The following is a 72,089-nucleotide window of genomic DNA, read 5'->3' on the forward strand; positions in this document are numbered from 1 at the left end:
AAGCAGGCTCATGTTGAAATCCCTTTTGAACCGGTTGGCCAATCTGACAACATGAACCCGAAAAGTGATGAAGATGAGGTGTTGAAGATCATCAGGAAAAGTGAATACAATGTGGTGGAACAATTACTACATACACCTTCCAAGATATTTGTGTTATCTTTAATGATGAACTTTGAGGCTCACTGTGAAGCTTTGCAGAAAGTATTAAAACAAGCCTATGTAGACCATGATGTGACGATCAGACAGTTTGATGGTATCGTCGCTAACATCACGGCCTGCAACAACTTGAGTTTCTGTAATGAAGAGTTCCCCTAAGAAGGAAGAAATCATAACACGACACTAAATATTTCAATCAACTGTATGAATGAATCTTTGTTAAGTGTGTTAGTCGATAGAAGCTCATCTCTCAATGTCGTGCTGAAGTCGACACTTTCTAGACTTTCTTTTCAAGGTGCTCCTATGAAGAGTAGCGGGATTATTGTCAAAGTTTTTTATGGTTCCAGAAAAATAGTCATTGGAGAAGTCGACCTTCCTATGACCATCGGACCTCATACTTTCCAGATAAAATTTCAGGTGATGGACATAGAAGATGCGTATAGTTGTTTATTGGGTCGTCCTTGGATCCATGAAGCTGGGGAAGTCACTTCCACTCTTCATCATAAGCTTAAATTTGTGAAGAACGGGAAGCTAGTGACAGTATGTGGGGAGTAAACACTGGTTGTGAGTGACTTGTCATCTTTATCTTATCTTAAACTTGAAGAAGTTGTTGGAACTCAATTCCAAGCCCTTTCTTTGATTGACAAAGATGTCAAGAGAAGGGTATTCATCTCTTCATTCAAGTTTGCACAACGGCTAGTAAATGATGGTATAACCGATGGTTGGGGAACAATTTTGGATCTCCCAGAAAACAAACACCGAGAGGGTTTAGGCTTTTCTCCTCCTTCCAAGAAGATTGCAGAAGGAAGTAGATCTGTTTGTTCAATCAAAGAAACTTTCCATAGTGGAGGGTTCATCAATCCCACTTTGCCAGAAGTTAGTGCCATCACTGAGGATGATGATTCAGCATGGGAACACTACTACAACGATCCTGAATACGACCTTGAGGCAGAAGATGCATATGTGCCTTTCTACTTTCCTCATCATAGAGAACTTGAGTATATCTCGGGGTCAGAAGACGAAGCAACTGAAGCCAATGCCATTGTGGAAGAAAATCCTAAATATGTTTTGGCAAACTTCTTAGTGTCGCTCCCCGGATTTCCCAAATCCAAGTACAAACGCGAAAAAGAGTGGCGAGGAAAAAAGAGTAGAGTCGCCAGCTATGTACTTTTATCCCAAAAGGATGGAAAGGTAGTACTGCATAACCAAGAGGGAACGGATAAAACAAAGTCTCGAACCAAAGAAAACTGAGTAAGGGGGCCGGTTACGTGAAGGGAAGGTTATCGCACCCCTTCACGTCTGTGGTACTCCACAGGATCCACGCTTGCTATTTGTGTCTAAAGTGTGTGTATAAAAAGTCCTATATGCGATGCGAAAGAGAGAAAATCAAAGTAGGGAAAAGAAAGAGTTATTGCTCGCACAGGCCCTACCCTGCTGCATACGTATCTCAAGAAGGATTGAGAATCAGAGCATCGTAGCTCGGCTAACCTATTTTTGTTTGTTTTGTGTTTTTTAGACGAACGACGTTACTACGCAATCTACCGGATGCTCGACCTTTGGAGACTTACTCGCCTGTAGTAGAAGGAGTTAACGTGTTCTTAGGAGAAGAAAAATCAATGAGTTTGTTTGTGTTTTAGGAATGCTCATGCAAAAAGGAAGTCCTAGACGAAGGAACCGTGCTACCTTAATTGACATGCAAATGAGAGACTGTACGAAGCCTAGCAATCCTATGGGGAGACGATCACACCACACAAAAAACATATAGCATAAGGTAAACACACCAACAAGGGGGTTCAAACATACATGGGTAGGGCTTTAGTCAAGAGGGGTCATATCAACCTCGACAAACAAGCCATGGAAAGGTGATCAAATGGGCTCTTAACCACTGACATTGAACGTCGGGATGAGCAGATCAAAAGGGTAATGAGGATAAGACCTCATAGCTCTTAACCCTGGACAGGATGAGCTCATGACAAAGCGTGGGGATTCTGAAAGGTGGAACCCTCTCCACTGACTGACCGGACAAAAGATCTTGGGCTTTTGTTCTGAAGCATCAACACATAGTGCGAGCATAAAGAACGACACACTTAATAACGAGGGATTGACTACTAATCCCTTGTATCCGTCAATTGCCTCTTCATGGAGGTCTTTAGCACTGGTGCCTCCTCTTGGAGGTCTTTGGGCACAAAAGTAAACACACAAAAACATTGCCTCCTATCGAGGTCTTCCAGCTAAGAAAGAGGTAAAATGTTGGAAAGATGTAAAAGGGATCAAGAGATCTACCACGCGGATAAAGATCCGAAGTAACAACAACTAAAGAAGCAAGAAACCCAGAGATCTCTCAAGCTAGCACCATCAAAGGAAGCAAGTCAGCAAAGCAATCAGAATAAATCTCCAAATGGTATCCCACAAATAAAGTGGAATACCAAGCAAGCTATCTCTTCAAGAGTCATGTGAGCCCTCACAAAAACTCAACAAACAAGTTAGAATAACAAGATGAGGTGCAATCAAGAGTTGCACCAAACAGAAGAATCATAGCAACAACATCGTCAAGTAAGCAATGCACGAATGCAATAGAAAACATGTCACAACAAACACAAAACAGATTAGAGAGCAAACTGAAAAACCAACAACTGTCACGATCGCTACTGCTTCGCTTAGCGAAGACTTAGCGAAGCTTCGCTACAGGTTCGCCTGGCGAGGTGCTAGCGAATGCCTATGGGTTCTGTGTTCTTCCTTGATAACAGTCCGATTTCAGAAAACCCTAAATCATATGGTACCTATTTCGGAAACTAAGTGATTAAACATTCAAGGCATTGTTCTACACATTCATGCACATCTAAACCCACATGCAAAACCTAATGATACCCACTCTCCCAAATTCACCCATAATGTCTCATACTTCAGAAATTTCAAATTGAAAGCATAAAGTAATGGAAATAGGGCAAACCTGATTGGAGAGATTGATTGAAATTGAATTGCACGGTTGGGTTTGCAAAGCAATGTTAGGGTTTGTGTGAGATGGAAGTGAAAAGTGTGTGAGTCAGAGTGAAAAGTGTGAGAGTCAGAGTGAAAGTGAGTTTTTCAGTGTGTATGGAGGTTGCACCGAATTCGCTAGGGTTTTTTTTCCAATGACTTTTAGAATTTATACTCTGATATTTGTGGCTTGGTGGGCTCAGAATGAAGGCAATTCAAGCCCAAGATTTTTTGGTATATCAGCAAGCTCGCTAGGTGAGTGAGGTAGCGAAAGGTTCGCTAGGCGAGCATTCAGCGAGGTTTCAGCGAACACTCCCAGACTTGGATAAAAACACAGCTAGCACTTACTCGCTAGGCGAGTGTCCAACGAGCAGGTAGCGAGCAATTCCAGTAGCAACATCATCAAGGTTCGCTGGAGCGAAGGAGGAAGCGTGGGCTTCTCCTAGCGAAGGATTACTCGCCTAGCGAGCATGACAGCTCAGGAAGTTCTTCTGGGCGCAGGTGACTCTGGTGGCTTATCTTAGGATTCACTAGGCGAACCATTCTGCTCGCCTGGCGAGCATGACAGCTCAGGAACATCTTTTGTCCCTTCAAGATGAAGGTTTTGAATGATGAATAGACCCCATTTGAACATGTTGGAAGTATCTCAAGTAATTCCCTAGCCATTTGACCCTCATTGGACCAACAGTTGACTTTTGACTTCACAGTTGAATTTAAACTTCCTTGAGTGTTGAGAAGACCCTAGTTGATGCACAATCTCCCTTGTGTTGACTAATCATTCAGATAGAACCCACAAAGTGACTTGGATGATATCCAAGCTTCTTGGGAGACAAACTCTTGGAGCTAATTTTGATTGGCATGATGAAATGCAATATGAAATGTTAAATGACCTAAAATGAATGCATGAATGAGGAGGGCAAATTTGAGGTGCTACAGTTGTCCCTATTCAATCAACTATGAACCTGAATGGATGAAAGCAGCGGCTATCAGACTTCCAAGGTAAATAGGGATTGAATACCAAAAGAACCGGAGAATTTGCACTCTGTAGGTGCCGAATCAATGAAAGAGGGGCCATTTACCGATGGCGGCTTCAAAACAGATTTGATATTTACCGATATCAAGGAGAGTGAGGCCATTTACCGATGGCGGCTTCAAAACAGATTTGATATTTACCGATATCAAGGAAAGCGAGGTCATTTACCGATGGCGGCTTCAAAACAGATTTGATATTTACCGATATCAAGGAAAGCGATGCCATTTACCGATGGCGGCTTCAAAGTAGATTTGATATTTACCGATATCAAGGAACGCGAGGCCATTTACCAATGGCGGCTTCAAAACAAACTGATATTTACCGATATAAAGGAAAGCGCTACACGACCAGGCATTTACCGATGACTGGGAAGGAACTCGATGTTTACCGACATCGAACAACGACGTTTATAAGTGAAACAAGACCAGACATTTACCGATGACTGGGAGGGAACTCGACGTTTACCGACATCGAACAAAGATGTTTACAAGTGAAACAAGACCAGACATTTACCGATGACTGGGAGGGAACTCGATGTTTATCGACATCGAACAAAGATGTTTACAGACACCAAGGAAAGAATTCATTTATGAAACGAAACCATTTACCGATGGCGAAAATGAAATACTCGATATTTACGGATAGTGAATCTGCTGGGGAATCTTAAATGACAAAACCATTTACCGATGGTTAACAAGCGGCTGATGTTTACCGACATCGAACAATGATGTTTACCGACACTAAAAAAGGAAAGGACACACACGGGTGTTGACAGAATGATTTTTTTGTAGACACCATGAGAGACATGCCATTTACTGATGGCCAACGATTGGAATTCGACGTTTACCGACATCGAAAGATGATGTTCGCCGACATCAAAGAAAAGCACAGACATTTACAGGGATCAACACGACACTTACCGGTATCGCAAGGATGATATTTACATATGTCAAAATAAGGCAGACACTTACTGGTGACTAAGTCGGAAGAGAATCAAGCTTTCCTTTCACGGACTGGTGAGAAAATAAATCTCACTGGGATTATCGATTCTGAATGTTGCCAAGAGCAACTGCTGCAAATGTGTTACACTGATGTTGAAAAATGATCCGTCTCTTCCAGAGATGTGATCCAATCTGGTTTAATAAATGTATGCATATGTTTGGGTTTTCCAAGGCGTAATGCTCCATACTGAATGGAAATGCTACGCGATTTGAGAATGCGAATGCAAATGATGATTACTACATGCAAGATGCAACGGGATGAAAACTCCTGTTGGGAAAGCAAATGATCACTTCACTGAGCACACAAATTCTGATTCGATCTTCCAACTCTGTGGGGACATACAACAATTCTGCTGAGGATACTTACTGATCTGACATTCTCGGAACTGTAGAGAAAACAACTCAACTGGGGAGTCACTTGTTGGGAAAACACCAACCTCTCGACCATGCTGGGGAAACAAATTCTGAACTTGACTTAGACGACCCAACTTCTTACGCGACTGGACAGTGTTGAAACAAAAGGGTCTTCCTTCGAACAAACTTTGGCTCATCTGCTTTAGCCATCAATCAAAGATAGTAACCTGCAAAACGGCAAGACATACATGCCCCAGGGGATCGTATGGACAAAATATACTCAAGTGTACTCAACATTCAAAATGATTTTCAGATGTTTTATCTTTCCGCGCGTCATTGCCTAGCCTTCATGTTTTTAGATGCAATGTTTATCAAAAATTCGGACGTTTTTTGCAAACAAAACAGTAGAAAAAAAAAACAAGAGAGCAAGTTGACTGAATAACGACTTTTATTGATTGAAAATGGCCTATAAAGGCAAATACATCAGGAAGCAATTCCTAGGAAGAGGTAATTGCGCCAAAAGAGGAAATAAACTATCCTATTGGCAATGTGAACACGGCATTCCACTATTTTCCAATTCTGTTATGACTCATAGATCTTCAATTTCCCCAAATTCTTTGCTTTCTGAGAAGAGTGATTGGACCGATCATATCCGTCAAGATGGTAGACACTGAAACACGATGAAGTACAGATAACTCAGACTGTAGTCTTCGCTTTAATCCCTCTTTTGCCTGGACCGCCTTTTCAGGTTTTCAATCCACCGGGATACCCATTTTTGCCTAAGCCGCCTTTGCAGGTTTTCGACTTACCGGGTGTACATATTATTTTTTATTCTTTATCCCTAACTTTTGCCCGAACCTTTTTCTTTTCTTTTTCTCTTGGTTCGCCGGGATGCCCTTTTTTGCCTGGACTTTCTTTTTTTGTCCAGCAGGTCAGTTTATGCAAAGTATTTTTTGACTACATCTGAATTCACAAGAGACGGAAAATCTTCACCATCCATAGTTGTAAGCATCAAGGCTCCACCAGAAAATACCTTTTTAACAACATATGGACCTTCATAATTCGGAGTCCACTTGCCCCTGTTATCTGTACCGGGAGGAAGGATCCTCTTCAAAACTAAGTCACCTATCTGATAGCTTCGAGGACGCACTTTCTGATCAAAGGCCTTCTTCATCCTTCTCTGATATAGTTGTCCATGGCACACAGCTGCTAATCGCTTTTCCTCAATTAAATTTAACTCATCAAACCTGGCTTGAACCCACTCAGCCTCGTCAAGTTTTACATTCATCATCACCCTCAAAGAAGGGATTTCAACTTCCACTGGTAAGACTGCCTCCATGCCATACACAAGTGAAAACGGAGTTGCCCCGGTTGACGTACGCACTGAGGTACGATATCCATGCAAAGCGAAAGGCAACATCTCATGCCAATCCTTGTACGTCACAACCATCTTTTGCACAATCTTCTTAATGTTCTTGTTTGCCGCCTCTACAGCACCATTCATCTTTGGTCTGTAAGGAGAAGAATTGTGGTGTTCGATCTTAAAGTCTTTGCAAAGCTCTTTCATCATCTTGTTATTGAGATTCGAACCATTATCAGTGATGATTCTCTCAGGATCCCCATAACGACAGATAATTTCTTTCTTAATGAACCGAGCAACCACTTGTCTGGTAACATTGGCATAGGAAGATGCTTCCACCCACTTGGTAAAGTAATCAATCGCGACTAGGATGAAGCGATGTCCATTAGAAGCAGTAGGTTCAATCTTTCCAATCATATCGATGCCCCACATCGCGAATGTCCAAGGAGAATTCATAATATTCAGAGGGTTTGGTGGTACATGCACTTTATCTGCATAGATCTGACATTTGTGGCACTTCCGAGCGTATTTGAAACAATCAGATTCCATGGTTATCCAGTAATAATCGGCTCTTAACAACTTCTTGGCCATGGCATGACCACCAGCATGGGTACCGAAAGATCCCTCGTGTACTTCCTGCATTAACATGTCTGCTTCGTGTCTAACCACGCATCTGAGCAGAACCATGTCAAAGTTCCTCTTGTACAACACATCATCCTTGTTCAAGTAAAAGCTTCCAGCTAGCCTTCTCAGTGTCTTCTTGTCATTCTTTGACGCTCCTTCAGGATACTCTTGGCTTTTGAGGAAATTCTTAATATCATAAAACCACGGCTTCTCATCAATAACAGACTCGGCTGCAAACACATACGCAGGCCTCTCGAGTCGATTCACAGCAACGTGTGGCACATGATTCTGCCAATGAACTTTGATCATGGAAGACAATGTGGCTAAGGCATCAGCCATTTGATTTTCATCTCGGGGTACATGACACAACTTTACTGTCTTGAAGAAAGTCAGGATCCTTCTAGTGTAATCTCTATAAGGAATAAAATGCGGCTGATGAGTATTCCAGTCTCCATTGACCTGGTTAATCACTAGAGTAGAATCTCCATAAATGTCCATAGTTTTGATTCTTAGATCGATGGCTTCCTCAATCCCCATGATACAGGCCTCGTACCCAGCTTCGTTGTTGGTTACTTCAAAAGTCAATCTGGCAAAAAAAGGTATGTGTGCACCTTTAGGATTAATGAGTACTGCCCCAACACCATTTCCATTCACATTTACCGCCCCATCAAACATCAGTGTCCACTTGTCATCGGGATCCGGTCCTTCCTCGACAAGAGGCTCTTCACAATCTTTCATCTTTAAGTACATGATATCTTCATCGGGGAATTCAAACATCATCGGCTGATAGTCATCAATTGGTTGCTCGGCAAGGTAATCAGACAGAATACTACCCTTGATGGCCTTTTGCGACGTGTATTGGATATCATACTCTATCAAAATCATCTGCCAATGAGCCACTCGTCTGGTAAGAGCCGGCTTTTCAAAGATATACTTTACTGGGTCCATCTTAGAAATCAACAAGGTAGTATGGTTCAACATATACTGTCTTAGTCGGCGAGCAGCCCATGCCAAAGCGCAGCAAGTTTTCTCGAGCAGCGAATATATTGTTTCACAGTCGGTAAACTTTTTGCTAAGGTAGTATATTGCATGCTCTTTTCGACCAGACTCGTCATGCTGTCCCAATACACACCCCATCGAATTCTCTGTTACTGAAAGGTACATTATCAGAGGCCTCCCAGGAACTGGAGGTATCAGAATTGGAGGTTTCTGCAAATATTCTTTTATCTTATCAAAATCTTTTTGACAATCATCGTTCCACCTGATTGCTTGATCTTTTCTTAGCAATTTAAATATCGGTTCGCACGTAGCTGTTAGGTAAGATATGAACCGCGCAGTATAGTTCAGCCTCCCTAAAAACCCACGAACCTGCTTTTCCGTTCTTGGTTCAGGAATTTCTTGAATAGCTTTTACTTTCACCGGATCAACCTCAATCCCTTTCTCACTGACAATGAAACCTAACAGCTTTCCAGATCTCACTCCAAATGTGCACTTGTTTGGATTCAGCCTCAGTCTGAACTTTCTCAATCTTTCAAACAACTTTTGCAAGTTTACCAAGTGCTCCTCTTCTGTTTGAGACTTCGCAATCATATCATCCACGTACACTTCAATTTCTTTATGTATCATGTCATGAAAGAGAGTCGTCATAGCTCTTTGGTAGGTAGCACCGGCGTTCTTCAACCCAAATGGCATTACTCTATAATAGAACGTGCCCCAAGGCGTAATGAATGTCGTCTTTTCCATGTCTTCTGGCGCCATCTTGATCTGATTATAGCCAGAAAATCCATCCATGAAAGAGAAAACCGAGGACTGAGCAGTGTTATCGACCAATAAATCAATGTGAGGTAATGGGAAGTCATCTTTCGGACTGGCTCTGTTTAAATCTCGGTAATCAACACACATCCTGACTTTACCATCCTTCTTCGGCACGGGTACGATGTTGGCCACCCAAGGGGGATAATTGGTAACCGCTAGAAAACCTGCATCCAACTGTTTCTGAACCTCCTCTTTGATCTTGACAGCCATATCAGGACTAGTTCTGCGAAGCTTCTGCTTTACCGAAGGACAATCTTCTCTGAGAGGTAGCCTGTGCACCACAATATTTGTATCTAAACCAGGCATATCTTGATACGACCATGCGAATACATCCACATATTCTTGCAGCATTTCAACCAACCCTCTCTTGACCTTTTCCTCTAAAGCAGCCCCTATCTTGATCTCTTTCTTTGCATCCTCAGTACCAAGGTTAATGACTTCCAACTCTTCCTGATTAGGTTGAATGACCCTTTCCTCCTGTTTCAATAGTCTGGCCAATTCTTTGGGGAGTTCACAATCTTTTTCACTCTCCTCTTCGGCTTGGTAAATGGGATTATCGAAGTCATACTGAGCCATAACAGAATTGTTTTTAATGGAATCCGCAAGATCAATTCTGCACGAACGGTGTTTCATGCTTTATTTTAGAAAAGAGTTCAAGGAAGTCACAGAAAAACAAAAAACATTGCCATTTTTATTGTTTTGAAAATGAAAGTAATGAAAACAGAAAGACAGTGAACACAAATTTGATTGCAAAACGTCCTTTATTGATGATAATCATTGAAAATTCAAAACATGATGTGGCCCTACAATGAACCAATACGCCTTGGGCAGAGCGTAGGGCTTTCATGCAAAATGAAAAACAAAAGAAAATTACTCTGTCTGAAGAGTAACTTGGACTATTTCTTCAGCAGTCTAGTTGTTGATCTTCTCCCCTGGAGCACACGGGCGCACCCAATTATCCATATCACAATCACTGTCACCATCTCCATTGTCTGTTGCAAAGACAACCCCGTGATTCATCAATCCAGCACTAGTGAAAGTACACGGCCCTTTCTGATTCTGGACACCCTGCTCTGATGATTGAAAAGGCTGATAACCGATGCCAAGAACACTTGTGATGATGCAAGAATGATATGTGTATGATGCGTATGCTATGTTTTATCATGGATGAACCTGAAAAATGATATGCATATGCGGGTTAACTTTTTTCTTTTTTTTTATTATGCATTATTTTTTTTTTTGAAAATGAACATGCTATGATGCAAAATGATGAAACAATGGCTGGTTGGCTGTGTATCACGAGGCACAGGATCAGAACTTCGGCATGAATTCAGAACCGGGAACCATAGAACACAGTCATCAACTTAGAACCCATACTTCAAAACCAACGGTCACCAACAAGAACCAAACAAAAGTCACCAACAGAACAAGTCACCATCAGTACCTGTAAATGATTCATTCCCGCCCCACTCACGGGTGTAATCTAGGCCAGGGTAAGGTCAAGAGAAACGCAGGATAAACAATCCTTTCAAGAATATCATCATATGCACACCAGGTGTATGAAACGATAATACCCCATCAGAATCTGAACTGCTCATGATACCATGTTCGCTAAGTGGCGCCATACCACCCGCTTCCCATTAATCACTCTATTCCTAGGTGTCCTAAAGTTCACTCATAGCCTGTGTATTGGGCCTTTTACCTCTTGTGAATCCCACCCAACAACGAAACAGATACACAGCCAGCACATTATGCATGAAACAGTAAAGCGCACATAGGATGCAATGCAAGTAGATAAGTATGCAAAGCAATAAATGAATAACACACAACAGACAAAAAACAAACAAATGCTAGGAAAGGACCACTAGGGAAAATAAGTCCCCAGCAGAGTCGCCAGCTGTCGCTCCCCAGATTTCCCGAATCCAAGTACAAACCCGAAAAAGAGTGGCGGGGAAAAAAGAGTAGAGTCGTCAGCTATGTACTTTTATCCCAAAAGGAGGGAAAGGTAGTATTGCATAACCAAGAGGGAACGGATAAAACAAAGTCTCGAACCAAAGAAAACTGAGTAAGGGGGCCGGTTACGTGAAGGGAAGGTTATCGCACCCCTTCACGTCTCTGGTACTCCACAGGATCCACGCTTGCTATTTGTGTCTAAAGTGTGTGTATAAAAAGTCCTATATGCGATGCGAAAGAGAGAAAATCAAAGTAGGGAAAAGAAAGAGTTATTGCTCGCACAGACCCTACCCTACTGCATACGTATCTCAAGAAGGATTGAGAATCAGAGCACCGTAGCTCGGCTAACCTATTTTTGTTTGTTTTGTGTTTTTTAGACGAACGACGTTACTATGCAATCTACCGCATGCTCGACCTTTGGAGACTTACTCGCCTGTAGTAGAAGGAGTTAACGTGTTCTTAGGAGAAGAAAAATCAATGAGTTTGTTTGTGTTTTAGGAATGCTCATGCAAAAAGGAAGTCCTAGACGAAGGAACCGTGCTACCTTAATTGACATGCAAACGAGAGACTGTACGAAGCCTAGCAATCCTATGGGGAGACGATCACACCACACAAAAAACATATAGCATAAGGTAAACACACCAACAAGGGGGTTCAAACATACATGGGTAGGGCTTTAGTCAAGAGGGGTCATATCAACCTCGACAAACAAGCCATGGAAAGGTGATCAAATGGGCTCTTAACCACTGACATTGAACGTCAGGATGAGCAGATCAAAAGGGTAATGAGGATAAGACCTCATAGCTCTTAACCCTGGACAGGATGAGCTCATGACAAAGCGTGGGGATTCTGAAAGGTGGAACCCTCTCCACTGACTGACCGGACAAAAGATCTTGGGCTTTTGTTCTGAAGCATCGACACGTAGTGCGAGCATAAAGAACGACACACTGAATAACGGGGGATTGACTACTAATCCCTTTTATCCGTCAATTGCCTCTTCATGGAGGTCTTTAGCACTGGTGCCTCCTCTTGGAGGTCTTTGGGCACAAAAGTAAACACACAAAAACATTGCCTCCTATCGAGGTCTTCCAGCTAAGAAAGAGGTAAAATGTTGGAAAGATGTAATAGGGATCAAGAGATCTACCACACGGATAAAGATCCGAAGTAACAACAACTAAAGAAGAAAGAAACCCAGAGATCTCTCAAGCTAGCACCATCAAAGGAAGCAAGTCAGCAAAGCAATCAGAATAAATCTCCAAATGGTATCCCACAAATAAAGTGGAATACCAAGCAAGCTATCTCTTCAAGAGTCATGTGAGCCCTCACAAAAACTCAACAAACAAGTTAGAATAACAAGATGAGGTGCAATCAAGAGTTGCACCAAACAGAAGAATCATAGCAACAACATCGTCAAGTAAGCAATGCACGAATGCAATAGAAAACATGTCACAACAAACACAAAACAGATTAGAGAGCAAACAGAAAAACCAACAACTGTCACGATCGCTACTGCTTCGCTTAGCAAAGACTTAGCGAAGCTTCGCTACAGGTTCGCCTGGCGAAGTGCTAGCGAATGCCTACGGGTTCTATGTTCTTCCTTGATAATAGTCCGATTTCAGAAAACCCTAAATCATATGGTACCTATTTCAGAAACTAAGTGATTAAACATTCAAGGCATTGTTCTAAACATTCATGCACATCTAAACCCACATGCAAAACCTAATGATACCCACTCTCCCAAATTCACCCATAATGTCTCATACTTCAGAAATTTCAAATTGAAAGCATAAAGTAATGGAAATAGGGCAAACCTGATTGGAGAGATTGATTGAAATTAAATTGCACGGTTGGGTTTGCAAAGCAATGTTAGGGTTTGTGTGAGATGGAAGTGAAAAGTGTGTGAGTCAGAGTGAAAAGTGTGAGAGTCAGAGTGAAAGTGAGTTTTTCAGTGTGTATGGAGGTTGCACCGAATTCGCTAGGGTTTTTTTTTCCAATGACTTTTTAGAATTTATACTCTGATATTCGTGGCTTGGTGGGCTCAGAATGAAGGCAATTCAAGCCCAAGATTTTTTGGTATATCAGCAAGCTCGCTAGGCGAGTGAGGTAGCAAAGGGTTCGCTAGGCGAGCATTCAGCGAGGTTTCAGCGAACACTCCCAGACTTGGATAAAAACACAACTGGCACTTACTCGCTAGGCGAGTGTCCAGTGAGCAGGTAGCGAGCAATTCCAGTAGCAACATCATCAAGGTTCGCTGGAGCGAAGGAGGAAGCGTGGGCTTCGCCTAGCGAAGGATTGCTCGCCTAGCGAGCATGACAACTCAGGAAGTTCTTCTGGGCGCAGGTGACTCTGGTGGCTTATCTTAGGATTCGCTAGGCGAACCATTCTGCTCGCCTGGCGAGCATGACAGCTCAGGAACATCTTTTGTCCCTTCAAGATGAAGGTTTTGAATGATGAATAGACCCCATTTGAACATGTTGGAAGTATCTCAAGTCATTCCCTAGCCATTTGACCCTCAGTGGACCAACAGTTGACTTTTGACTTCACGGTTGAATTTAAACTTCCTTGAGTGTTGAGAAGACCCTAGTTGATGCACAATCTCCCTTGTGTTGACTGATCATTCAGATAGAACCCACAAAGTGACTTGGATGATATCCAAGCTTCTTGGAAGACAAACTCTTGGAGCTAATTCTGATTGGCATGATGAAATGCAATATGAAATGTTAAATGACCTAAAATGAATGCATGAATGAGGAGGGCAAATTTGAGGTGCTACACTTAGCTCGTGGAGTGACTTGCCAAAATTGGATCTCTGTTGATGTTCTTGTTGTTGTTCACATCTCAAAGTAATATTTTGTTGTTTGTTTTCTTTTCAAAAAAATCATTTTGTTATGCCTAAGGAGAAAGTGAAAATGTTTGGGCTTGTGTTTCAAGAATTAAATCAATGAAAATGTTATTTTGTTTCCATATTGTTGTTTTTATTCTTTTGTTGTTTTTTCTGGAAAATGGTAATCTAAAATAAACAAATAAACACTTCCAGATAGTTGCACATAACTTCACACTTTTATCTGTTTCTAAAACAAGCATAAAATCGCATGTGAAGATTAATTCATGACCCTATGCCCTCTTGCAACTTTGAATTCCATATGTACGAAGCAGAAGAAGAAGAAGAGGAAGACATTCCAGATGAAATCTCTAGAGTGCTCGAAAATGAAGAAAAGACCATTCAGCCATTCAAAGAGCCTATGGAAGTAATCAACTTGGGGTTTAAAGAGGATAGAAAAGAAGTCAAAGTTAGAGCACTGCTCGCGCCAGAGGTCAAAGAGAGGATGATAGAGCTTCTCCGAGAATATATCGATGTATTTCCTTTGTCATACCAAGACATGCCAGGGTTGAACACCGATATTGTGGAGCATCATTTACCGTTGAGGCCAGAGTGCCCACCGGTCAAGCAAAAGTTAAGAAGAACTCGTCCGGACATGGCGATCAAAATCAAAGAGGAAGTACAAAAGCAGATTGATGCAGGTTTCCTTGTCACATCAGAGTATCCAAAGTGGTTGGCCAACATTGTTCCAGTTCCCAAGAAGGACGGGAAGGTTCGCATGTGCGTTGACTACAAAGATCTAAACAAAGCCAGTCCTAAGGATGACTTTCCTCTGCCACACATTGACATGTTGGTAGATATCACGGTCAAGTTCAAGGTCTTCCCTTTCATGGATGGATTTTCCGGTTACAATCAAATCAAAATGGCGCTCAAAGATATGGAGAAAACAACTTTTATTAACCTTGAGGCACATTTTGCTACAAAGTACTGCCTTTCGGCATGAAGAATGCTGGTGCCACCTATCAACGAGCTATGACTACTCTTTTTCATGACATGATGCATAAAGAGATTGAAGTCTAGGTAGATAATATGATAGCAAAATCAAAGACTGAGGAAGATCATATTGAGTATCATTCGAAAGTATTTCAGCATTTGAGAAAATACAAACTCCGCTTGAACCCAAAAAAATGCACCTTTGGGATTTGACCAGGAAAGCTCTTAGGCTTCATCGTCAGTCAAAAGGGTATTGAAGTTGATCCCGACAAGGTTAAAGCCATTCAGGAAATTCCAGCACCTCAAGCAGAAAAGTAGGTGAGGGGATTCCTTGGACGTTTGAACTACATTTCAAGGTTCATATCTCATATGACTGCTACTCGTGCTCCCATTGTTAAGCTCCTCCAAAAGGATCAAGGTTGTGTTTGGACGGATGATTGTCAAAAAGCCTTCGACAGTATCAAAGAGTATTTTCTAGAACCTCCTATCTTGTCCCCGCCAGTTGAGGGAAGACCATTTATTATGTATTTGACTATGCTAGAAGAATCTATGGGTTGTATCTTGGGTCAGTAGGATGAAACAGGAAGAAAAGAGTATGCCATCTATTATTTGAGAAAGAAATTCACTGGCTGCGAGTCTAGATATTCCATGCTAGAGAAAACTTGTTGTGTTCTGACTTGGGCTGCCAAGCGTCTCCGTCAATATATGATGAATCACACAACTTGGTTGATATCCAAGATGGATCCGATTAAGTATATCTTTGAAAAGCCTTCATTGACCAGAAGTATTGCTCGTTGGCAGATGCTCTTGTCCGAATATGACATTGAGTATCACACCCTGAAAGCTATCAAAGGAAGTGTCTTGGTCGGTCATTTAGCTCATCAGCCAATTAACGATTATGAGTCTATAAATTTTGAATTCCCAGATGAATATGTGATGTACTTAAAAGCCAAAGGTTACAATGAACCACTGCCAAATGAAGGGCCAAAGCCAGGTTCTCATTGGGGTTTAATATTTGATGGAGCAGTTAATGCTTATGGTAATGGTACTGGGGCAGTAATCATCACTCCTCATGGCTCACATATCCCTTTTACTGCAAAATTAACATTCAAGTGCACAAACAACACGGCGAAATACGAAGCCTGCATCATGGGTCTAGAAGAAGCCATTGATCTTAGAATAAAAAATCTCGATGTTTATGGATACTCAGCTCTAGTTGTCAATCAAATTAAAGGAGAATGGAAAACTCGTCAACCCGGCCTAATCCCATACAAATACTATGCAAGGAGGTTATCTACTTTCTTCAACAAGATTGAATTTCATCACATCCCTCGTGAGGAGAATCAAATGGCAGATGCCTTGGCAACTTTGGCTTCCATGATCATTGCGAATCGTTGGAATGATATGCCTAAGATCGATGTTATGTGTCTTGATAGACCCGCTCATGTATTTGCAATGGAAGAAGTCTCTGATGACAAGCCATGGTACCACGACATCAAGTGTTATCTCTAGAGTCAAGAATACCCACCTGGGGCATCAAACAAAGATAAGAAGACTTTGAGAAGACTGGCTAGTAACTTCTTTCTGAATGAAGACGTGCTACACAAGAGAAACTTTGACATGGTTCTGCTCAGATTCGTGGATAGACACAAAGCAGACCTGTTGGTGCAAGAAGTTTACGAAGGTTCTTTTGATACTCATTTCAATGGACATGCAACGGCTAAAAAATGTTAAGAGCGAGTTACTATTGGCTGACAATGGAAGGTGACTATTGCAAGTATGTGAAGAAGTGTCACAAATGCCAGATTTATGCTGACAAGATACATTTACCTCCAACTCTTCTCAATGTTCTCTTCTCTCCATGGCCTTTCTCTATGTGGGGCATCAACATGATTGGTATGATTAAGCCCAAATCTTCCAACGGACATCGTTTCATTCTGGTGGCTATTGATTATTTCACAAAGTGGGTTGAAGCGGCCTCATACGCCAATGTGACCAAGCAGGTGGTAGCCAAATTTATCAAGAATCAACTTATTTTCCGTTATGGTGTGCCAAGAAGAATCATCATTGATAATGGTTCAAACCTGAACAATAAAATGATGAAGGAAATGTATGAAGAGTTCAAGATTGAACATCATAATTCCTCTCCCTGCAGACCTAAGATGGACGGTGTTGTTGAAGTTGCCAACAAGAACATCAAGAAGATCATTCAGAAGATGGTAGTGACTTATAAGGACTGGCATGAAATGCTCCCTTTTTCTCTACATGGATATCGTACGTACGTCCGTACTTCAACAGGGGCAACCCCCTTTTCTCTTGTTTATGGAACGGAAGCAGTAATCCCAATAGAAGTAAAGATCCTGTCAATGCGTGTCTTGATGGAAGCTAAGTTATCCGAAGCTGAATGGTGTTAAAGCAGGTATGACCAACTAGATTTGATTGAAGAAAAGAGGATGACAGATTTATGCCATGGTCGGTTATATAAGCAGAGAATGAAGAAAGCATTCGACAAGAAGGTTCTACCTCGCATATTCAGAGAAGGTGACCTTGTGCTTAAAAAGATTCAATCTTTTATATATGATTCTAGGGGCAAGTGGACTCCTAATTATGATGGCCCATATGTTATCAAGAAAACCTTCTCCGGTGGGGCCTTGATTATTACAAATATGGATGGTGAGGAGCTCCCACGTCATGTGAATACTAACGCAGTCAAGAAATACTTATCCTAGAAAAATAAAAGAACAACTCGCTAAGTCGAAAACCCGAAAAGGTGGTTTAGGCAAAAATGAGCGTCTCGGGGGACTGAAAACCCGAAAGGGCGGTCCAGGCAAAAATTAGAGACATAAACATAAAATGATTATCCTGGTAGATTGAAAACCTGAAAAGGCAATTTAGGCAAAAATAAAGGATTGATGCAAGTAACTGCATCGGATTAGATTGGATCACTTGAAGAAACGCTTGCCTGTCAAAGCTCTCAACTGGCTCTTATCGAAAGCCCAAATACATCTGAAATTCAAATTTGTTAGGGAGAATAGTTTCATTGTATTTTATTGTATCATTTTCCCATATTACCATTTTTCTAACTTTGTAAATATCCATGGGATCATGCCATTTACGGATCTCCATTCTATCAATAAAATTCGAGACTTATCCATTTATTGGCAATCCTTATTTTACTTATGCTCTGTAAAAATATCATTTTTACTTTGATAACGATTCTTGAAACGAATATTTGAAAAAAAAATCAAAAAAAAATTTTGTTTTCTTTTGATTTGTGAATGCAAAAAAGAACTTTCACAGTTAAATCCCCAAACGGCGAGTAAGTTATGAAGTGTTGGATGTTGGAACTCAATGTTCCCCAGCAAAGTGCTAAGCCTGGATTTTTTATCAAGTTTTAAAATAAACAGTCAAGCTTTTTCAGGGATCTTCATTATCCCCGATGGAAGCTTCAAATTTTGATGATGTCCCCGGAACAATCATTTTGAAGGTTTTCCTGACCAATTTACACCCGTCCTTGGTAGAGTCTACATGTTTTTTTTATTTCCTAAGTGAAGTCTTCTTCTCCAGAGAAATTCGAACCCTGCATCAAGATCTTTGCTCCATCAAAGGTTCATATTTCATCCCCATACGAAGCATCTTCCTCTCCCTAAAGAGAATTGGACCTCGTGACGTGACTTTTCTCCTTTGATGACCTTTAACTCATCTCCAGTGATGTTTTCCACCTTAACGAGACTATCCAAGCTCATGTTGAGCTATGAAACATATTATGTCCCTAACGTGTCTGTTTTGTCAGCATAAACATAACGTGCATACATGCATATACACATACACGCATATATATCATGAATAACCAAATTCATATCCATTTTTCATTCCTTGATGACATTTACCTCAATTTATTTGACTATGTTCATCTTTGGGTGCTAAGTTTCCTTCCCCATAGGAGTCATCAACCTTAAGTAGAGAGTTTATATCCTTTCTAATTCCCCACTGAGTTCATTCCTCGTGGAAGATGGTTGCTTTAGTTGTCCTTTTCCATCTCTGGATAGGATAAAATCCCAATTGAGTTTCATTCCTCATTGGTAGAGTCTTGCTTGATTGTTTTATCTCCAGTTGTTCCTAGAGTGAGCCAAATATTTAGAAATTAATGGTGAATCTCTCTAGGTTGTTAAACCTAGATCGAGAGTGCATTTATTTTGCATTGTCTCCCTAGGAGAAGCATCTTCATTATCGCTAGTGAAGACGTATCCTTTTCCCCAGTATGGACATAAGTGGTTATCTCTTTTGAGAAGCTTGTCTATCTCGAGGAGTTATCAACATAGAAGTTTTCTTTCATCAGATGGTTTTCTCTTCAGAGAAGTTTGATGAAGACTTCCAACAGGTAGTTGTCTCTTTATTTGGGAAGCATGTTTCATGATTTCTAATCCCTAGTAAGTAGTTGTCTTTTCCCGATAAGCTTGTTCTATTTATGGATTCCCATTTTGGATAATAGATGGAAGTCTCTTTTTGAGAAGTTTGTTTATCCCCAATGAAGTTATCAACATATCAAACGTTATTTCCAACAAATGGCCATCTCCCAAGAAAATTTCGTCAGAGAAGTTTGTTGAAGACCACTTCAAGCACCTTTCTTTTATCACAGGACTTTATATCCCCGATGAGGTGTTCCGTTACAAGAACATATATCACCAGTGATGTGTTAATTATAACCAATGGTACTTTCCCCAGTAAATCACAGTGGAAGTCTGTTGAAGATCCTTACTGTGATTTTCTCTTTATTTGAGAATTTTAGTTTTTTTATAAGATTAACTGACCCACATACTTCGAAGGTCCCCGATGAAGTTACTTCTCTTTCCCCAATAAGTGGTCACCTTTTTAGAAGTTTGTTCAGTGATCCTTTCCGAGAGAAAGACTTGGTTAAAGAAGAAACCAAGGCCCGTTCCCTGGCTTATGACCCGAATCATGGATAGGTTTATTTTTCCTTTTCTAAGTGGAATACTTAAGTAAAGAAGAAGTTGGATCATGTAAGCTTATTTGGACTCGTTATTTGAACAGGAGGTCATATCTACCTTTGAGAAACCTGTTGCAAAAGTCATAACTCGTTATTTGAACAGGCGGTCATCTCTACCTTTGAGAAACCTGTTGCGAAGCCGATCTCGTTATTTGAACAGGAGATCATCTCTACCTTTGATAAACTTGTTGCGAAGATATTTCCTCATTGAAGCGTACTTTTATTTGGACCCGTTATTTGAACAGGCGGTCGTCTCTACCTTTGAGAAACCTGTTATAGAACCATTTCCCCATTGAAGTTTATTATGGATTCGTTATTTGAACAGGAGGTCATCTCTACCTTTGAGAAACCTATTGCGATCCAATATATTTCTAACAGGATGATTACCTTTACTTATGCTACCACATGTTTGGTAGTAGGTAATATACCTCCCTCATTGAGCTACAATATTGTTTAAGCTGCCCCTTGATTGGTAGTCGGTAGTCTCATTCCCCAGTAGGGTTGACAATCTCATCCCCTTGGAGCCATCACCCCTTTCTCAGTTGAAGTCACGATCCTTTGGAATGATTTATTCCCCAGGAAGCCATAATCCATTGGAATTTGCAAATCTTCTTCCTCAGCTAAAGTTGTAATCTTTTCCTCGGTGGAATTTCCTTTTGTCTGTCTCCATAGTGGTGTTCCTTTATCCCTGTGTGTTTTCTCAACTAATATTACTCCGCCGTGACATTGTTCCTCACAAAATTCCTGAGTTCTGCATGCATATCATATCATAAGCATTTGGTGGTCTCTTAGGGCCAAAAATTGTGCATTTTTGTATTTAAGTCTCTCCAATCACACCGAGATGAAAATTCCAATATTCATATCTCTGGATTGAAGAAATTAAATAGGGGCATCTGTCATACCCTAATTTTCAACCCTAACATGCCACCATCATTTGTATCATTTTCATGACATCTAGCATCTTTGCATTACTAACCTATTGAAAATACAAAAAGATTTTCTACTTTGTTTGTCTTAAGCTACGGGTTTGCACCAAGAGCTTTCAAAGATTGATCATTCAAGACTTGGCATGAGTTTCAACATTTCAAACTCCTCATCCCAAGTGATCAATTGACTTCAATCAATAAGAATCAAGTTCAATATCATTCCATCTCAAATTCATCAAGGCCAGAGTTCATCTGATACCCTTAACCAGGGCTTTGACCCAAAGTCAACTGATTGACTTTTTAGCCAAGACATGATCCCAAAGCATGAAGTATGGTTCAAAGACTTCACATACATCATAAGTGATCCATTCACATCATCCAATGTTCCCAAGAGATCCCATTCATTAAAGATTGCAAGAATTGGATTCATCTTATACAAAGTCAATTGAGGCAAAGTCAAAGTTTGTCTTTTCACATTTTTGGTCAACCATGGACTTCTCAACTTAAGGATCATGAAAATATGGTTGATGGATGCATTTTATCAAGATAAAACAAAAAGTTGGAGGTTACTTGCAAAAAGGGCAAGATTTGGTTTTGTCAATTTTTCGAAGTTATTTTTCGAAGTTATGGAAAAAATACATGTTCAAGTACCCAACTTTCCAAGGCCATAACTTGTGATCCAAGCCACCATTTTCTCTGCTCCAATGATCAAATTAAAGGTCTTACTTCATACTTTAAATTTTTACTTGATGATTGATTCCCAAAAATGCAAGGATTTCAAGTTATGAAGCCATGAATTTGGTACCATAAAATTGAAACACAAAAAAAAATTCAACTAAGTTTGCCTTCAAAAAATGACATACTTAATCATCATTTCAACATGATCCACATTGATTCAAGGAAAACTCCCAACTTGAAATTTGTAGAGGATGATCTTATCTTTCCAAAATGTCCAAGATCATAGAATTATCATATTTGAGCTAGGAGTTTCGAAGAGATGAAGTGGACTCTCCAAATATGAATTTTGGGTCATTTTCATGGCAAGTTCATCATGCAACCTTGAGTCAAAGCTACATAATCTTATTTTGCAGGCTATCTTGCTTCTAAATCTCACTCTAATAAGAAGAATATACACACTTTTGAGCCATTATCCAAGCAACCAAGCCATTACACAATAAATCATTCCATTTTTGGCATAAAGGTTACACTTCCATTTGTGTAAAGTGACTTTAACCCAACATTAAGTATCATTGAGCTCCCAAATGGATTTGGTTATGAGATATACCAAATATAAACCTTAAGTCAACTCATACACTTTAGACAAATCTCAACAAAACACTTCATGCACCCCATATTTTTGCCATGCTTCCCACTTGGTGTTTTGTGCAAGAACCAACCAAGCAAGCAAACCAGTACAAGCCACAATTATTTTATGATATCTGAAGCTTCTTGAACCCTCAAGGATCACTATAAATAGAGGACAAAGCCTCATATATCCATATACCAAGCTCACCAAACAAAACTTCATTCTTGCAAGCTTTTGACCTTAACCTCCATTTCTCTCATCTTGCTCGTGCATTCTGCCAACCAAGGGTTCCAATCACCTTCTGGGAGTTCATAAGCATTAGGAGAAACATCAAATAGTAGCTGGAAATGGTATTGAAGAGGCATTGGACCTTTCTCCAATAGGTATATTCTTTTACTTCGAAACTCACTATACATACATCATTTCCATGTGATTTCTGAAGTAAATATGTAGCATTTATTGTGTTAAGATTAATCATTAACTCACATGCCATTTATCTTATTGTTTATGTGAATTTAAGTTGCATGAAACCTAAACTTTCAGTTCTGGTTTTGGCCTTCGTGCATCTTCATCTTTGAGTATTAGCTAAAACCTATCATACCATTGTGTTCCTTACAATTTTCTAAGCAATTTTGATCTTTATTTCATGAAAAATGGTTGAGAAATGAGAGAGATATGAATGATGGAAGATTTGAAAAATAATGGAAGAAAAAAAATGTAAATGAGCGAGAGAGGTTGAAGAAGATGCTGACATGGCATGGAAAGTCAAATCAAACGCATTTTTATAATATATACAATTCCTTGTGTTATAATGAAAGAATGTAATGCCACCCCAGTGGTAGAAGCGTGCGCCTTAAGTCACTTGTAACCAAAAGGTCTGGGGTTTGAATCCCCCTCACCCCAAACTTTGGTTTTTATTTTTCAAACAGTGCATGGAACCCCAAGGACGTGGATTCGAACCTGGCCAGTGTAATGTTTATTTTTTCTCACTTGTTAAATGTTCATTTTTCTTCATAACTTCATGATCCCTTAACATTTTTGACCCGATCTTTTTGACATGTGTTCATGAGAATGTCTGTTTTATGATGACACCACAAAATCCTAAAAATATTATTTATTTCACCACTTTTGATTGGATGGAAAACATATGCTTTTTAAGTGTTCTTTTAAGGCTCCTAATTAATTCTCTTGGCTTATGTCTTGTTTGTTCTTGATGTTGAAGGCTTGTATGATTAAAGCACACTCTTTTAAATTTTGATTATTATCCTTAACATGTTTCAACTGGATTATCTTCATACAATGTATTAATTGGTTCACCTTGAAAACATGTTTGAATGAATGGTTAGGAGGTGATTAAGTTTTCCACTTAAGCTTGGTCTTATCATGAAATTTGATTCAAGTTTAATGTTTATTTTGTGAAGACTTCTAATGTGATGCATGTTTGACCTAAATTGATTCATGTTGTGTTTACCATGTACCAATGAATGCCTTTACCATGTCAGATATGATTTTGTCTTCACCATCAATATGTTATGTCATGTGATGTTATGTGAAACTTCGTCATGTCTTGTTTATGTTTATCTCAATGCCTAAAAACCATGATTAATATTGTGATACATACCTCACTCACCTTGTGATTTCCATTGTATTTAGCCATATTTTGTGCCTTATTGTTAATTCATGTTCAACCTTGTTATTGTTTATATCAAAGGGAAAGGAATCATGACATTCTTGTCATTTTGCATGTGTGTGTTCTTCTGCATTCTATATAACTTTGTTTCCCCTTAATCTAAAAAAACTTCTAGATACAATCTTAGGTTACCCTCAATGTAAACCTTATGATTCTCTCTCTCTCTCTCTCTCTCTCTCTCTCTCTCTCTCTCTCTCTCTCTCTCTCTCTCTCTCTCCTTATTATAACCGCCTTCATAATAAACTTTGACTTAGATCATTGTTTTCCTTTTTATTTCTTAATCAAATGATTCAAAACACTTAAGCATGTTCAAAGATCTTTTCATAAGACCTAAAAAACATAAACTTAATTCAAACCCTTTTGCCATTTTGACTTTTCCATGTTTAAAACCATTTCATAAAAGGATTATACATGAGTGATCCCTAGTTGAGATTTAAATCTCCTACCCCATAACATTGTTGAGATTGATATTGATTCTTTTCCATTTGGAAGAGGTATGTGGAATACTTGTTGATTCTATATCCAAGTGAGAGCCCTTCTTTAAATTTGATGCAAAGATATATCTTCCACATGTTTGTGGTGGTTTAAAAGTGAGTTTTCTCCTTAAGATGACAATTTGTCTCTTTCTCATAAAATCAACCCCAACAAATCCCTTCTTACTTTTGAATCCGAACTACGAGGTTTTTATCCTTCAAGGGTACGTAGACATAAGACTCAATGTCTTTCCAAATCATCAAACAATAAAAAGATATTATTTTTCTCATCTACCCAATCAAATAGAAAGCAATTTTAAACCAAACACATATATATTTAAAAGGTTCCTGTAGAGTACTACAGATGATTAGGGTGCAAATACCTTCCCTTTTCATAAAACACCCCCGTGCCATAGAATCTCCCCCCTTTTTTGCTTAGCTTAAGTTTAATATTCTAGCTTTGCATATACATATTGGGTGATTTTTGAATCTTTTCCCCTTCCCTTGGATAAATTAAATTCCGGTGGTGATATTTAGATTCATGAGTCAAGTTTAATCAATAGCTTGGTCTCTGATTCTTCACCGCGACAGAAATGGCGACTTCACTGGGGAAAGAATATTAAGTGGGTGATACCTAACTTGTTTATATATGTTTATTATTATTTGTTGCTATGTTTTCTTAGGTTTCATTATGGAGATCTATAAGTGGTGAGGAAATCCTAACCCGGACTAGAGAAACAAATAAGATAGGGTGGTGGTATAATCAAAGTTACATGTTTGGAGTAATCCTAAGCATGATTAACATATGATATAACCCCGCTCAGTGGAGACCCCTTTGATGGTAGTATTTGTTGTTACGAGTAAATCGTAGTGGCATTATTATCTTTGACCTGGGAGTCTAAGAAACTGAGGACCTTTAGAACCCTTTCAACCCCTCTAAGCCTTTTTAGGATGTAGTGCGAAGATTATCCAGGTGTAAGATTTGAGGTAATTGAGCTCCCAAATGGATTTGGTTCTGAGATATACCAACTCTAAACCTCAATTCAACTCCTACACTTTAGACAAAGCTCAACAAAACACTCCATGCAGAGTTTCGACCACCAGAGGAATGGGAGGATTCGCGGCATTAGCCCGCTGGTTCATGTCTTCCTGCATCTTTTCCTTAATCTCTTGGCCCCTTGTGACTTCCTGTATAGTCTCCATCAATTGTCTCATCTGGGACCGTACCTGGGATACCTCTTCTTGAAGTGCAACTTGGTTCTGTTGAAGTTGTTCCATGACAGCTTGCTGGTGTCTTTGTACATTGTACCGAAAAGACAACTTTGGAGTAGGGTTCTGATCAGAAAAGGGTAGACGGATGAGTTTTTATGTTTTTATGTTTTGAAAAATGAAAATGATGCATGTTTTTTTTTATTGGTGAAAAGCTCTTTTAGTTAATTGTGTTTATTCATTGTAGGAAACCACACTAGAGAGAATCACAAAGCTTTTATTTATCCTTTGAAGGGAAAACAAGTTACAATACATGGAAGTTGCAAAGTACAAGTTGTGGAAACAAATAAACTAATTAGATGTCAACCCTGAAAGTGACCCCTTGAGACTTGTGGAGAGCCTCAATGTCAGTAATGAGTTCGGCCATCGTCTTCTTGCAGAATTTTGACAAAGTGATAGACCTCCTCAGGGGTATTACCTGGGTACATGATCAGATCATCCTACCTTCAACTTGTCAGGAAAGTCTTGAAGAGCATAGTTAGTCAGTACCGCCACGTTGGCGTAGTTGTCCCTCCACTCGTTGTAAAGGGTTTGGAGATTGTGGATGATTCCATCCCTTTGAGCAATGGCAGCTTCGGCTCTATGGAAATGCTCCTCCCAATTTCTACAATTGTTTTACAATACCACATAGGCTTGGTCATAAATCCCCCTCTTCAAGTTCTTGATTTACTCAAAGGCTTGTCCAAGGTTGAACTGCTCGCGCAAGAAGCTTTAGTGAATCTTCTCTCTCTCTAGTTGTTCATTATCTAGAAGATCCTTACACTCCTTGAGAATGGTCCTTAACTCGAGGATCTGGGATTCATAGTCTTGCATCGCTTCTTTCTTCATAGCATTTGACCTCTCGACAGTTTTCTCAAGGTCCTTAATGACTCTGAACGCTTGATCCAACCTGTTGTTGTGTAAGTCTAGCTCATAATTATCTTCCTATAGAGCTCCACCTACCCAAACTCTCTGTCCTTCGGCTATTCGGAGCCTCTTCTTGGTATCCTCGAGTTTTCCACAAACTTGCTTACCCTTATCTTCCAAGACGTGGTTACATTCCTTGGCACAATTGATTTGGACTCGTAATTGAGTGTTCTCCAACTCAAGCTCTTTGATTTGGTTGGTAAGCTTGTCCATGTCCTCTTGTAGGATAAGCTCGGGCTCGGGCATCAAAGGGAATGAAGAAGGATCAAACAGAAATGACATCCTAACAACCCTAGCATCTCTTTTACCCACACAAAGTAGGGTTCCTTGGCTAGGATGTTTTTCTTACCTTATTCTTGGTCAATACAAACTATGTGTATCCAAGCTTTTCGCACTTTCTTCACATTTGAATCGAGCGGGTCCACGGTATTGACGATGAAGGGAATGGATTCTCTTTCCTCAAGAGGACTCAACATGGTGTACCCTAGTTATCTTTTGAGTATAGAAGAGTTGTAGTTTATGCAACCTTGTGTTCTTATTAAGGGTACATTTGGGAACCCTCTGCATCTTGCAATGACGTCTTTCGTATCCCATTCTCTCTTGTACCATAAAATTGAGTTGGCGAAGAGAGATGCGAACTTCTGAGGCCATGTCAGATTGCTTTAAGTAAAAGGCCCATGTTGAGGCATGTGATTCCTCATCCATAGATGCAACAGAGGAGCACAATAGAGGAAAGTGCTTCCCTTCTTCTCATTCCTTGTATGAAAGGTATGATAGAAGTCGGCAAGTAGGAAAAGCACCAAATTCTTTGTTAGAAAGACTTCAACCGCCAAGTGATCCACAAACTTGTCCATATTTGGGAAGATAACAATTCCATGAATCAGGAGTGCCAAGGTTGCACTGCAAAAGTCGGATCTTTCTTCCTTTAACATTTCCTGGACATGGGCTTTAAGGAATTTTTGGGTCAAACCCTTGATTTAACCCTTAATGCCCCAGTTGGCACTAGCTTATTGGCGTTGATACCCAAGGCAAGTGAGAGGTCGGTCAAATAGAAACCTTCTTCCAGTTTAGGAAAGGGGGTTGTATTCTTTGATTGATCGGTTGAAGATCCTCTCGGGGTCTTCCAAAGTTGGAGAGATTTGAAAGTAGGGGAAAGTGAATTAACTTAAGGGGACATCATAGTATTGGGCCATTATAGTGATAACGCCATAATCACCTTTCTCAGTCATAAGATCTATGATGTTCCCAAAATTGGCTCTAAACTTATTGTCCTTGAGGGTTGTCACTTTCGAGCTGAGGACCTTCAATGAGCTGATGTCAGGACTCTTGAATCGTAAGGTAGAGGTGTTTTTCCTTGTTGAAGTATCTGTGATTGTGTCGGTAAAAGGTCTTATAATTCTGCATTTGATCAAATAAAAATCTTTAAGAGCTTTGCTTATTATTTTGATGATGAATGTATATATGTATGAATGAGTGATTTTTATTTATTTCCATAGATTTTAGGCATGAGTTCAAGGTTTCAGACCATTACGACTAAGCATGGAGTTTAATAATGACTACTTGGAAAACCAAGGTTCTCGCTCTGTATGATCTAGGGCTTTTGTAAAATTGGGTGTAAGACACTACCCCTAGAGTCATGGACTTTCTTGACTATCAACCGCTTATATCAATTTACTTGCCACGCGACTGCTCCATCAAAGTCATGTACTTTAAGCGAGATCTTTGTATCGACCCCTACGAGGAAGGCACCTCGGTGGCCTATATTATGTGACAATCGGTCTAGGCTGGCCATGGTTAAAGGTTCTACAAAAGGGTTATTATGGTCACTGACTCTAGTAAAGGAAAGGATGCTTCCACGAAAGCACGACGATCATAAATCCCCTTAAGAGAATCTACCACTAAGTGAGGTTCTCGTACGACCCTAACGAGAAGGCACCTCGCGAACCAATACTACTCAACCTTTCTTATCTCAAGCAAACTCTCAGACTCGGATGGAGAGTCTTTCATACAAAGTTTTCTTTGCAATCATTATTGCTTCAAAATTTCTTCGTCACGGAACCAGAGATTCGGTTTAATAGACAAACAAAGAAAAATATGTATATGTTAGCAACAAAAAGTAATATATACAAAATATGAATAATAGATAAATCTTCACGTACGCAAAAAGAAACAAACTGATACTAGGCTAGACTCGCTTAGGGAAAATCGGGTGTTCTACAGTAGAGTCGTCAGCTGCCGCCACCTGGGCTTTCCGCCATAACGAGAACCGGGACCTCCTAGAACAGGAAGATCAGAAGAATCAGCACCAAATTTTATTTATGTGCCTCTATCATAGAAGCGGGGAAAAATAGTCGATAAAACCCTCAAAAAAAGATAGGTGCACGGGAAGCGCTAGAAAAAGGATAAATAATCGGTCTCGCCATCGAGATTAGGGTTTGGGATTCGGTTACGCAGGGGGGGGGTATTAGTACCCTTCACATCCATGGTATTCCATGGGAACCATTTGGGTTGTTTAAGATACGTGGGGATTTATCCTTTATTGTTTTATTTTTCAAAAGAATGTGTGAAATAAGGGTTTTTTATTATTATAATGCTCGCCAAGGATTGAGACCCTTGTACATACGTATCACTCTTTGGGGATGAGGAATCAGAGCTCCTCAGTACAGAGTAATAAATGTTTGTGTGTTGGTTGATTTTACCTTTTGAGAAAAGGATTTTCAGGGTGGTGCCCTAAGGCAAAAAAAATAGATTTTATGGGTTATGTGGATTTTACCTTAAACAAGAGTTTATGAAAAGAGTTTGTGATTAGATTGCACTAAAGTCTATGGGCGGAGGTGAATATTCTAGACAACAAGTCAAGCGTCTTGCTTCTAAAATAATCAGAGTGAGGGTAGGAATGATCCATTCTCACTCATTCTCTACCACTTAAGGCGCGTGGTGCACAATACTAATTGTAGTTATTAAGTATTTTGAGTTTGATTAAGACAAATGTCGCTTGATGTTGGATCAAGGGTTTGTTTATTCGATTGAAAAATGTGGCTTATGCAACCTGAATGCAAAGTAACCAACAAGGAAATAAAAGGGTTTCATTATAAGGTATCCCAAGAGAGAGCCTTATGTATTCAAAAGTGTGACATATTCTAAACAAAGGATAATGATCTTACAAACATGTCCCCCTAAGGTGGTGCCATGATGCCATTCTTGCAACTGAAATGTAAGTTACAGATGAAACCCAAATATTCACAAAGCATCACAAAAGAGTAAAGGAAAGGCCTTCGAGCAAAGGTCCTAAATGGAATCCTCTAAATCTAGATGATTAAGTGCCATGACTTGTTTTTGGTCTTTTAATTTTAACATGTTTTGGTTGCTTTTGAATGATGATAATAATAAAGAACAATAGTAAAGTGTGTATGATGAGTTTGTGCAATGATGATGATAATGAGTACTTGAATGTAAATTACATAAAATTAAATGGCAATGAATAATAATAATGATAAGAGGTTAGTAATAATCAAAGTTAGCAAAGTTAAAGTTAGAGTTATGAACAAGTGGGCAACTTTTGAGGACTATCTATCTTTAGGTCAATAGATTCAAAATATGGCGCAATAAGGGATAACTTATCACTGATGCAAAGTAAGGAAGATGATCAATGGATCAACTTACCCTAGATTTGCAACAATGAAAGTTGTTCAACCTCAAATCCATCTATCAATAGATTGACAAAGAAAAGACTATACAACCCAAAATTGAAGGATTGATTTTAGTTATTTACAAGTTATATTGACAAGTTATAAGATATTGTTAATAAATTATATGAACAAGATATGATAGTAATAAGTTAGAAGGTTAGTATGATATAAACAAGTAAGTAAATGGTTAATGAGTTAGTATGAACCAAATGAAATAGCAATGTGTTAGATGAATCACAAGTTAAGAACAGAGGACTTCATCCACAAGTTAAATGACCAAGTTATTTGAAGTAGGGGTAACCTATTCATACCCCAAAGTACCATGGATGAACTCAATGATCATCCAATGGTAGGTTTGAAATGTAGAAGGTTTTAATCAACCCTAAATCAAACACATCATGACATAGGTGGATTTCATTAGTCCTTGAGTTCAAGATATCAAAAGCCTATCAATAATAATCCAAATAAAATAAAACATGGTCAGGGTGCACATGCTCGGATCAAACCCCTAACCTTGGGGTCATGGGGGAATCCATCTCCTCACCCACTAGGCCAATAGCCCTGTTGTGATATAAAATAGAGTGAAGCGGATAAATAACAAAAATAATAAACAAAAGGGAAGCGCGCGTGAAGCAACCAATCACAAAGTGACAACACTATTATTTTAATTTTTAAAAAAACGCACGAGGTAACGACCATTGTCGTCTTCAACCTCGAAACTTCCAAAATCAAACTCTAGAAATAAGTGTTTTTAATCAATTTTAAGCATCAATACATGTTGCATGATTATAAACGAAGTGTTCAACCCACTCATGAGCCATTGATTGACTCTGAGTGGGGAGTTTTGGATCACGAAAATGAAGAACACAGGTGACCTAGAAATGAAATTAAACTATGGAAACTAAGTAGTCAAAGCTAAAAGGTTAGGGGAAATGTTCAATGTATGATTTTGAAGGGATTGGGAACTTGTTTCGAAGATGGGGATGAGTATTTATACCTGATTAGAGTTTGCTCAAGTGAGTTTTCCGACGACTGAGCTAAGGTCAGTTAAGGCTCAGGGAAGGTCGGTTGAGTATTTAGGAAGTTTGAATTATGTGTGATGAGTGTTTCTGGGCAGAGATTGAGGGTTGAAAGGCTCTGAAATAGAAAACTAGAAGTTATGTTAATAGAGGTTTGAGGGAGAAAGTCAGAACTTGATCGGGGCCTCTTTCAGCGTGCTTTGGCATTGGGACACCTTCACCTATTTATAGGGAAGGTGTATGGGTGATTTTTTTGGGGGGGTGGGGGTGGGGGGGAGGGTGGAATGAGTTTGGACAGAATTCACATGTGAGTGGGAGGGTGGTTGGAGTTGACTTGGGGGACATGGAAACGACTAGCATCTGACATTGATTACAACTTAGACAAGTTTTCTTTGGTCCTTAGCATTTATCTAGAACCAACAAAGGCCTTGAAATACCCTGCTGCAGAATCTGCTTTTTGCCATTTTGGGCAAAAAGTGATTTCTTGCACATGGGGTCGGGTTCTTGGTTAGAGAGGATCTGGCATGCATGTTGACCTTAATTCATACCTCAATACCATTTATGATATATTTGTGTACCATTGGTACCAAATGAAGTGAGTTAGAAGGCTTGGTGTGTTGAATTGCACATTCAGACTTGACTTGGTCTGATGTGCTTATCAGGATGAACACTCATGTTTAGACCAAGGCCAAATGAAATTGGATCTTGTATTTTACTTCAACTTTGGGCCATTTGTTCTTTTCCATGAAATTGATTGAATGAAAAAAGAACCAGGTCAAAAGGGCTTGTGGTTTGGAAATGGCAACATGTCAAGGTAGTGGTCATGACAGGATTTTAGGACATGGTGGGCATGTTGGACCAGCTTGGCCAATAGCAAACTTGAACACCTTACTTAATAAATTAGGTATTGGACCTTGAAATAAATTTGGAGAGGAAGTTAATTAGGACATTTGGCTCAAAGTGGAGTTTTAAAATCTTGAAAAATGAAGAAGTTATGGTTTTTGGAACTTCCCATAGGCCATTCTTGCCAAAATGTGACCAACCAACATGACCTAGTTTTAGGGCTTTTGAGATTTCTTGCTTTTCAATCCACAATGATGGATGTTTTGAGTTAATATGATCATATTGTTAGCTGACCAATTTCGGCCAAAGAAGAAAATCAGTTTGACTGAGTAACTCGTCGGAGCAACATCGATAGGAAGGTGAACACATCCATGGGTCGACATTTGTAGGTTTGGTCGAAGTCGAAGTACTTGAATGGTGAAGGCAGACATGGGAAATTAAAGAATGTGAGTAGTTATTTACAAACATGGGGGAAGTGGACCGACACGTGTTATCACGAGATGGTTTTGTAACCCCCCGACGGTTACTTTTGATTAGTATTTAAACAAGTGTTAGAGGAGATTCTAGGGGTGGCATTTTGAACATTTTCAGTGGGAGTAAAACTTGAATTACCAAAGTGTTTACGAGAAAAGAGTCAATCTCCCTACAAAAAATGTACTTTGCCTCCATTTTACATTTATAAGTCATTTAATCTTACCAAATTTACCTTTGATTTCATGCTTTACTTTCAATACATTCCTGTTTGCCTTACTTTTTACCACATCCCTAACTCACCACGAGTTACATTTACGCTTTATAAACCCTTCAAAGACATTGCTTACTAAAACAACATACGCTAAAACACTAAGTCCAGGACTTTGTAGTCGGTCTTGCAAGTAACCCTTTCATAGGAAGGCTAGAGATTATTGACGAAACAACAAATTGGCACGCCCAGTGGGACCTCAACAGTGTTAGGTGTATGCGATTGTGCAACGGCAAAATGACGTCCCCTAGACCACATGAAGAAACGTCTTCGGCGGGAGATACAACGGCACCCCAGGCTGCTGATATCGGCTCCAGCATGGCGTCGGCGGTTTTGACAGCGTTTGTAGGGACAATTGTGACATTGTGTCAGCCACAAACACTGACACCAACAACCATGGGAATTGTTGGGCAACATATGCCTAGTTTCGCGGTCCCCGTGCACCGAACGTTAGGAATGTCGGCTGAGTTTATGGCAAGTATGCATAACCTCGGTTCGACTTACAGCGACACCTCTTCATAGCTATTCCCTCGTTACCAGGGGTTTGGATTGTTGGCAACCCCATTTGGTTGACCCCTAGGTTTCGGACTGACGTCTCACTCAGTCTCAACTTTTACGTCAAGTTATGTCATCGTTATGAGACAACAGATGGACGAGAGTAATCATGAAATGGTACACATGCTAACCCAGCAAATGGGTACCATATTGAGGCCATTGATCTAAGATTTGACGCAAAGTTACCAACAATTCGAATCCCAAATGACAAGGATAAGGGACTTTTTAGGAGTCCCAAGGTCTCCGGTCCGTCGGAATTCTACGCCTCCTCATCGACCGGAAACACCGACTCGACAAGAGGAAATGACGGATGATACTGTCGAACAAGAATATCAAGAATTCGAACAGATCCCATAGGTGGCATGAAGGCCCCCCATGGTAATGGTTAACCGTAACCAGGGTCTTGACCAGGTGGTCAGACAAGTTCGACACGAGGTAGCCATGGGGGAACAGAACCTAGAAGCTATCATCGAATAGATCATAGTACGAAACGGAGTAAGTCCTTGCCTACAGCGGCCAACTTACTTTTCACCTCTACCAGATTTTGTCTTATAGACAGAATTTCCTAGGGGGTGGAAAGTCCCGATATTTACCAAGTTTGTTGGGGATACTGAAGAGTCCACCGTCGAACACGTGGCCAGGTACCAGACCGAGGCTGGCGACATAGCGAACAATGAGGATTTGAAGTTAAAATACTTCCCAAGTTCTCTTTCAAAGAACACGTTTACATGGTTCACAACATTACCTCCACAGTCGATCCAAACGTGGACACAGTTGGAGAGATTGTTCCATGAACAATTTTACATGGGACAATCAAAGATTAGCCTCAAAGAACTAGCTAGCGTTAAGCGGAAGGTTGCTGAGTCAGTTGATCAGTACCTAAACAGGTTTAGACTGTTGACAGTGTGATGCTTTACTCAAGTCCTTGAACACGAATTAGTCGAGATGGCGGCTGGGGGTTTAGATTATTCTATAAGGAAAAAGCTGGATACTCAGTGTCTTAGAGATATGGCCCAATTGGCCGACAGAGTTCGACGTATCGAACGCCTGAAAGCTGAGAAGTCCAAGGCGGGTCGATATCATAAGAAGGAAAAAGTGTACTATATCGCAGTCGAAGGAGTTTCTTCTGACGACGAAGATATAATCGACAAAAGCGAGGTTAACATGGCAGAACTTAAGCCCGGGCCTCTGTATGCGTGTAAGGTTTTAAAACCCTCGAATGGAAAAAACCCTGTCGAACCAGAAAAAACAGACAAATACGTAGCTAAGACTTATACTTTCGACGTGTCTAAATGCGACTAAATCTTTGATATATTAGTAAAAGATGGTAAGATTATCGTCCCTCAGGGTTTAAAAGATCCCCCTAGAAAAAAAAGAAAAAAAAGAGGATTCTGTAAATTTCATAATTTCCTTGGTCACAAAACTCACCAATGTGTTCTTTTCAGGGATTTGGTGCAGAAAGCTCTGAAAGAAGGAAGGCTCCAGTTTGGCGAAAGGACAAAAATGCAGGTGGGTTATGACCCCCTGAAGGTGGAAGAAACTTTGTACGCGGAGCCTCTTGAATGCATGATGGTCGAGACTATTAATGGTCTCATAGAGGTTTCCAAAGCAACCTCGTTAGCTGAATCTTTTGAAGTGCTGATGGTCGAAACTACTAAAGGTTTCGGAAATAAGGTCGAAAGGAAATCTGAGTCGGCCTATCCCCAACCAGGCGAAAGCTTATCAGACTTCCAAGAGAAGTGTAAGGAAACGGGTCAAAGGCTCTATTATGCCTAAAGTGCAGTGCGGTGTTCGACGAGAAAACCGCCGAAAAATTAGAGGCCAACAACAAGGTTGTGAAAGAGGAGAAACTTGTTGTCCCACGATTTGTGCTCGACAAGCATGGAGCACCTCGACGGAACGAAGATTATAGAAGGCAATTTCAATGCTCCCAAACAAAGAAGTTCATTCCTCCGACTAATGTTCCGCTAGAAAAGTGGATAGAGTCTGTCAACCAGAAAGGGGGTAAAAAGCCAAAATGGAGAGTGTTAGAGAAAGAAACAACATCTCCAGAGAAGAAAAGGGGCTCCAGAATATCTCCTAACTACAAAGGAAAGAATATGATGACTAGGACACAGTGGAGACGCTACCAGCAAAATAAAAAAGCTGGGAAGGTCGTTACCACTCCACAGTTGAAACCTTCGGAAACCGCTGGACAAAAGAAACAGATACCAAAGGTTGTAGGACCAGGAAAAATGGTGGCCAATCAGACAGCGGCCATGATTGTCGACTCGACGGGAAAGAAGGCAGTAATAGCTACTCAAACTGGGGAATGTTCGTCAGAGGTCGAGAAGCAGCCACGAAGCGGGGGCGAATCGAAGGAAGAAGAGCCCGAGTATTCTCCCCAACCAGAGGAAGGGGAGCCTGAATACTCCCCTCAGTCTGATGAGGAGTTTGACGAAGACATGTACGACGAAAATAATGATGACATTTATGGTGATGATTTCGTTGTAAACTGTGGCATTGTATCGGTGTTGCCAGCTGAATACGACATGGTATCCGAAGTCTCTGAAATAGAGCGAGATTTTATGCCAAATGAGACAGACGGAGGAAAACCTTTGTGCTACTATGTCATGAATAGTGGCATGGTGGAAGAACAAAAAGCTATGTTTGAAAGTGTAAGACCCCAATTTTGACCCTAAGATCCCTCATGTAATTTCATCATAAGCATTAGCATTGGGATCATACCTTGGCATCCTCCTTACCCCTCTTTCATTGGGTTTGTTCTGGGAGAGATCACCAAGCACTTTGTGATTGTATCATACTTGTATTTTATCATTTCACTAATCAAAAATATCAAAAATATGTCTTTGCATTTGCCTAACTCTTTTGTAGGAAGGGCATGATCTTCATCGATCTATCAAGTTCACATCTAGGGTTTGAGACCCTCATGAACAAAGAGCATAACCAAGAATTGATCCAAGAAGGTTTATGAGCATCATATATGAGTCTGAATGTTCTCTAAATTTTATATTGGTCAAGTTTTCTTCAAGAGTTTGAGGGTGATTTGCCTTGGAAACCCTAGTTTGACTGGGTATCTTGAGTAACTTCTCAAACAAGCTATCTCACCAATCGATCAAATTTCTTAAGGGACACTTCAAAATTCATCATCTTATGCATATATGATCTACCATGATCCTATAAAGTCAATAGAGTTGGAAGCTAGCAAGTTGGTTGATGGTGGTTGGCCAGATGAATTCATCTAATCAAAACTGGGTCTCCCTAGACCCTATCTTCTACAATTTTAACTATATGAAAATGATTCCAAGAGAAAACTTACTCTAAATGACATTAAAAACAACTTTCATGTTGAGACCTAGAGCTAGTTTTGCTTTGAAAATCATTTTCTATGTTGAAACATTATAGGTCATTTTGTCTAAACCCTAATTTGAAAGTCAACTTCCCAAGGCCATAACTTGCTCAATTTTTATGATATGAAATATTTCCAAGTTTCAAAATCAAATTCAATGTGTATAATTAAACTTTGATGTTTGTAGTGGGAGCTAATTCAACGTTTTTGAGCATGTGGTACGAGGTTACATTATAGGTCACTTTTGACCGATACCATTGATCAAGTGATTTTTCCAAACTTCAAAAATGCATAACTCTATCATTTCAAATCCAAATGACATGAAATTGGTAACCACTTTGAAGGTCTTTGATAGAGTTACAACTTCAATGAAGACACTTTTCTCATTTGAAGCTCATATAAAAAGTTAAGCAAGGTGGAATATTAAGACATATGGCTTGACACTTAGAAAAAAATTGATATGTCAAAAATTTCCAAACTTCCACCTCAAATTTCTTCATGATACAAACTCAAAATGGAAAAGTGTTGAACATGAAAGTTATTCCTCTTGATCTCACCTTTCCAAAGAGCTCAAATTCATTCATTTTGAACAAGGAATGCATAGGTTGCGCATGGCATGAACATGGTGTCATCACTTGGCAAGGATCAAACTTCAAATCAAAATGTACACTTGCCTTGCAATTCAAGCTGAATTCAGACTATCTCACACTCATTTGTGGACTTATGGCAATAATTTTATGGGCCTATACGCGCCCATGCACTCATGCATCATCAATGACCAAATTTGGAAAGTGAATTCAAGTGTGCAAAAAGCAATGGATTCAGCTATAAATAGAGCCTCATATGCTCAGCATTTCACACACATTTGCGCCAGCTTTGACCCCCTAACTCTAACCCTCACATTACAAAGGATAAACCTGATAAATTCACTTGAATTTGAGTTTGAATTTCCACTGTTTTGAAATTCAAATCTCCAGGAATCCATAGCCTTTTGAGCATTCAATCCTTCTTCTACAAGCATTTGGAGTGAGATCAAGCACGAGCAAGAGCGAGATCAGTTGAATCTAGACCTCCATTGAAGGTATTTTCCAGAAATTTTGATCTTTTCGATTCTCTCTAATTCTTGCTCAATTATATTGATTATTTGGTTGTCTGAAGTCCTACCAATGTAGGCAAGAAGATTGAGTTACTTAGAGGCCAAATCAAAGCAACTCAGTTCATGTACCTCAAACCTTCAACTCCATGTATCTCTCAATATACTTGGAGTTAGAGTGAATTGAGACCAGATTTGAACTCAGTGCCATTTTTACTTTGAGATCATGACCTTGTTTTTTATTTTGGTGATGGTTGAAGGTGGACCAGTCGGGTGAGGTTCACTGGAGAAGAAGACCGGAGCTACAACTCCGGTGATATGTTGACATCTCTCACAAACATAGGATCCATCTAATTTGTTTTAATCCTGAACGTTCTTTCTGATTACCAAGGTTATGGTGCGCTGACTAGAGTCCATCGTGGATAGCGCGTTTGTGACCACTTGATCTGCCACCTCAATTAATGAGGGAGATCAAGTGGTCCACGTTTTTTCTGATATTTTAATTTTTATTTTAATTGCATTATTTTCAATAATTCATATTAAATTCAATATTGATCCAAAAAATATGGGACTTTCACCAAAAAAATTCAAATATTTTTCTCTTTCATATTCTGAATTAAAATTATATTTTGGATCATTATTATTATTTTTCATGAATTAATTGATTTTGCCTTTGTTTTTAATTATTTAAAAATATTTTTAAATGTCCAAAAATTATGAAATTTTTTCTCCAAGGTCCTTTGACCTTGTTTGACCTATGATAAATCTCATGGCCATTTCTTTGGTGTCTTGATGAGATTTTAGGAAGTGGACAAACCATATTTAATTTAAATACACTATTTTAGTATTTTAATTTGAAAAAATGCCAAATAAATTTGTTGACCAATTGTGATGACTTGTTTATGTTTGACTCTTGTTGTTGGGCCGTGGTCAAGGTTGATTTAACTTTGTCAAATTAATATCATTGGATTTAGGGGATTATGGAATGTACATTCCATCTCCCAAAATGAATGGATGATATTAATTTGGTAAAAGTCCTCCTTTGACAAATTTGTGTTTTGATCCATTCCCCTCCCAGTTCATCTTATTCCCTTTCTTCATTCATTCATTCTATTTGGCCTATGATATCTCATAATCCTAAGGCTAGTTGATTGAAAAATTGACATGAGTATGGATGAGATTATGCCACACCTTTTGCATATTCTTTTTGTGTGTGGTATGTTTCATGAGCATAGTCCATTATACTATGTCTCTAACATACATTAACACCAAAATTTTATTGCCCGGTCTCAAATAGTTGTGACTTCTATATAAGTCCAATTATGATTGCTTAACATAGCGCTAAATTTGTGACATCAAAGGGATAAGCATTCTAGTTAGTGAGATTGTAAGTCTCCCCTATTTCATGGTATTGTGTGGAAACTTGGCCTTTTTTCCTTCCTTTGGAACATGTCTTGGTTCAAGAATCCATGCTTGTGATAAGTGGGTTGAGTGTTCTCCAAAGAATGACTTCAATTAAAAAGCAAAAGCAAAACGATACTAACTTCTAACCAATTAACTACTAACTTTTAATTTCAAGTCCTTTACTTTAATGCCATTTAATTTTTGTTTCTATTCACTTGCCATTATTCATATCATTCTAATTGTTTATGTTAATGCAATTTTCACTTTGTCCATTTGGACCATATTGTGTGATATATTTTGTTTGTGTATACTTTGCTTGTTTGTGTGGTCTTTGACCATTAATGTACATAATAACAACAAAAACCCTAAAAGATTTTTGTGTGGATTGTTGGCTTGATCTTGGACAAATGGACTTAGAACCTAGGCAACCTTCCTATGCTAAAGGACTTGGCCAATGCCAACTTGTTGAGAAACCAAGTGCTTGCAATCTGAAACTTCATCTGATACATCATTCAAGATCCTTTTGAGTTTTCATTTGCAACATGATCATTGTGAAGCTGTTATTTTAAACCTGTGACTTGTGGAAATCATCTGTTACATGGGCTACTTTGAAGAAGATCATGGAATGGATAAGCTTGGATGTGTTGCTTGAATTCATCCTCAAGATAATATAATTGTGCATTTGTGTGTTGCTTGATTCTAAAAGTCCAAGGGAATTCCGGGTTTCTATTGACATTCTTGGCTATTGGATTGCTACCCATTTGGTCAGATCTTTTCAACTCTAAACTTTTAATTTTGTACATAGGATAGTCTCTTCATCTTCTCCCCATTTCCTTAATTTCAAAATCTCTCCCTCCATTTTTTTAAATCTTCTTTGTGTGAACTACCTTTGTTCTAAACTTTGACCACTTTGCAAAAAAAGATAGAAACTTTGGCCTTATGCCATTGCATTTTCAAACTTCTTTTCTTAAATAAAGCTTGTAAATAAATTTAACTATACTCGACCTAAACTTTCAAAAAGTCAAAAAGAACTAACTCATTCAAACCATTTTTAGGCCTCCATGCCTTTCAAACTTAAATTTTATTAAAAGCAATGCATCCACTTTGAAATTTGTATCACGAACTACGAGGTTTTGATCCCTCATTTTTATGTTGGTACGTAGGCACAAGACCGAAGGTCTTGTCAAACACAAAAATATAATTAATGAATTCTTTTCTCATATCCCCATTCTATTTTTTTGTAAACGTCACTTCATACCAAGTACATATGCACACAAAAAGGGCTCCCTAGGAGTACCTAGGATACTTTGGGTGATAACACCTTCCCTCTGTGTAACCAACCCCATTACCTGTAATCTCTGACTTTTTATTGTTTTTGATTTGAAAACTTCTTACTTTTGGGTTTTGTTCGTACTTTTTCCCTTTTCCCTTGGAAACAATAAAAGCGCGGTGGCGACTCTTGTTACTTGATCTCTAGCTTGTCAATAGCTTGATGATCATGAATTTACCGCTATAAATATTAAGTGGCGACTCTGCTAGGGAGTAGTCTCCAGTGGGTTTAGCCTACTTTTTATGTATATATTTGTATATATGTATGTGTGATATAATCTGCTTGTTGTGCTTGGTGATCTATGAGTGGTGAGATAAGTTCTAACCCGAACTTGAATGTAATTAAGATATGAGGATGATATAGTCATGTTCGACTAGTGTGGAGTAGTCCTTAACAAGTTGGCTTGGGATCCATCTTCTCAATGGAGACTCCTTTGGATTTGGAAATGTCACACAAGTATTTCTGGTTAGGCATTACTATTTCTAATTGGGTCCGAGAAGCTGAGGACCTTAGAACATTTAACCCATCTTGGCCTATTTAGGATGTACTGCGGAAATTGTTCAAGTGTAGACTTGATAACAGTTGTTACACGATATTACACTCAGACGAGTTTCTCTTGAGAATATTATGGGTCGATGAGTCAGTCATCTTAACCTGTAATATCCGATAGATGGAATTAAGACTATGGGAACTTTTTAGAACATGATCTACAGGTTTTTATCCTTAGTTCACTCCTTTGGGATGATTCTTACCCAGACTCCATGCTCGTGACTTACAACAAACCCTTGATTCTTGGTTGATCCAATCAAGTCTTGTCAATATCAATGGAACTTGGGTGTTGATAAGGTGTAAACCATAATCCACCAAAATGGATGATTGATCTTGACAAAGATTTGATTCATCCCTTGACCTTTACTTGCCTTGTGTGTGATCCCTTATTTGTGATTATTGCATTCATGCATTCATGCGCATCATAACATTCATCACATGAAAATTTCAAGAAACTAAGGTATCATTTGCAAATATTTTCAGACCATGGATTGTGGACGAAGGAACACTAAGAAGTACAGTTTCAGATGTCCCGACTTGAAAGAGTTAAGGAAGCTAGCATCTTTTGTATTAGATCCCGTAGACTTCAAACAACGTCATGGGAAGCTTATGTCCATCTTGTCTGCTGATGTGGGGGAAGGACTCTAGAGTGTGCTAGTGCAGTTCTATGATCCTCTTTACCATTGTTTCACTTCCCCAGATTTTCAGCTTGTGCCTACCTTGGAGGAGTATTCTCATCTTTTGGGGATACCTATTTCTAGTAGAGTGCCTTTTAGTGGATTGGAGGAGATTCCCCGATCTAGTATTATTGTTGAAGCTCTTCACTTGAAGAAGTCTGAGATAGAGGCTCATTGGGTGAAGAAAGGAGGGTTATTTGGGTTGCCATTTGTTTTCCTCATCAAAGAAGCTACTACTTTTGCTCAAGCTGGTAGTGTGGACGCTTTTGAAGTTATCTTTGTGTTGCTCATTTATGGATTAGCTTTGTTCCCTAACATTGACGGTTTTGTTGATATTAACCCCATTAGACTTTTCTTGATTGGGAATCCTGCGCCTACTTTGTTGGGTGATATGTATTTCTCTTTGCATCTAAGGAATTCTAAAGGTGGTGGAACGATTGTCTGTTGCATTCCTCTTCTGTACAAGTGGTTTATTTCGTACTTGCCTCAGACCCCTACTTTTGTGGAGAACAAACAATGTCTAAGGTGGTCTCAGAGACTTATGTCTCTCACTAATGATGATATAATTTGGTATGATCCGTCTTTGAGTAGTTTGGAGATTATTGATAGTTATGGTGAATTCTCTAATGTGTCTCTCATTGGTACACAAGGAGGAATTAACTACAACCCTGCTTTGGCTCATCGTCAACTTGGGTTCCCCTTGAGAGACAAACCTAATAACATGTTGTTAGAAGGTCTTTTCTATCAATAGGGTAAAGATTCCCAACATTTGAAGCAGAAGATTATGCATGCTTGGCATAATGTGCATAGGGAAGGAAGATCCGAGCTTGGTTCGTGCAATTGTGTAGCTTTGGAAGCTTACACTCTTTGGGTGAAGAAGAGAGCTATGGAGTTGAAGATGCCTTATCTTTGCTAAAGACCTATGTCTATGGTTGTGGTTGAGCCATTAACTCTCCCTAACCAAGATGCAGAGGAGTTGGAAGACGCGCTCGCCAAGATGAAGCAAGAGAAGGATATGTGGGAAGAGCGTTTCCGTGCTTTGAGCAAGAAGCATGAAGAGTTGCAGTTGGAGTCTAAGGACAAAGATGCACTTATTGAGCTACTTGAAGACCGAGTGACGAAGAGACAGAGAGAGCCAGAGGTTTCATCTTCTAGCATGCCTCAGCCTTTCGTTGCTTGGAAGAAGATTGTTGATCAGGTTGTCCTCTAGAAGACTCAGATGAAGGCTTCTTTTGAGACCGAGATCCATCGCATTCGAAGGAAGTACGCGCCTTCAGCCAGATCTTCTGACATTGTTGTTAGGGATCCTTAGGATTACTAGTCTCCTTTTCTCTTGTATCTTTTTATTTTGGTTTTTGAAATTGTACTCAGTGTAATCCTTCCAATTTATATAAATAAAAAGAGAGTTTTGGTCATATCAAATTGTTGCAATTGCCATTTAAATATTATATATTTGCAAATGATATAGTAAGTTCCTTGAAAATAAAAATAATCAAGCATTGCATTTCATGCATCATTTGCATAAGCGGGTTTTCTCCAGATGTCTGATTGGTGTTTCTTCTATGCTTTAGCCAAGCTGACTCACCGTAACAATACCCGAGCCAATCATCTGAAAATCATGGAACATTTGGAGTAAGAGAATAGAGAGTTGAAGGACGAGATTTCCCGTCTGACTGCCATGATGGAGTCAGTTCTTGCTGCTCAGAATCAAGCTTCTCCAACACCTGCAACTCCTCCCGCGAGGACTGTTACTTCAGAGGTGACTACCTCTACCATGCCTGCTGCTACCACCCATTTCACGCCGAATATGCCTGCTGGATTCCCGTGGGGAATTCCGCCCAACTTTGTGCCCGAAGGCTTTGTGCCTACATTTTCTTCCATGTCGGCATCTAGCCTGGTCATGTCCGTGTCACCTCCCGTTGTGCACACTTTGCCTCACGTAGAGGATACCATCTATCATTCCGAGCCGTCTGAGGGTCCGGATGTTTTTGAGAAGATGGACGAGATGAAATATCAGTTTCTTGAGTTGCGCAAGGAATTGAAAATGCTAAGAGGTAAAAATTTATTTGGAAAGAGTGTTGTTGAGTTGTGCTTAGTGCCCAACGTCAAGATCCTAGTGAAGTTCAAAGTACCTGACTTTGAAAAGTATAAGGGGAACTCTTGTCCGCTTAGTCATCTTGTGATGTATGCCCGCAAGATGTCTACTCATACCGACAATGATCAATTGCTTATTCACTATTTCCAAGATAGTCTGACTGGTGATGCACTCCGTTGGTACATGGAGTTGGATAGTGCAAGCATTCGCACTTTCAACGACTTGGGAGAGGCTTTTGTGAAGCAATACAAGTATAATATGGGTATGGCGCCGGATAGAGACCAGTTGAGGTCTATGTATCAGAAGGGCAAAGAGACATTTAAAGAATACGCGCAAAGATGGAGGGAGTTGGCCGCCCAAATCACTCCTCCTTTGGAGGAGAAAGAAATGACAAAGATCTTCTTGAAAACTCTGAGTTCATTTTATTATGAACGCATGATCGCTAGTGCCCCTAGTGATTTTACCAAAATGGTAAACATGGGGATGAGACTTGAGGAAGGAGTCCGTGAAGGACGTTTGTCAAGAGATGAGGCGTCAACAAGTAAGAGATATGGTAGCAACTTTGGTAAGAAGAAGGATAGTGAGACCAACGCAGTAATTAGTGGGAGGCAAATGAGGCCTCAGATCAGAAGGAATCCATCACCCCGTCAACATCATCATCATCAAGTGTCATCAATAATTCTGGTATTTTATAATCAACAAGCAACACCAATTCAACAACAGCAACAACAACATCAACGTCAATAACAACAACCGCAACAAAGAACGAACACCTACAACAACAACAATACCAACAACAATCATCATCAGCAGAACTTTGAGAGGAAGAATGTCTCTTTTAACCCGATTCCTATGTCATATGCAGAGCTGTATCCCTTGCTAGTTCTCAAGAACTTAATTCAACCGAGGAACCCACCGCAGATCCCAGAACCACTTCCCTAGTGGTATAAACCTGAGCTCTGTTGTGCTTTTCATTAAGGAGCACCCGGACACGATATTAAAAACTGCTATCCATTGAAGTATGAGGTTCAAAAGCTTATGAAGAGTGGTATGGTGTCCTTTGAGGACCGTGCGCCAAATGTGAAAGTGAACCCTTTGCCTGCTCATGGGAACTCTTCAGTGAATATGGTGGACGGTTGTCCTGGAGAATTCAAGGTTTATGATGTCCGGTTTATCCGAAGATTCTTGGTGCAAATGCATAAGGATATTTGTATGGTGAGTGACTGTGAACATGACCATGATGGTTGTGTCGTTTGTAGTGTGAACCCAAGAGGGTGTGTTATAGTGAAAAGGGACATCCAACGTCTGATGGATGAAGGCATGATCCAAATTATTCAATCTCGTCATGTAGATGACGACGTCAATGTCATAGTGCATGTTTTCAAACAACAATGTAGTTCAATATGACAGCAACAACAATAATAATGTAAGTCAAAGATCAGTATCGCCGTTGGTAATACGGTTAGCGGATCCAGTCCCATATTCATCTGATAAGGTTGTACCGTACCAGTACAATGCTAAAATGATAAAGAATGGTCAAGAGGTCACGTTACCAACGACTAGTTCAGTAGTGAGCATTGCTAATGTTACGAAGGTGACCCGCAGTGGTCGAGTGTTTGGCTCGGTGTTCCCAGAAAACAAAGAAGAAACGATTGTTGGTAAGAAGGTGGAGGTGCCTAATGTAGATTCGGTTGATTGTTCAAAAGATAAGTCTGGTGAATCCAGCAAATTTAAAGCCAATGATGATGATGAGGTACTCCGATTAATAAAGAGGAGCGAGTTTGATATGGTTGAGCAGCTGCTCCAAACCCCCTCAAAAATCTCAGTGTTGTCTCTGCTGATGAATTCCGAAGCGCACAGAGAAGTACTACAGAGAGTTCTTGAAAAAGCATACGTAGAGCATGATGTTACTGTGGATCAGTTTGATCACATCGTGGCTAACATCACTTCATGCAATAATTTGAGCTTCTGCGATGAAGAACTCCCTGAGTAGGGAAGAAATCATAACCTGGCTTTGCATATTTCAATGAACTGTAAGGAAGATGCTTTATCAAACGTGCTTGTTGACACCGGGTCGTCGCTGAATATGCTTCCGAAGTCAACTTTGTCAAAGCTATCTTACCAATGAGCGCCTATGAGGTATAGCGGTGTAATTGTCAAAGCCTTTGATGGTTCGCGCAAGACAATAATTGGTGAAGTGGACCTTCCAGTCAAGATAGGTCCGAGTGATTTTCAGATTACTTTTCAAGTAATGGATATCCACCCGGCCTACAGTTGTTTATTAGGAAGGCCATGGATTCATGAGGCAGGAGTTTTTACCTCCACTCTGCATCAGAAATTGAAATTTGTCAAGAATGGAAAGCTTATGATTGTTGGAGGGGAGAAGGCGTTATTGGTTAGCCATCTATCATCTTTCTCTTATGTTGAAGCTAATGATGAGGTTGAAACTCCGTTCCAAGTCTTATCTATTGCTGCTGAAAAGAGAGTTGGGGCACCTATGTCCTCGTTGAAAGATGCTCAGAAGATTGTTGAAGAAGGTACTGTTGATCAGTGGGGGCACATGGTAGAGGTCTTCGACAACAAGGGCAGAACCGGTTTGGGGTTCCAAAAAGGCTCATCAATTGCAAGATCTGAAGATATACAACTCGGCTTCCGTAGCGGAGGGTTCATTCATGGCAATGAGCAACACTTAGCTGTTGTGCTAGAGGATAGCAAAGGAAGACTGCACCAACTTTGTTACGCATGGAAAGACGTGAAACAATTGGATTGCTGTTGATATTCCTGTTATTTTGCATCGATCTAAGTAATTGCTTTTATATTTTAAAATCCTTCTCCTATCCCTAAGGGAGAAGTGAACATTGTTTGGGCATTTTAAATTGATCATTAATAAAATTAATTCTCTTCATCCACATCTTTGATGTTTGTTTTACTTTTTGCTTTATTCTGAAAATGGTAATCACAAAAAACATAAATAAACAATATAATTGTCCATATGCATAATATTTTGTCACAAATTCACTTCTCTAAAATCAAAATATCAAATTATTATGTAGGTTGGTTCCTAACCCCATTGAATACAGTGATCATTCTCCTTCTCCAAATTTTGAATTCCATGTGTTTGAGGCAGAGGAGGAAAGTGATGTAGAAGTGAGTGATGAATTGACTCGTCTTCTTGAGCAAGATGAAAAGATTATTCAGTCATTTGAAGAGCAGATTGAGCTAGTCAACTTGGGTTCCGAAGATGATGTGAAGGAAGTCAAGATTGGGTCTCGACTGTGTCCAGATGCTAAGAAAGGGTTGATAGATCTTCTTCGAGAGTATTCAGATGTGTTTGCTTGGTCTTATCAAGACATGCCTGATTTGGATTCTGATATTGTGGAGCATAGATTATCGTTGAAGCCAGAATGCCCGCCAGTCAAGCAGAAGTTGAGAAGAACGCATCCTGATATGGCTGTGAATATCAAAGAGGAAGTGCAGAAGCATATTGATGCCGATTTCCTTGTGACCATTGAGTATCTGCAATGGGTGGCCAATATTGTGCCTGTGCCGAAGAAAGATGGAAAAGTTTGCATGTGTGTTGACTATCGAGATTTGAATAAATCCAGTCCGAAAGATGATTTCCCTCTGCCACACATTGATATGTTGGTAGACAATACTGCTAAATTCAAAGTCTTTTCGTTTATGGATGGATTTTCCTGATATAATCAGATAAAGATGGCACCCGAAGATATGGAGAAGACCACATTCATTACACCCCGGGGAACATTTTGTTATAGAGTGATGCCTTTCGGTCTAAAGAATGCTGGTGCGACTTACTAGAGAGCAATGACTACTCTTTTTCATGATATGATGCATAAAGAGATTGAAGTATATGTCGATGACATGATTACTAAATCAATTGATGAAGAGGAACATGTTGAGCATTTGTTGAAGTTATTCCAGCATTTGAGGAAGTATAAACTCCGTTTGAATCCCAATAAGTGTACTTTTGGTGTTCGTTCTGGTAAGTTGTTGGGCTTTATTGTCAACGAGAAGGGTATTGAAGTTGATCCTGCCAAGGTCAAGGAAATACAAGAGATGCCTGCGCCCAAAATTGAGAAGTAAGTCAGAGGCTTTCTCGGCCGCTTGAATTATATTTCCAGATTCATTTCCCACATGACGGCCACATATGCACCTATATTCAAGCTTCTTCGGAAAGATCAGTCTTGTGATTGGACCGAAGATTACCAGAAATCTTTTGATAGTATCAAAAAGTATTTGCTTGAACCTCCGATTTTGTCTCCCTCTATTGAAGGAAAACCATTGATCATGTATTTGACTGTGCTCGAAGATAGTATGGGTTGTGTTCTCGGTCAGCAAGATAAGACTGGAAACAAAGAATTTGCAATTTACTACCTCAGTAAGAAGTTCACCGACTGTGAGACTCAGTATTCTATGCTTGAGAAGACTTGTTACGCATTGGCTTGGGCTGCTAAGCGTTTGCGCCAGTATATGTTGAATCATACCACTTGGTTGATATCCAAAATGGATCCAATCAAGTATATATTTGAGAAGCCTGCTTTAACTGGGAGGATTTCCCGTTGGCAGATGTTGTTGTTAGAGTATGATATCGAATACCAATATCAGAAAACGATCAAAGGTAGTATCTTGGCTGACCATTTGGCTCACCAACCAATTGAAGATTATCAGTCAGTGCAATATGATTTTCCCGATGAAGATATTTTGTACTTGAAAATGAAAGATTGTGATGAACCATTGCTTGAAGAAGGGCCAGAACCTGGTTCCTGTTGGGGCGTGGTATTTGATGGAGCTGTTAATCAATATGGAAATGGCATTGGGCAGTGGTTATTACTCCTCAAGGCACACATCTACCATTTACAGCTAGATTGACTTTCAAGTGTACAAACAACATGGTAGAATATGAAGCTTGCATTATGGGGCTTGAAGAGGCCATGAATCTCAGAATCAATGATTTGGATGTCTTCGGTGATTCGGCTTTGGTTGTAAATCAGACCAAAGGAGAATGGGAGACAAATCAACCCGGCTTAGTACCATTTAGAGATTATGTGAGAATGATTTCAACTTTCTTTACAAAGGTTGAGTTTCATCATATCCCTCGAGATGAGAACCGGATGGAAGATGCTCTTGCAACGTTGGCGTCAATGATTGTATTGAAGTATTGGAATGAAGTTCCCAATTTGTCTGTGATACGTCTTGATAGGCCATCTCATGTGTTTGCTGTTGAAGAGATCAAAGACGAGAAGCCGTGGTATTACGACATCAAATGTTTCCTCCAAAGTCAGATTTACCCGCCTGAGGCATCTTTGAAAGATAAGAAGACTTTGAGAAGATTAGCCGGTAATTTCTACTTGAATGGTGATATAATGTACAAGAGAAACTTCGACATGGTCTTGCTCAGATGTGTGGATAGACACGAAGCAGACTTGTTGATGACTGAAGTGCATGAAGGTTCCTTTGGTACTCATTCCAATGGACATGCAATGGCGAAGAAGATGTTGCGAGCAGGTTACTATTGGCTGACAATGGAACCTGACTGTTGCAAATTTGTGAAGAAGTGCCACAAGTGTCAAATTTATGCTGATAAGATTCATATTCCTCCGACACTATTGAATGTTATCTCTTCCCCATGGCCCTTCTCCATGTGGGGAATTGATATGATTGGGATGATTGAGCCCAAATCTTCGAATGGACATCATTTCATTTTAGTGGCAATTGACTACTTCACAAAATGGGTTGAAGCGACATCGTATGCAAATGTGACCAAGCAAGTTGTTGTAAGGTTTATCAAGAATCAGATCATATGTCGTTATGGTGTACCAAGTAAGATCATTATTGACAATGGATCGAACTTGAATAACAATATGGTGGAAGCTCTTTGCAAAGACTTCAAGATTGCACATCATAATTCTTCTCCTTACAGACCCAAGATGAATGAGGTTGTTGAAGCTGCGAATAAGAACATCAAGAAGACTATCCAGAAGATGGTTGTCACATATAAGGATTGGCACGAGATTCTCCCTTTTTCTTTGCATGGGTATCGTACATCCATCCGCACTTCAACAGGGGCAACCCCTTTCTCTCTTGTGTATGGTATGGAAGCAGTACTCCTCATAGAGGTTGAGATTCCTTCATTGCGTGTGCTCATGGAAGCCAAGTTGGCTGAAGTTGAATGGTGTCAGACCAGGTTTGATCAGCTGAATTTGATTGAAGAGAAGAGGTAAACTGCCATGTGTCATGGTCAGTTATACCAGTAGAGAATGAAGAGAGCTTTTGATAAGAAGGTCAGACCTTGTGTGTTCAGAGAAGGTGACCTTGTGCTCAAGAAGATTTTGACGTTCAAGCCAGATTCCAGAGGAAAATGGACTCCTAATTATGAAGGCCCATATGTTGTTAAGAGAGCCTTTTCAGGCGGCGCATTGATTCTTACAACTATGGATAGTGAAGAGTTCACTCGTCCTATGAACGCAGATGCAGTCAAGAAATACTTCGCCTAAATAATAAAAGAACATCTCGCTAAGTTGAAAACCCGAAAGGGCGGCTTAGGCAAAAATGAGCGTCTCGGTGGATTGAAAACTCGAAAGGACGATCCATGCAAAAATTAGAGACATAAAACAGAAAGAATTTCCCGATAAGTTGAGTACCCCACTTTGGGGAAACTTATGCAAAAATTAGGGATTATGGCAAGTAACTGCATTTTGCTGATCTTCAGTGATTTTGAAGACTTGTTTGAGCATAAGGGTTGACATCAGTTCGTCCCCAGCAGCGGTCAAGAGCACAGTGGATATCGAGAGTTGGTAGAAGGATTAAGGATCATTTGTATTCAATGTGACCCTTTTCCATTGTAAATTACCATTTTCAACTTTGTAAAATCCATGGAGTCTTGTCATTTACAGACTACCATTCCATTAAATAAAGTTGAGCTTTTATCCAAATCGTTTCTACTCTTATTTACTTCATCCAATAGTTTTAAATTTTATTATGGTCATTTTGAAATTGAATTTTTAAAGTCAAAATCAAGTTTTTTTTAAAATATATAAAAGCAAGAATTTTTCCAAAGCAAGTAAAAGGAATATCAACAGCATTTCAACGGATAACAAGTCCTTAAGTGCGAGACATCAGAGGTTCCCCAAGCAGTTAATCCTTCAGGTATCCCTAGACGTTTGTGTTGATTCAGTTCCTCGGTGGAGTGTTTGATCCTCAGTGGAATTCCTTTCCTCGTCCCCAACTGATTTGGTTGATTCAGATACCCTGCGGCGTGTTGTTTTCCCCGAGAGAGTTTCTGCCTTCCCTAGCGAAGTTCGTATTTCCTCAGCAGGGTTGATCTTCAGAGATGGTTGATCTTCCCCTAGTAGATCGCTTTGGTTTCCCCACTAATTTCCATTCAACTTGCTCCCAGTCAGAGTTTCCTCCTGGTTTCTGAGCAGCTTTTTGTGAATTTTTTTCTCTGTATGGTTGTCTCCCATTTTTATGGTGTTGACCTAAAATTCCCCACAGATTGGGTGTTCTGTCCTCAACAGATCTCCTCCTTCCCCAACTAGGGTTGAGCCTTTAGGGTGTTGATCTCTCTGTTCTCCAGCAGTTGTCTCCATATTTTGTGGATTGACCGAGGATTGTACCGGTGGTTCAAATTCTTTGCGACACCTTTGTATCCTTCGTGATCATTTTGTCAGCATAATCATCATACATATACATATACATTCATATAATTTCATAATTTGCATATCCTGCATCCTCATATTTGATTTGTTTGAGATTCTTATTCTCTGTTATGGCGGTATTTTATCCCCATACCAAATCTGGTGTCTGTCCTCCTTCAATTGTAGAGTGTCAGCCCCTTAAGTAGAAAGACTTTAACCTTTCTCCATTTTCCCACTGAGTTTGTTTCCTCGTGGATGGTTGTTATTTCAGTTTCCTCTCCAGTGGATTTTCTGAATGGAATTACTCCCCTTGAGTTATGTCCTCATTGGGTTGAGTCTTGATTGACCGTTTTCTTTCTAGCTCTTACCTAGATAGATACTTTGGTCCCCTAAGAGTCTATTACCCAGTAACTGGTAATATTCTTCTTAGTTTGCAGTTTGTTACTTCTTGCCCAATACCCGACAAAAGTACCCTTATTTTTCTCCTCAGTAGAGTCCCTAGTGGATTTATTCCCCAGGAAGTATATCCTTGATATGTTCATCCTAACCGGTGACGGATATCTTTCTTTCCCCTGCCTGAGTCCATCCTTGATATGTTCACTTTAACCAGTGACGAATATTCTCATTCTTTTGGTATTCTACCCAGTAAAAAGGTAGTTGTAATCCCTATTTTGTTCCCCAGAGAGTTAATCCTTGATATGTTCATCTTAACCGATGATGGGTTTTCTTCTCCTTGTGGTTTTCTACCCAGTAACCGGTAGTTGTAAATCCTACTTTGTCCCCTCGCAGAGTCTATCCTTGATATGTTCATCCTAACCGGTGACGGATTTTCTCTCTGACGGTTTTCTATCCAGCTTTTGATAGATGTAATTCCTACCCTTTTTGTTCAGTTGGTATATCCTTGATATTTTCATCCTAACCGATGACGGGTATCCTCCTTGGCATTTTCAGGCAAGTCTATCCTTGATATGTTCATCTTAATCGGTGACGAATTTTCTTCCCTGTTGAGTTTATCCTTGATATGTTCATCATAACCGATGACGGATACTCTCACCCTTGGTCTTCTGCCCAGTAACTGGTAGTTGTAAATTCTATCTTTTCTGCAATTTCCCCAGCAAGGTTATTCTTACCCAGTAACCGGTAATGAATTTTATCTTCTAGAATCCTCAGCTAGTCATCCTTGATATGTTCATCTTATTCGATGACGGATGTTCTCTCTGTCAAATCTTTATTATCTCCTTACCCAGTAACAGGTAGTCGATAATAGATTTTTGCTCCTCCTGTGTTGAAGTTTATCTTCCCCAGTTGAGTTGAGTGCGTATTTCCTTAGTGAAATCGTTTTTCCCCTGCATGATTCGAGTACCTCACTTTTATCCTGACTTCCTCAGTTATAATGTCCTTAGTTTTATCCATTCTACTGAGTTGACCCGAATATTTTAACCTTCACCTCCTCAGTTAGAATGTCCTTAAATAGGGGCAGCTGTAAGACCCCAATTTTGACCCTAAGATCCCTCATGTAATTTCATCATAAGCATTAGCATTGGGATCATACCTTGGCATCCTCCTTACCCCTCTTTCATTGGGTTTGTTCTGGGAGAGACCACCAAGCACTTTGTGATTGTATCATACTTGTATTTTATCATTTCACTAACCAAAATATCAAAAATATGTCTTTGCATTTGCCTAACTCTTTTGTAGGAAGGGCATGATCTCCATCGATCTATCAAGTTCACATCTAGGGTTTGAGACCCTCATGAACAAAGAGCACAACCAATAATTGATCCAAGAATGGTTATGAGCATCATATATGAGTCTCAATATTCTCTACATGTTACATTCATCAAGTTTTCTTCAAGAGTTTGAGGGTGATTTGCCTTGGAAACCCTAGTTTGACTGGGTATCTTGAGTAACTTCTCCAACAAGCTATCTCACCAATCGATCAAATTTCTCAAGGGACACTCCAAAATTCATCATCTTATGCATATATGATCTACCATGATCCTAGAAAGTCAAGAGAATTGGAAGTTAGCAAGTTGGTTGATGGTGGTTGGCCAGATGAATTCATCTAATCAAAATTGGGTCTCCCTAGACCCTATATCCTACATTTTTCACTATATGAAAATTATTCCAAGATAAAACTTACTCTAAATGACATTCCAAACAACTTCCATGTTGAGACCTAGAGCTAGTTTTTCTTGGAAAATCATTTTCTATGTTGAAACATTATAGGTCATTTTGTCTAAACCCTAATTTGAAAGTCAACTTCCCAAGGCCATAACTTGCTCAATTTTTATGAGATGAAAGATTTATAAGTTGTACAATCAAATTAAATGTGTCTAATTCGACTTTGATGTTTGTAGTGGGAGCTAATTCAACTTTTTTGAGCATGTGATATGAGGTTACATTATAGGTCACTTTTGACCTATACCATTGATCTAGTGATTTTTCCAGACTTCAAAAATGCATAACTCTATCATTTCAAATCCAAATGACATGAAATTAGTGACCATTTTTAAGGTCTTTGAAATATATACAACTTTGATGAAGACACTTTTCTTATTTGAAGCTCATATGAAAAGTTAAGCAAGGTGGAATATTGAGACGTATGGCTTGACACTTAGAAAAAATTTGATATGTCAAAAATTTCCAAACTTCCACCTCAAATTTCTTCATGATACAAACTCCAAATGAAAAAGTGTTGAACATGAAAGTTATTCCTCTTGATCTCACCTTTCCAAAGAGCTCATGTTCATTCATTTTGGACAAGGAATGCATAGGTTGCGCATGGCATGAACATGGTGTTATCACTTGGCAAGGATCAAACTTCAAATCAAAATGTACAGTTGCCTTGCAATCCAAGCTGAATTCAGACTATCTCACACTCATTTGTGGACTTATGGCAATGATTTTATGGGCCTATGCGTGCCCATGCACCCATGCATCATCAATGACCAAATTTGGAAAGTGAATTCAAGTGTGCAAAAAGCAATGGATTCAGCTATAAATAGAGCCTCATATGCTCAGCATTTCACACACATTCGCGCCAGCTTTGACCCCCTAACTCTAACCCTCATATTGCAAAGGATAAACCTGATAAATTCACTTGAATTTGAGTTTGAATGTCCACTGTTTTGAAATTCAAATCTCCAGGAATCCACAACCTTTTAAGCATTCAATCCTTCTTCTGCAAGCATTTGGAGTGAGATCAAGCACGAGCAAGAGCAAGATCAGTTGGATCTAGACCTCCATTGAAGGTATTTTCCAGAAATTTTGATCTCTTCGATTCTCTCTAATTCTTGCTCAATTATATTGATTCTTTGGTTGTCTGAAGTCCTACCAATATAGGCAAGAAGATTGAGTTGCATAGAGGCCAAATTGAAGCAACTCAATTCATTACCTCAAATTTCAACTCCATGTATCTCTTAAAATACTTGGAGTTAGAGTGAATTAAGGCCAGATTCGAACTCAGTGCCATTTTTACTTTGAGATCATGTCCTTGCTTTTAGTTTTGGTGATGGTTGAAGGAGGACCAGTCCGGTGAGGTCCACCGAAGAAGAAAGCCGGAGCTACAGCTCCGGCGATATGTTAGCATCTCTCACAACCATAGGATCCATCTAATTTATTTTAATCCTGAGCATTCTTTCTGATTACCAAGGTTATGACGCGCTGACTAGAGTCCATCGTGGATAACGCGTTTGTGACCACTTGATCTGCCACCTCAATTAATGAGGGAGATCAAGTGGTCCACGTTTTTTCTGATATTTTAATTTTTATTTTAATTGCATTATTTTCAATAATTCATATTAAATTCAATATTGATCCAAAAAATATGGGACTTTCACCAAAAAAATTCAAATATTTTTCTCTTTCATATTCTGAATTAAAATTATTTTTTGGATCATTATTAATATTTTTCATGAATTAATTGATTTTGCCTTTGTTTTTAATTGTTTAAAAATATTTTTAAATGTCCAAAAATTATGAAATTTTTTCTCCAAGGTCCTTTGACCTTGTTTGACCTATGATAAATATCATGGCCATTTATTTGGTGTTTTGATGAAATTTTAGGAAGTGGACAAACCATATTTAATTTAAATGCACTATTTTAGTATTTTAATTTGAAAAAATGGAAAATAAATTTGTTGACCAATTGTGATGACTTGTTTATGTTTGACTCTTGTTGTTGGGCCTTGGTCAAGGTTGATTTGACTTTGTCAAATTAATATCATTGGATTTAGGGGATTGATGGAATGTACATTCCATCTCCCAAAATGAATGGATGATATTAATTTGGTAAAAGTCCTCCTTTGACAAATTTGTGTTTTGATCCATTCCCCTCTCACTTCATCTTATTCCCTTTATTCATTCATTCATTCCATTTGGCCTATGATATCTCATAATCCTAAGGCTAGTTGATTGAAAAATTGACATGAGTATGGATGAGATTAGGCCACACCTTTTGCATATTCTTTTTGTGTGCGGTATGTTTCATGAGCATAGTCCATTATACTATGTCTCTAACATGCATTAACACCAAAATTTTATTGCCCGGCCTCAAATAGTTGTGACTTCTACATAAGTACAATTACGGTTGCTTAACATGGCGTTAAATTTGTGACATCAAAGGGATAAGCATTCTAGTTAGTGAGATTGTAAGTCTCCCCTATTTCATGGTATTGTGTGGAAACTTGGCCTTTTTTCCTTCCTTTGGAAGATGTCTTGGTTCAAGGATCCATGCTTGTGATAAGTGGGTTGAGTGTTCTCCAAAGAATGACTTCAATTAAAAAGCAAAAGTAAAACAATACTAACTTCTAACCAATTAACTACTAACTTTTAATTTCAAGTCCTTTACTTTAATGCCATTTAATTTTTGTTTCTATTCACTTGCCATTGTTCATATCATTCTAATTGTTTATGTTAATGCAATTTTCACTTTGTCCATTTGGACCATATTGTGTGATATATTTTGTTTGTGTATACTTTGCTTGTTTGTGTGGTCTTTGACCATTAATGTACATAATAACAACAAAAACCCTAAAAGATTTTTGTGTGGATTGTTGGCTTGATCTTGGACAAATGGACTTAGAACCTAGGCAACCTTCCTATGCTAAAGGACTTGGCCAATGCCAACTTGTTGAGAAACCAAGTGCTTGCAATCTGAAACTTCATCTGATACATCATTCAAGATCCTTTTGAGTTCATCTACAATATGATCATTGTGAAGCTGTTATTTTAAACCTGTAACTTGTGGAATTCATCTGTTACATGGGCTACTTTGAATAAGAGCATGGAATGGATAAGCTTGGATGTGGTCATCTTTATTTGATGCCTTGCTCTTCAAGATAATATAATTGTGCATTTGTGTGTTGCTTAATTCTAAAAGTCCAAGGGAATTCTGGGTGACATTCTTGCCTATTGGATTGCTACCCATTTGGTCAGATCTTTTCAACTCTAAACTTTTAACTTTGTACATAGGATAGTCTCTTCATCTTCTCCCTATTTCCTTAATTTCAAAATCTCTCCCTCCATTTTTTAAAATCTTCTTTGTGTGAACTATCTTTGTTCTAAACTTTGACCACTTTGCAAAAAAAGATAGAAACTTTGGCCTTATGCCATTGCATTTTCAAACTTCTTTTCTTAAATCAAGCTTGTAAAAAAATTTAACTATACTCGACCTAAACTTTCAAAAAGCCAAAAAGAGCTAACTCATTCAAACTATTTTTAGGCCTTCGTACCTTTCAAACTTAAATTTTGTTAAGAGCAATGCATCCACTTTGAAATTTGTATCACGAACTACGAGGTTTTGATCCCTCATTTTTATGTTGGTACGTAGGCACAAGACCAAAGGTCTTACCAAACACAAATATAATTAATGAATTCTTTTCTCATCTCCCTATTCTATTTGTTTGTAAACATCACTTTATACCAAGTACATATGCATACAAAAAGGGCTCCCTAGGAGTACTTAGGACACTTTGGGTGCTAACACCTTCCCTCTGTGTAACCAACCCCGTTACCTGTAATCTCTGACTTTTTATTATTTTTGATTTGAAAACTTCTTACTTTTGGATTTTGTTCGTACGTTTTCTCTTTTCCCTTGGAAACAATAAAAGCGCGGTAGCGACTCTTGTTACTTAATCTCTAGCTTGTCAATAGCTTGATGATCATGAATTTACCGCTACAGAAAGGCCCGACCCAGGGATGATGTACCATCTAAAGCCATTGTTCATTAGAGAAAAGGTCGATGGAATGGCGGTGAACAAGGTCTTTGTCGATGGAGGCGATGCAGTCAATCTAATGCCCCATATTATGTTTAAGAAAATGGTAAAGAATGACAAAGACCTTCGTCAACACAACATGGTCCTATCAAACTATGAGGGGAAAACCAGCAATATAATGGGGGTTATCCAGGTCGATCTCGCTGTGGGCACAATAACACGCAACATTATTCATGGTAATAGACTCCAAAGCCAATTTCAATCTACTCTTAGGTCGAGAATGGATCCATGGGATAGGGGATGTACCATCGAAGGTTCACCAGAGACTTATAATCTAGCGAAAGGACAACATCATAGAAAACATTGAGGCCAGCCAAAGTTATTATCGGGTCGACGCTAGGGGTTCCAAGAGGTTTTTCGACCAACACTTGGCGAATATAACGCCATGTGATGAAGAATAGAGCTCCTATACTTCCGTCAAAATTGGTCGAGTTATGAATTTAGACCTTGATCATGGTTTCATATGGGATAACAAGGAAGACACAGGATCAGAGACGGGAATTCCACCTACGGGGTGGCCTACAGTCGATGAGGATGATTGTTGAGTCAGAAAGCTTGGCTCGAATTTCGGCCTATTTGGCTGAAAACAAGAGAAGGTTAATTCTGGAAAAGGAAAGACTTCAAGATTTGGCCTGTGAGGCCGAAGGTTTACAAAATGGTCGACAAGACCAAACAACAGCTTCAGAAAAGCTAAAGGCTTGATTGTATTTATGACAACGAGCCTTTGGGGTTCGAAAAGAACCCATTAAATGAGTCCCAGAAGATGCAAGCGCAAGATCCCCTTGAAGAGAATAATTTGGGGGATGGAATCACAAAAAGACCAACCTACATAAGTACTAAAGTGGGGTCAGAAATGAGGGCAAAACTGGTTGAGGTATTGACCGAATACAGGGACTATTTTTCCTGGCATTATAACAAAATGTAGAGTTTAAATCGAAGCATGGTGTAGCATCGATTACCTATCCAACCTGGGAAAGAGCCAGTGAAGCAACACCCTCGATGATTTGCTCCATATGTCACCTTGAAAATCAAGCAGGAGATCAAAAGACTCCTCAAAAGTTGTTTCATAAGAATGACGAGGTACGTCGAATGGTTGGCCAACATAGTGCATGTCATCAAGAAAAATGGAACTCTTAGAATTTGTATAGATTTTAGAGATCTAAATAACGCCACACCAAACGATGAGTACTCGATGCCCGTGGAAAAAATGTTGGTCGATTTGGCTGCGGGTCTCGAAAACCTGAGCTTGCTTGATGGATACTCTGGCTACAATCAAATTCTTATTGCCAAAGAAGATGTCCCTAAGTCAGCGTTTCGATGCCCTGGAGCTTTAGGGACGTACGAGTGGGTCGTGATGTCATTTGGTTTTAAAAAAGCAGGAGCAACCTACCAAAGGGCTATGAATGCCATATTTCATGACTTTATTGAGAAGTTTATGCAGGTGTATATTGATGACATCGTGATGAAATCGTTATCTCAGGGAGGGCACCTGGATCACATTTGACGCTTGTTTGATAGAGTGAGGAAATATGGATTGAAAATGAATCCATTGAAGTGTGATTTCGGTGTGCACGTAGGCGACTTCTTGGGATTTGTGGTACACAAACGAGGTATCGAGATCAATCAGAATAAGAAAAAGGTGATCTTAGACCTGAAAAGCCCATCGACAAAGAAGCAGCTTCAATCTTTGTTGGGGAAGATAAACTTCTTAAGAAGATTCATATCGAATCTAAGTGGTAAAATGAAGGTATTTTCGCCACTGCTCAAATTTAATAAGGAAAGTGATTTTTATTGGGGCCTAGAGCAACAAGAGGCTTTCGACGTAATCAACGGTTACCTTACCAAGCCTCATATTTCGTTACCTCCTAGTAGGAAGAAAAATATGAGTTTATATATTGATGCATCAGATACGACTATAGGGAGTATGTTGGCCCAAGAGGATATTAGTGGTGTCGAAAGACCCATATATTACCTCAGTAGATTATTGGTAGATGTTGAAACTAGGTACAGTCTCATAGAAAAACTATGCATATGCTTGTACTTTGCCTGTATGAAATTAAAGCAATATATAAAACCAGTTGATGTTTATATTTCGTCTCATTACGATATTATTATACATATGTTGTGTAAACCTATTCTGCATAGTAGACTTGGAAAATGGGCACTGGCGTTAACGGAGCTTTCTCTAACGTTTAAACCTTTAAAGGCTATGAAAGGCGAGATCTGGCATACTTTATATTAGATTATGCCATGGTTAAATCATATCTAAACATGGTTGACACCAAACCAAAACGTTTGTATTTCGATGGGTCGAGTCACAAAGACGGAACGACGGTTAGGGTACTGATATTATCCCCACAGGATAGCCCAACGAAGTTTAAATACAAGATCAGCGAAAAGTGTTCCAACAATGAAGTCGAGTACGAGGCTTTAATAATTGGTCTTCGACTCTTGAAAGGGTTGGGAGCCAGCCCAATCGAAGTGAGAGGAGACTCGGAGTTGGTAGTCAAGCAAGTCACATGCGAATACAAGTGCATCAAGGAAAGTTTGCTGAAGTATTTTGTGACTATGACGCAACTATTAAAACACTTTGAAGTTACAGACATAAGACATGTACCGAGAAACGAAAACCAAGAAGCCAACGAGTTGGCCCAAATAGCTTCCAGATATAAGATGTCCAAGTCAAAATTCCAAGATATGATTGAAATCTGAGAGAAGATGGTGTCGAACACACCACCATTGACGAAAGATATCCTCGACAGGAATGATTGTCGTAATGAAGGGCTCCACGAAGAATGTCAGGAAGCCTGTGGAGTCGAGAAATCCTAGGGACATAGAGTTTTCACTGTCAACAATTCGTCACCAACAGATTGGAGGAAACCGATTGTAGAATATTTAGAGAACCCAGTAGGAGGTACTGACAGGAAAACCAAGTACAGAGCTTTGAGCTATGTGTTGTCAGGAAATGAATTGCTGAAGAAAACACCAGAAGGGGTACTACTTAAATGCCTGGTAGATACAAAAGCGTATTTGGCCATATATGAGGTACATAATGGAGCCTGTGGCGCCCACCAGGCAGGCCATAAGATGAAGTGGTTGTTGTTTCGGCAAGGAGTTTATTGGCCCAGTATGTTGAAAGATTGCATCGAGTTCTCCAAGGGATGCCAAGAATGCCAAAGACACACAAGTATTCAACATATGCCTGCAAGTAAGTTTCATGCGATCATCAAGCCATGGCCCTTTAGGGGGTGGGCATTAGACATCATTGGAGAAATTCGACCAGCGCCGTCGAAGCAACAAAAGTTCATCCTAGTAGGGATAGACTACTTCACCAAGTGGATTGAAGTCGTCCCTCTGGTGAAGGTGGATCAAGAGGTGGTAATTGAATTCATCCAAAAACATATTATATATAGATTTGGCATCCCAAAGACCATTACCATGGATCAAGGGTCAGTGTTTGTGGGATAAAGGATACAAGAGTTCACTGGCGAAACAGGTTTCAGATTAGTTACCTCTACGCCTTACTACGCACAAGCAAATGGCCAAGTCGAAACGGCCAACAAAGTGATAATAAGTTTGATTATAAAGCATGTTGCCAAAAAAACCAAAGAATTGACACAAGACTTTGGACCAAATCCTATGGGCCTGTCAAACGTCCCCAAAAGAGGCAACAAATTCGAAGCCTTTTTCACTAACGTTTGGGCATGATGCCATATTGCCATTAGATATCTGCTTACAGTCCATCAGAGTACAATGCTAGAACGACCTCCAGCCGGAATAGTATTGGGAGATGATGTTTGACAAATTGGTCGATTTGGACGAAGAAAGATTGGCCGCGGTGGAAATGCTAGTACGACAAAAGGAACACGTAGCCAAAGTATACAACAGAAAGGTAAGGGAAAAAAACCTTTATTGTTGATGATTATGTTTGGAAAGTAATATTACCTATGGATCGTCGAGATCGAACTCTAGGCAAATGGTCTCCGAAGTGGGAGGGACCATTTCAGATAATCCGAACATTCGCTAACAATGCATATGAGATCAAAGAGCTTGGTGGGGATCAAAGGGTCTTGAGATTGAATGAGAAATATTTAAAGAAATATAAACCTATGCTACAAGAGATCCAAATCCAAACATAACAAGATTCATTGATTCTTTAAAGTGGCCTAAAGGGGCATTATAAAACATGGTCGACAGACCTTACAAGAGAGATAAAAACAAAGGAGGGATCAAATAAGGAATTTAGACTTAAAGTCTTCAAACGAGGTTATCTCATGACTAATCCTATTGTCTAAAAAGACCTTCTTTCCACGCAAGTATTTTATGTCGGCCTTGATCTTGAGGGTTGTTTCCCCATGGGATATCCCCTTCAGGACCTCATTGTCGACTGCTTCTTGCGCAAGAATTCCCTCAACCGTCTCCAAAAAAGCCTTTTGCGCTTCTACCTCAGCAATCTTTTTATTAAGTTCAGCTATTTGGGCTTGATAGTCGAAGATCTGTTAATCGAAGGCTTCCCGCTGACGAAGATGCTCCTCCTTCTTGTGTTCAAACTTGTCGAGCTTTCGTTCACATGCTTCACTGGAGTCCCATTCAAGCTTTGCCTCATTGAGTTTCATCTTAATCTGAAGGTCAACATTTTTTCGAAGGTTAAGGTCCTTGACGAATTGAGTAAAGAAGGCCTCAAACTCGACAAAATACTTAACCATTGAGGTAAGAAGATCATGGAGGGCAAGTGAGTCGAGAAACTTAAAAATATCATGAGCAGATTCTCCTTCTTTTCAAGAGCGCACAGAAAGTCGTTGCAACGTGTCGCAACCTGAAAAATACAATGTGCGAAAAAACAATCGGCGAAAGAAAATGACAGAACAGTCGCCACCGTGCGTTATTTATCCCAAAGGAGGGAAAGGAAACGCTCGAAGTAAACCTGAAAAGAGAGGAAAGGAAAAGACAAGGTCTCGCAACCAAATCTTGGGTTCGGGAGTCGGTTATGCGAAGGGAAGGTATTAGCACCCCTACGCATCCGTAGTACTCTACGGGATCCACTTTTGTAGTTCTTGTCTAAAGGGTGTGAGTTTATCTTGTGCTGTTTACTAAAAAAGGGGGTTAAATGAAAATGACTCGCGCGGATGTCGCATCCACTGCATACGTATCTCATCTGAATATGAGAATCAGAGTCTTCGTAGCTCGGCTGACCTATGGGTTGGGGGATGTGTGCTCGCTAAAAGACATCGCGTCTTATGCCTACGTATCTCATCTGGAATGAGAATCAGAGCAAGTCGTAGTTTAGCTAACTATGGGGTTATGGATTGGGTTTTGGACGAACGACGTTACTACGCAATCTACCGGATGCTCGACCTTTGGAGACTTACTCGTCTGTAGTAGAAGGAGTTAACGTGTTCTTAGGAGAAGAAAAATCAATGAAGGGTTAGGGTTTGGGATGCTCATGCACAAAGGCAGTCCTTGACGAAGGAACCTGCATAAAGTAAACACACAAAACATTGCCTCCTATCGAGGTCTTCCAGCTAAGAAAGCGGTAAAAATACGGGAAAATGTAAAAGTACCACATGGATAAAGATCCGAAGTAACAGTAATTAACGGAACAAGGAAACCCTGAGATCCTTCCAAGCTAACATCATCAAAGAAAGTGGGTTAGTACAGGTAATCGGAATGAACCTCCATGGGGTATCCCACAAATAAAGTGGAAAACCACGCAAGTTATCCCTGCAAAAGTCATGTGAGCCCTCACAAAAACTCAACAAACAGGTTAGAGACAAAAAAATAGGGTAATCAAAGGTTGCCCCCAAATCAAAATGTAACCACATGAATCATGCCATTAAAATTCACAAAAAAGACATGCATCAAAAGGGTATCAAATTCACCCATAATACCTCAAACATTCAGAGTATTCAAATTCAAAGCTCAAAGGTAATGGGAATAAGGGCAAACCTGATTGGAGAGCTTGATTGAAATTGAGTTGCACCCGTGAGATTTACAAAACAATCTTTAGGGTTTATGTGAGGCAGAGGTGATTCTGTGCAGTTGAGTTCCCTTCAGGGTTTGGAGGCTGCTCTGAACTCTGTTAGCTCTTCTCTCACTATCTTTTTCCAGCCAGGGTAATAGGAATAGAATCTGGCCTTTTGTTTCACAGAAACTCTGAATTTATAACCTGATTTTTGTGGACCTGTGGGCTCAAATGAGAGAGGTCCAAGTCCAAGATTTTTTCTTTTATTTATTTATTTATTTATTATTATTATTATTATTTATTTATTTATTTATTTCGTTTTTCGTTTCTTTTTTTTTCGTTTTTTTTCTCGTTTTTCGTTTTCCGTTTTTTTCGTTTTTTTTTCGTTTTGTTTTGTTTTTTTTTATAAAAAAAACACGTGGGCTTCGCCTGGCGAGCATGACAGCTCATGAACAAATCTTTGCTCCTTCAAGATTAACGTTTTGACTGACGAATAGACCCCTGTTGGAAGTATCTCAAGTCTTTTCCATGTGTTGACTGATCATCTAAATAGAGCCCACAAAGTGTCCTGGATGATGTTCAAGCTTCTTGGATCCGATTCCGATTGATATGAGGAAATGCAATATGAAATGTTAAACGACCTAAAAATGAATGCATGCATGAGGTGTAAAGCGTATGCTTCCAGGAAAAATGAAGGGTAAATTTTGGGGTATTACACAACGGTAAATTCATGACCATCAAGCTATGGATAAACTTGATGTCAATAAAACCAGAGTCGCCACCACGCTTTTATTGTTTCCAAAGGAAAAGGGAAAAGTACGAACAAAACCCAAAGATAAGAAGTTTTTAAATCAAAACTAATAAAATGCTAGAGATTACAGGTAATGGGGTTGGTTACATATAGGGAAGGTGTTAGCACCCAAAGTGTCATAGGTACTCATAGGGAGCCCTTTTTTATGTATGTATGTGTTTTTGGTATTAAATATGTTTGAGAAAGATAGAGTGTGGGGATGAGAAAAGAATTCATTGATTATATTTTTGTGTTTGACAAGACCTTCGGTCTTGTGCCTACGTACCAACATGAAAATGAGGGATCAAAACCTCATAGTTCGTGGTAACAATTTCAAAATGGGTGGATTGCTTTTAATCAAAAGTTAATAAGAAAGGCACAAGAGGCCAAAAATTTGAATGAAGTTGTTAGTTCTTTTTGTCTTTTGAAATTTTAAGTCAATATGATTAGATTTATTTACAAGTTTGGTTTAAGAAAAAGGTTTGAAAGTTCATTGGCACAAGGCCAAAGTTTCTAATCATTTAAACAAAGTCTAAGTTTGAAAACACAAGCAAAGAAAGTTTTTGAAAAGAGGGAGAGGTTTTGAAATTTAAGAAGTGGGAGAAGATGAAGAGACTAATCCTAAGCATAAAATTAAAAGTTAAGAGTTGAAAAGATCTGACCAATGGGATGCAATCCAACATACAAGGATGTCACATAGAAAACCCAATTTCCCTTTGGACTTTGAACCAAGCAATAATCAACAAGCAATTAGCAATATCAGGCATCATGAAGATCAAGGCATCAAATAAAAATGGCCACATCCAAGTGAAGGAGAATTGCGGTCCAAAACGCAGCGGAAATTAAAATTTTCTCCTTTAGAGATCCTTACGAATGGTCATGATCAGTGATAGAATATTTACCTCTTGTGATGATTGAAACCTTTGGTGCAGATCTCTTGTGACGATCAAAACCTTTGATGCAAATCCACGAAGCGATCACGAACGTTGAACGATGACAACGTCTCTACTCAGTCCACACGAACGGGTTCCTTCAATCTCAGTGCTAGCTGGTACGAATGAAGGCTTTGAGTGAGAGAGAGAGAGTGAGAAAACGAAAATAATGCAACCGCAATGAATGCTTCTGCACAAGGGTTCTATTTATAGAACCACTTGTGTGGGCTTCAAGCTAAAAAGCCCACTTAAGTGTATTGTGGCCCATATCTTATAATATGCCCAAAATCACTTAAGCCCATGGTACCTTACCATATTTCGTATTCTACTCAAGTGCACCGTACCTTACGATGTTCTATAATTCACTTAAGGGCACCGTACCTTACGGTATTCCTTAGTTACTTTATCTCTCATCAATCCATCCTTTATGTGTGACCCTGTAGGTTTTCGCGACGTTGGCAATTATATTAAATCATGTATTTAACATAATAAACAGTGAGCGGTATCTAGCAACACATCACTGCTACCCAAGACACGAAAATGTCAAGTGATCTGACAATTCCTTCTGTGATAATACTTATGTGTATGATTACCCTTTTGCCCTTATGTCTATATTGAACACAAGGCATAGACCGTGTCATCCTTGTCCAGTTCAATATTGGGCCCATAGACATTTATCCTGTTATGCAGGATGGGCAAATTCCATCTAGGTTACTCATGTCCCTCAGCATGCTTCATGGAGTACCCATCAACTGTCTTTATGGTTATCCAGTTACGGACAACGTTGGATCAGCAATAAAGCACTCGACTCCACATCTAGGGTCCATAGTGGTTTCAGGTCGAAGAGTGGTATACACCATTATCACCATGAGAATAACTTATGACACTTTGCATAACTTTCTATATAGTATTCTCATAGCGGGTCAATCCGGTATAAATATTACTCCTAATATTCATACCTATGTTTAAGACTTGATAACTCTTTATCCATGATCCATGAGATGTGATCATCAGTCTACAAACATAATAGTCTTAATGCTTTAATGTTATCCCACTTCACACTAAAGCTCGACTACGGATACTTTAAGAATAGTGTCCTTATGTTTAATGTGTTCTCATGATTAAGTCACACTTAATACATTAAACGGACTATCTATTCCAGGGACTTTATTAATCAAACATAATAAAGAGAATGCCTTTTATTATTAATAAATAATTCGATACAAGTACCAAAAAGCATTGGCCTCTAGGGCTTACACCAACACCAAGCAAGTAAATCCCATAGCTAGCAGTCTTCTTTGTCTTCTCATGTATCAGATAAAATACTCCTTGATCAACTCAGAATAAGACATTAGACACAAGATCAAAATAACAGTTCACATTAAGATAATGTAGAAGATGAGTTCAAATAAATCCCAAGACTTGCATCAAATGAAGGCTCGGTTCACAATAACATGGTCTCAGAATGTTGGCATTGGCCAAGTCCTTTTTGCACAGGGAATGTTGCCTAATCCTAAGTCCAAAAGTTCAGATCAAGATCAACAGTCCACCAAATATTTTTTAGGGTTTTAATTGTTTATTAAGTATTTTAAGGTCCTAAGACCATAAACAAAATTAACATAAAAAAAAATGTACAATCACAAGATATGGCTCAAATGAGCAAAGTGAAAATGGCATAAACATAAACAAGTTTAATGAAATGTAAATGGCAATTGTATGATAAATGACTAGAAATTAAATTGCATAAAGTAAATGACTTGAAAGTAAAGCAATATTAATAAGAGTTATTCAAATGTTAGTCAAAGTTAATTGAATGTTAGTGGTGTTTTGCTTTTCAATTAATTAATTCATTCTTTGGAGAATACTCAACCATCTATTCACAAGTATGAATTCTTGAACCAAGACATCTTCCATAGGAAGGAAAAAAGGCCAAGTTTCCACACAATAACATGAAAGATGGTAGATTTACAATCTCACTTACTAGAATGCTATGCCTTTAAGGTCAAAATTTAGCTCTATGTTAAACAATCGTAATTGGACTTATGTAAAAGTCACAACTATCTGAGGTCGGACAATAAAAACTTAGGTGTTAATGCATGTTAGAGATTTGGTATAATGAACCAAACTCCTAAAATATACCACACACTAAAAGAAAAGATCAAAAGGGATGGACCTACCTCATCCATACTTGTATTGGTTCATCTGACACAAAGTCATTGATGAACCAATTAGCCTTAGGATACTGAGACTTCATTGATCAATGAAAGGAATGGGAAAGAATAAGGATGAAAATGAAGAGGGAGGGGAAGTTAGAGAAACACAAATTGGTCATGGGAAGAATTTTATCAAATTAAAATCATTCATTCATTTTGGGAGATGAAATGTACATTTCATCAATCCCCTAAATTCAATGATTTTAATCCAACAAAAGTCAAATCAACCTTGACCAAGACCCAAACAAATAGTCAAACATCACAAGACCATAAAGATGGCTCAACATGATTTTTAAACAATTAATCAATTAAAAAATCAAATTAAAAATTTATTAAAATTCAATTTAATTTGGTCAAAACCTAAAATCTAATTAAAAAACCAAATAAATGGCCAAGAGATTTATCCTAGGTCAAACAAGGTCAAAGGACCTTAGACAAAAACTTTCATGATTTTTGAAAAGTCAGAAGTATTTTTAAACAATTAAAAATATGCACAAAAACATTTAATTCATGAAAAATATCAAAATTAATCCAAAAAATGTTTTTAATTTAGAAAATGAAAGAGAAAAATATTTAAAGATTTTTGGTGAAAGTCCCATATTTTTTGGATTAAAAAATGAAATTAATATGAATTAAACAAAATAAAGCAATTAAATGAAAAATCAGAAAATACAAAAAAAATAAGGGCCATCAGATCTCCCTCATTAATTGAGGTGGCAAATCTGATGGTCATGCGCACGCTATCCATGGTGGACTTGAGTCAAAGCACCACACGCGTGGTAATCAAAACCAAGGGCCAAGATTAGAATGTTGGATCAAGATCAGATGGTTGGAACCTTGCCAACACACCACTAAAGCCCTAGCTCCAGTCATCTTCTCCGGTGAGGACCACCGGACTGGTCCAACCTAAACTTCATGAAAAATGGAAAACAACGACACTATTTTGAAGAGAAAATGCTCAAGATCACAAATTTGGCCTCAATTTTCTCCAATTCCAAGTATATAAAAAGATACATGGATTTGAATTTTGAGGATCATGAACTGAGTTGCTTCGATTTGACCTCAAAGCAACTCAATCTTCTTGCCTACATTGGTAGGACTTCAATCAACCAAAAATCACAAAGAATAGTGAAGAACTAAGAGAGAATCGAAGAGATGAAGTTTCTGAAATTTAACCTTCGAGTAGCTTCAATTCAGCTTGATCTTGATCTGAATTTGCTTGATTCTTCCTCCTCTTGCTTGCAGTGATCAATTGAGATGGAAAGGGCAGTGAATTCTTGGAGTTTGAACTTCAAAACAGAAAGCGAAATTCAACCTCGATTTCAATGAAATCCTCAAGAAACTCTATGGAGTGAGGGGTATGAGTCGTCTTGGTAAAGCTTGGGCAAGGTGTTGATTCATTTCTGAGCTCAGGGCACTTGTATTTATAGGCTTACTCAATGCTCTTTGCATACTTCCATTAAAAATCCAAAAATAACAATGATCTCATGCAAGCTGGCATGGACGTGTACAAAGGCCAATCAATGATGTCAAAGGGTCCAAACTCAATTCTAAATGATGCTGAAACAAAATCAAGGGACCATGCAATGTTGAAATGAAAATTGGTCACAAATCTTTCCAAATGGGGCCATGCATTACACCCATGCTCAAGTCCCTCAATTTTGATCCAAATGAGATGATACTGGACTTTTTGGAACTGTGAGATCAATGGGAACAACTTTCATGTTAAACACTTTTCTATTTGGAGCTTGGATCATGATGAATTTTGAGGTGGAAGTTTGGAAAATCAAACATATTTGAAACTTTTCTAAGTACCAAGCCAAATGTTCACTTCTTCCTCATTGAATAACTTTTGCTATGGACTTCAAATGGAAAAAATTTCTTCATAAAAGTTGTAGATATTTAAAACCTCTTCAATTTGGTTAATAATTTTACCTCATTTTAATTTGGAATGAAGGAGTTATGCATTTTAGAAGTTGAGGAAAATCACTTGTTCAATGGCAATGGCCCAAAATGACTGTAACACCTCAAAATTTGCCCTCTTCTCTTGGGACTAGCTTAACATATTTGCATATCATTTTAGGACATTAGGCATTGCATGTTGCATATCATGTGGTCACATTGTGCAAGTTATCCTCCTAAGTCTTGGTCAGAAGATAAGAGGTGGAGATGCAAGCCTAGGGTTTTATTGACTGATCATTAGCCATCTGAGGATTGGGCTATAAATTAGGGTTTTTGATTTCTCAAGGAGATGGAGCTTGGTCTTGGTTGCAATGATACATCATCATCATCATGGTTTTGATATCATCCAGAGATTCCAGAAGATTGATCATATACCTTGAGATTAGGGTTTTGACCACTGGTCAACCCTAATTAGTTGCATTGGGCCAATCAGGGCATAGCAAGGAGATGGGGTCTACAATGGATATGAGGATCATTTCATGATTATATTGAGCTTATGGAGGCTAGGGTTTCACCCTTGAGCCATTTCATCAGAAGATTGGGGCTCAGATTGATCAGTGCATGGCCAAATTCATCTATCAGTTAAAAAGTCAACTGTGGTCAACTGTGATTGATTTTATGGATTTGGAGGTAGGAGAGAGTTGGATATACTTCATTCATGTTGAAACAAGTGTCATGTGACATGTCAAAGCTCAAGAATGAAGAAAATAAAGCCAGGACAAAAATTGCCAAAAATAGAAAGTGACTTGTAATGAAAGTTTCCAAAAATGGAAAGTTTTTCATCACAAAATTACATGTCCAAAGAAGCTTCAAATGAAAATTTGTTCAACATGAAAGTTGTAGATCTTGGTCTCACTTTTCCAAAAAGTCCAAGAACTTGAAATTCCCATGTATGGTTGACAAGTTATGGTCCATTCATTTTCCAAAAATGCCTATAATCAGAGTGGCATAACTTTCACGTGGAGTGTCCAAAATGAGTGATCTTTTTATGAGCAAACTCCATTTCACATGTACTTTCATGGTGCATAATCAAAATTCATCAAAATTGGTCAATGCAAAAGGTCAATTTTCAAGTGCACTAATTAAATCCAAGGGCAAAATGGTCCAAGTTGAGAAATATATGGAATTTTGGAATGAGGATTTTTGCAACACATCACAAATGCCAAATAGAAGATGTTTGAGCTGTCATGAGATGTCATGGTTCAATATTTGGCAAGGGCATTTTGGAACTTGCACTTAAGTTTCACATTATGCTAATCACATGAGTTTTTGCTAATTGGTGATTAAGAGAGTGATTAAGATGGAGTATAAAAGTCTAATCATAACTGAATTGCAAATCATAATCACAATTCTCAAGATCTCTAACTAACTTTCCCTCCATTTTTCCAAATTCTCTCAAAAAACTTCATCAACATTTTTCAACAATTCTTCACCAATTCTCAACCAAATTGGATAATTCTTTTTGATTCGTGCTCCATGAACCAAGATCTCCATCTGTTTTGCCAAGCCATTGCCAAAAAACTCAAGAATCACAACTGTTCAAAGTAAGGTCAACAATGGCATTTTGAGATTTCTTCCAATTGAAGCATCTTTGAGCTAAGGCACGAGTTGCATTCAACTTCCTCATCATCAATCTCAATCTGTTTTGGAGTTTGGCACGAGGAAACACAAGATTTCGTCACTGCTTCATTCAAGGTACATTTAGTCGCTTCAGTTCTTTAAGAACTTGCTTGCTGCTGCTTGGTTTTTTAAACCAGTTGAGGTAGACTCTCTTGTCTCCATGTAGTCTGGAAGACCTGGCCTGTTACTTGGCCAGGCAACTGTCTGAAGTCCTCCTTAAGAGGCGATGTTTGTGTTTGTTTACTTTTGTGCCAAGCAGGTAAAGACCTCTATGAGGCAATTGGCGGAACCCAAGGGATATGCAATCTATCCCCCGCTATTCTGTTGAGTCGTCCCTCTGCTCACACCACTGTGTTGATGCATTGGGACACAAACCCAAGATCTTGTGCTGTTGCACAATTGAGTCAGAGTCTTGAGCGTAGAAGGGTCCCTCCATTCTGGACCCACGCTCCTTTGTCTGAAGCTCTCCCTGGCCAGGGATAAGAGCTGTGAAGTCTAACCTTCACTCACCGTTCATCTGCTTCACCTTAGCCCCTCAATGGCAAGGATAAGAGCGAATACTACCCCTGTACAGATGACTTGCCTAGGCAGTCAAACCCATTGTTTGAGCCCACTTGACTGGATATAGTGTGTGCTATGTGAATACTTGCTTGAAATGCTTGTTT

Source organism: Lathyrus oleraceus, chromosome 7, assembly GCF_024323335.1.
Source record: "Lathyrus oleraceus cultivar Zhongwan6 chromosome 7, CAAS_Psat_ZW6_1.0, whole genome shotgun sequence".
Classification (NCBI taxonomy): Eukaryota; Viridiplantae; Streptophyta; class Magnoliopsida; order Fabales; family Fabaceae; genus Lathyrus; species Lathyrus oleraceus.